Genomic DNA, 72,089 nt, shown 5'->3' with positions numbered 1-72,089 from the left:
TCCTTTAGTATTTCTCAAATACTTAAGGACTCACTTGACAGTTGCCATGGTTCTGATCCTGGGCTTGCACTGATATTGTCTTGTACCTTTCTAGGTACATCTTATATCAATGTTTTTCATACAATATGAAATACATAAATCACCTTTCTGCTTATGCATAAAGGATTCTATTTACGCATTATTTCTTTGGGAGTCAAAGGGTACATTCCCTTTGAGAAGAACAACTTCCTAGTCTCACTAGAATTGTCATTCTAATTGAAGTTTATCATCAAATGAGAAACTTCCTAGCATCTCTTGTCTATTTTAGGGATTGATATAATCCAATTATATCTTGAAATATATCATTATAGATTTCCATTCCATTATATAGACTATATCTCCCATATACATTCTATCGTTATAGAATAACTTTAATGAAGAAGTACTCTTTTCATTTCCAAAAATTAATATATCATATATATATTTAAATTTAGGAATACGATTAACTCCCACTAATCTTTTGTAAACCTAGTAAACAAAAGATTCATTTACATCTTTATGAGAAATCAAACAATTGATCTTTTCTCATAAGACGCTTATAGCTCCCACTAGCTTGCTAAGATCCATGATGTACGGATCTCTACAACTAACCTGTTTTGTGATTTATAGTTTTAGACATATATTATCAAGACTATCTTAATAATGGTTTCGGAAACCCATATTATGTCCAAACATTAAATCACCATTTAGTTGTAGCTAGCAATCTTCGAATTAATTGAAACCAAGACTACGTCAAAGATGGTTTCTTCAAAGTCAACCATTCTCTTTGAGTGTAGTCACCTTAAGCTACCAATTAGCTTTGAAGGTTTCATTATTTCGGGTCAAATGGTACTTTACCATTTCCTTGAGTATATATCGTATATACACTCAATGTAGTCATAAGGATTTTCATTCTTATTTCTTTCGAATTAAGAGGTGCAACTCTATGACATAGTCATAAAGTTCAAACCATTCAACTGAGACGGTTTATAAATCCTTCTGGACTACCTTGGAGCTTGTGGTATAGGAACTAGGTTGTCTTAGAAGTATATATCATATATATATGGGTAATTGATAATGTCCAACGAACTAAATCTTATTCATGTTCATTCTTCTCCTAATGGAGAAATTCATTATCTTACGATGCTACTTTCCTTGATATTTTTCAAGGAAATTAATCTAAAGTGTTACTTTTTCCTTGGATCAAATCTAAGGAGGTAAATACTTTAGACGTCTTACTCATCTACTTACATTTATTGAATTCTTTGAAACCTTTTGCAAAGTATTCGAACTTGTGTTTATTCAAAATAAACTATAGTCCAACCGAGAGTGATCTTCGGTGAATGTCATACAACATGAGTAGTATTATGTTGTGGACAAGTGCCACTAACATCTAAGTGAATTAACCTCAACAACTTTGTGATTCTTTCTTCTTTCCAAAAGAATAAAGATTCGAACATTTTGCCTCTATACAATTTTAACAAGAAGGTATTGGATCTGGATCTAACGATCCAAAGCATCCATCTATGACCAACTCGTAACTTATGTTTTAGAGGTATCACAACTCAGTTGGGATTAGTCACTACCTTGCAACCTTTTGGGTTTTAAGCATCATCGTATTCTAAACAGTTAAACTACCACATCATCTTTACTATAGAGACAACCAATTAAATTACAATAATCTAATTATTGATTAATAAAGAACAATGTTTTGTCAAACAAAACATTTATCCATCTCTACTATAGTGACGGATTTAAGTTCATTAAAATTGGAATGTAAAGACAATCTTTAGTATTTTCCAATTTCTTTGGTAGTTCATATGAGGAAGTAAGTACAATCCGCTTTCGCAGAGATCTATATTTTATTCACTTTCCGAATGTGAAGTACTTTCTCTTCTCTCATTAATCTTCTACTTTTTATTAGCACACTTTTACAACAATTGTAAAACATAGTTACTAATACGGAATCAAGCATTCAAGTAGAAGAACCAACTGTTTTGAACTATTTCAAGAACATATTACAACACCTTCGAAAGGTGTGTTCTTGACACTTGCAAGACATTTCTTGCAAATACCCCTTCCAATGTCCATCCTTTCATAAAGAAAGTTTGTTCCCTTGGAGTTATTTTGCCTTCTTCATTTGACTTCTCCTTTGACTACAATAGTCATGGTCCCTAAACTCCCACTATCTCTCTTGAAACTTATTTCAATTGTGTTATACACATCAAACAATTTGGAGAGTGTGTGGTTATTGTTCACTATATAGTTTACAATAAACTTAGTGAACCATTAGGATAGGGACACAAAGGTGAAGTCCTTGCCTAATTTCCGTCTCGTTAAGTGGTTTAACACTTCAACACTCAATGATTCAAAATCATCATAAGTCCATGTTGATGGACTATTTTTGTCAACCAACCATTATGTTCTAAACATAATTACAAACTTTCAAGAGTTGTTCAAGGCAACTCTCATTTCTTCATACAACAATTTGTAAGTGAAGAATCATGGCACATAAAGCATCCGTGCCCTTGTGCTTACTTCAAAAGTTCCTTGTTTATATAACAAAGAAACAAGCACTAAAGTTTGTGTTGATTAAGGGTTGTTCAAAGCAACTCTTATTTCTTCATACAACAATTTGTATTTGAAGAATTATGACATTAAAAGTGTTGTCCTTCTCATGTTAGACTTATCTAACATATTCTTCCAATGATACATTATCAATAGGAAGATTGTGAGGATGAGACTACTTAGTTACATCTACAAGCCATTAAAGACAATCTATGGGATTGTAGAACTAAGTCCGGAAATTAAAGCATTCGGCTTTTCTTTGTCAAGTTTTGGATAGCGTTTGCAAATATATTGGTAAACAAATACATAACGAATATAAATTGATTGATTTTAAGCCATTTGATTCGGGTCTTTAAATCAAATAGCACCACCCACTATTTTTGGCAAATTCCATATCCCTCATCGGAATTCGAGAGTTTTGTTGAACTCTTAGCGGGGTATGGGAGACTCACCATTACCAAGCCCACCTCACGATGATACGATGTTTGGCTAGCATTAATAATAATGAGAGAGTACGCTTACTCATTTGCATCTAATGCAAGTGCCCATCTTTTTGGCCTCTAGAGAATGTTGCCTCACGATGATACGATGTTTGGCACCATTTCACTTAGTTAAGTTCTTTCCCACCATGCAAGTTTAGATAGGGGTTCAAGTATAACGTCACGATGATACGATGTTTGCCATACTCGTTGCCTACCTTCACCTCATCAAATGTAAATAAACTCCTCCTGAATATAAGCATGCACGATGCTTTTCCCCATGATAGGGTGAAGGTGGTGTACAAGTCATAAACGATTGGAGCCTATCACGGTGGAAGGCCACGAAGAGATATTCAAAGCATCTCTCGCTTATCAACTTAATAATGGTTTGTTGAGGGTTTTAGGTCTCATCACATATATATATTCATTTTAATCATAATTAAAACAATTTTGGTCCTATTACAACTATTGGTCCATATGATTGATTTAGTTGTATATAATACTCCCACTAAGCTTTTAAAACGGTTTTTAAACCAAGAGTATATGATACCACTAACATAAGGTTTGCATTCATTGATGGACTATATAGTTGCCTTAGGGCCTTAGGATGACTATGAACCTTCGATTAGATCCAACACGAGCCTTGTGTTGAATCTCGGACTAGGGATGGAGATTGATTTTAGTTACGCGTTTAATCACATTAAGGCGTGTTGTCTTAGGGCGTTGGACCCAACTACTTCATTTCATGCATATCAAATAAAGCAAGAAAGAAGTACTTCAAAGTAAATATGAGCTTATGCTCTTTACAACAATTGAATATAACTAATTACTTTAAAGTAAAGAAGAGCTTATGCCCTTTTACAACATTTGATCAAATCAAATTACAACCAAAATCTAATCTACTCATTCCCATGGTTCAAACAAATTTGAAGCGGCCATTCACATAGCTCAATTATCGTAGGCTAAGGTTCATAATCACCCTTTAATTAATTAACACTTTAACTAATTAAATTGAATGCAACAATTATCATTTGGTTTTTGGATCCATAGAATTGATTTAAATGGAACTAAATATAATGAAAATCAAATTCTCATTAAAGAGACAAAACAATTTTGTTCTCATTTTGTTTTGGGCCAAAAACAATGACCACAACAATTTGGGTCACTTTGTTAAAACAAAAAAAAAAACTTTTGGGGTCAAAATGCAAATACACAAAAGTATCAAAACTTTATATAATTGCACAAAAGTCCCTCCAACACCTTTTCCAAAGGTGGCCGGCCACATTGTTGAAAATTTGAAAAAATCTAAAGTTTTGAAAGTGGTTTTTGGTAGGTGAGACAAAGGTGACTTTGATGGTTTGTAAGAAAATGTTTTTTATAAAACTTTAAAATTCTTTTAGTCACATCTCACCAATAACTATCACCCACCATTTGAAAAACAAAACTTTATGAAAAACATAAAACTTTTGAATCAAAACTTCAAAACCTTTTTGTTCTTGGCAAGAACTTCAAGAAATATGAAGAACATACATGAAAACTCATAATAGCTCCATGGATGTTTTCTTTCACCAAAAACTCAAATTTTCACAACTCAAAAGAGGGTTAATATCCTAGGGTACTTAGGGGTTCCAAAAAGCACTTTTAAAACCATTTTAACAAGACTAACAAGAACCCAAAAAATCACCCTTTGGATTTGGCCGAAAATCCCAAAACACTTGGCACCAACTTTTAGTTCCAATATTCATGCTTTAATGAAATACATCTACAACATTTGAGATGCTAAATTTTCAAGCAAAATTTATATTCAAAGCAAGAACAAAGCTTGTAACATTTACAACACTTAAATCACAAAATATGAAAAAATCACAAAACCCAAAAGGATCCACCATAAACTAGGCCTAGGCTCTGATACCACTTGAAGGATTATTTTGGAAGATGACATGTTCATTTAAGCAACATCATTAGCATGCAATTAACAAATTAAAGGCGGAATCATGCTAGCATGCACTTAAAAACAAAACATTACCCATGAATGTTCAAAGCCTAGTAAAATGGTGAACCAATAATCAACTCAAAACAAAGTGAGTTGAAATATATACCTTTGTAGATTCCTCTTTGTATTTAAACAAAGGCTAATCACCCAAAGAGAGGGCCTTCATTCCTTGCATCTTAGATCTATGGATTTGGATGGATGAAAAAGGTTTCTCCAAAGTTCCCAAAATTGAGAACCTCTAATGATTCATCACCAAGGCATAATGAAGAAGAAATGAGTGACCTTGGAGGAGTTTGATTGCTAGATGATCCCTCCAAGGTGGCCGAAATTTTAGAGAGAAAGGAGAGCTTGTGTTCTCATCCTTTCCCCAAAAACAACCCTTAATGAATTTTAGGCTATAAAGTCCTTTATATAGTCCCTTCAAATAAGTGACCTAATGGACCAAAAGCCCTATTCTTCTAACATGGCCGGCCTATAGGGTTTATTGGGCTTTCAAGCCCTTTGTTTATTCAAGTTGTCATACAACTTGAGTTAATGGGCTTGACATTCAAATCCCATTGGGCCTTGCGGCCCAAAACTAACCCGAGGTCTTTAACGAACTTATTCGTTTGATTAATTAACATATTAATTAATCCTAGCCTTAGATAAATAATTAAACCATTTAATTATTCTTACTCATCTCCGTTGTTTCTTCAAACTCTACCTTACTCGGTGAACGATCCATTAGGTTCCTTTTAGCGAGGCAGTGGGCGATTAAAACTCTTTCTAATCGATTGTGAATTGAAACTTACTTTCAATTCTCCCGTTAGTGATAATACACTTTTAGGGCTTCCATAAACCATGGTTGACGCCTAGCAGCATGTCATGGTTACCCAAGCTAATCAGAAGAGGTGGAGAACCTATTCAGTTTTAGGATTACAAATGCAATACGGTCTTTCTCTAATACAATACTCTTGACCACATTGTTTGGTTTGATAGTTTATTCATGTCTACTATCCAATGTGAGTCTTGTGCTTATATGATTACCTTGAATGTGATTTGGAACACATTCCTAAATCTCATTCATACTTTGGCCAAAGATTCTTAATCATATCATAGAGTATTCTCCCTCAAACAGTTTAAAGGTTAGAGATCCCTTGTTGCGCATTCACTTGCCTCCATGGCTAAGTGGCTTAACCCCAACGATGCCGTAGACACCCTCCTGATGGAGTGACTTTGACATAATCAAAGATTAAGGACCTAACCACAAGACAACTGTGATGCCTCAGGTCAAAAGACTAATTTGCATTATCCCAACCATGAGTTCTCATGTGACATGAATATGAGAACTCTTCGTTGATCGTGTTCAGTGAACTCATTCTCTATTGAGCACCTACGTACTTGTCTTGATGTCACACACACCAATGACTCGAGACTAGTTACTCTCCCTGAGAGAAGACATAGCACGTACTGATCTTAACGGACTGTCAATGCCCAATTGACAATCCTATGATCAGGAACGTGTAGGATGTGTCAACGAAAGAATGGTCTCATGAATCTAACTTCTTTAGATTGCATTCTTCCAATCACATATTCCTTGGACTTATCGTTTAAGCATATAACATTTATATGAGACGGCTCAAACAATAATCTTTGCCCTTTACATTTAAACTACATTAGTTTAACTTTGTGAAATGTCCGTAAAGTATCATCATATGATTGGTTTTAGGGCACATTTCCAACACATGATACTCCTATTGCAGTCACGCAAGACTTTACGGCACGTCGAGAAGTGGAAATAAATCTCGACAACCAGAATTAACGATGGTAGGTATTACAAGGACCACTAAGCCCGTTCTCTTTAGACCTCCAGAATGAATGGTCGAGAAAGATGATGATGAGAGTAATGAGGCTTGGATGTACTTCCTTAAACCCATATTCGGTGCAAGCTCACCGAACACCAGATATCTTTAGCTTACTTTGGAACGTGAGCTCGGCCGATTTAATCGCAAACAAGATACATCAAACCACTACTATGAGGGAATACAATAGTCTCATGAGGAAATGAACCATTTGTTAACAACATTTATTCACCAAGCTTTTGTGACATGTAAGAATTGCCTAAGCATGTTGAGCAATACGATTCTTTGCTTCGACTGAGGATATAGAGGCATAGTATGTCAACATTAACGTTGCAGAAAACATTAACGACAAGCCATTCATGTGTAAATCATTGACTCATCCCAACACAAAAGATGTCGAAACCTGAACAGCTTTAGCTAGCGGCAGTCCAAACATCTAAGGTCTACACCTTTGGTATCACCCATGCTGATGTTATTTTTTTATCAGCTCTTTGTAGCAAAAATAATCAATCTTCAACTAGGCCATGTCGTACTTACGGCCGAAGATTTGAAAGGAAAAAAAAAAGGTCAATTGCAAGGTCCACAACTCCAACAAGCATGCCACCAACAACTGTGTAGCCTTTAAGGATGCTATTCAAGATTGGATAGATAATAGAAAGATCAAGTTTCATGGGAAAGCATAAATATTGGTAGATACTGACCCTTTCCTAACAACAACGGTCAATATGGTAAACGGCTACATACCCAAGAAGAATGGTTAGCCGAAGTTGAAGATTGACATCATTCCTTTCCTAGCAGCAATTGTTCATATACCTAAGACGAATGATCAAAATTAATCATGCTTAATATTACAGTAACGTGTGGCCACCCAGCATGCCAAGCGCAATTCGGTCAGTCAAGAATCAAGCAAATAAGATTCGTCAGTGGTGTTGTGCAACCGATGCAAGTCTGTTGTAAAACTTACAAGATCACGTGAGCCATCTGACCAAGGTTCGGAGCAAAACACATTAGGAGTTTTTAGCAGATTAGGACCACGACTTGAAGATCAGAAGCCTCGTGTTCGGTGATAGCTTGAAGTTGATAGAGCATTTTACGATAAAGACACCCAGGTGGGTGACAGAAGCACATTAACTACACAAAGGACTTTCAAGCCACTGAAACCAACATATACTCAGTTGTATAAACACAATCTTCCGACTGATGCGTATAATGCCAGGTCCAAAACACAGAAATCATCTTCCAAACGAAGTCTCCAACGCTAAAAAATAAGCATCTCATGTATGGTAGCTGGAAGCAGAAATTGAGTTAAATTATGTGGAACAAGTCCCTACAATTCTTACTAGATAGCCGAAGGGAAAAAGGTTCAAGTTCCAACAATGGAAACTGAAATTGAGGAATCCAAGAAATGGATCAAGCTATTACTTTGGCTAGACAAGTTGAAAGCAAGGATTGAACCTTTCGCCAAGAAAGCTCTTCCTTTGATTCTCCATAGGAGCCCTTGGTCAAGGTTCAACACTGTAGGTGAGTTCGGCCAACGATCGGTATGGTTTTCCCAAGAATGCCAAGATTGCATGGACATGGCTTTGACTAGTCCTGCGGCCAAAGATGCCATGATCCAAAGGAATTTAGATCTATCTATTTTAGCCAGTTTCCAACACATGCGCAAATCCAGAGTGCAGGGATACCTTTCTGGTATTTTTAAGTGTTATCGGTCATCAGATTGTTCAGCCTAACGCAGAAGGAAGTAGAACGAGTCAGGCGACTTCATTCATATCTAGACGCTCTGGATGCCAAGATTGTCTTCCAATGCCAAATGTGCAAAAAAGCTCAATCAGAAGCAACCGAGTCCAAATTTAGTCTGTTAGACAAGAGGGTTGTGTTAAACTCGGCTGAGGAGGATCAAGATGATACCAAGAGACCTTCACTTTTAGATAACATGGAGATTAGCATGGTTCTTCTTTCTGAATTTCGAACAGATGTTAACCAGCTGAATTCGTTATATTGAGATGTGACAGTGAAGGACATGACTCATGTCAACTTTGTGGTTACTAATTCAGTCAAGACAATTAATCAGGAGGAAAGGCTAAATGCTACTTTATCTTATATTTTTCCTTGTAGTTCGACCACTAACACAACATCTCAAGTCTTTGTAAGTGACTGCTTAAATCGAAGGACTTCAAACTTTCCCGTTGATGGCCAACGCGTGGCTCGGGTAAACTACTTTCCATCCACTCATGGATAAATGCTGTGATTGAAACATGTCTACCCATGCAAATAGCCATGTGTACATGTCAACGTGTGGCTCGGGTAAACTACTTGTTCTTACAGGTTATGTCTCTTCATAGACTCTTATTTTCGTTGATGGCCAACGCGTGGCTTGGAGTTGAAATATGAACATACTTGTTCTTATAGGTTATGTTAGAAAGTTGTCAGGTCAACCAACTATCTTGAGCGGTCAAAAAGTACTTTACGTTCAACGTTTTTCCCTTCTTGTATGTAGACAGTCCATGCTAGAAGCGGTCATTGATGGCGATCATCTTCTGTTGTTGCAATAACCTCTATCTACTGAATTACTTGGGCTAGCTTGTAAACCCAATGTCTTGATCTTGTCATACTTTTGTACGCTTTCTCAAGGTCCATCTATTAGGTTAAAAAACATGTATAAATTATCTTAATATGCTTAAAAGGACCCTGCGCTAGTACAACTCAATCTGAGGATGCAATGTGGGTAGTTAGTTCTCTAATTCACAGAAAAAAAAATTTTGGTTCATAAAAAATTAGTGTCCATTCCGAGTAATGTTTTACAAAACAATTTTTTAACAACTATTTACAAAAATAAAATGACAAATAAGATTTTACATTTTTGTGATTTGAGAATGCATCTGGCAACTTAATCCGAGAATTATTTTTAAGAATGAAAACATTGAAAATGTGTCTAGTACATGTTGATGCACACAAATAAGTTGTATGGTACATGTTGATGCACACAAATAAGTTAACTTTGGAATAATGTAAAATGTTGTATATGGAATTTGTAAGGGTGCTTTGGGTCATCAAGTGAAGATGATATGTAGAGAGATAAAAGGTAAAGAAGTAGACATAAGGTGTAGATGGTTCAAACTAAGTTAATTAATCATAAATATTAAAATGATGCCTCGTTAGTAATTTTCACCTTAGGCCTCATTGGGTATTGGGATGGCATTGCAACCCAGTAATTTTCACTTCTTAGTTGTGTAGTTTAAGGTCTAAATGAAACCAAACTGAACAATACCTACCTTTCACATTAGAGACAATGTTCATAAACATGACCCAAAGTAATAATAATTTGGAGAGATCAAATGTTAAGTTTAGGTCTTAGCTAAGTCTGGCTTTCCTTGATCCAAAATGTAAACGTTAAACTTCTATTATCACACCAACCTCAATGTAGGGCTAGCATAGTAATAGAGTTCTTAGAAGATGCAAGATGATGAAGACTAAGGCTTACTCTCCTAGGAATTCAGGTTTGGTTCATGCATTGCATAACAATCTGCATTTGTGTTTCATGCCTAGTCAAGTTTGTGCACATGCGTAATTAACTTGTCACGCAACCTGACTTTTACGCTGGACGTATCATGCCACACCTCAGCTTATAGCTCAGTCCTTGATGAACCTTGATGAACCCATCTCTGCATTTTGATTGAAACGTTCTAAGAATATCTCAGTCCTTGCATTCATTTTAGTAACTCAGCTTATAGCTCTTATCTTTAGAACTCTAGGTACATATTCATTCTAAATCTTCTTAGTCTGTTGATGTTCGATTGAGGAGATTTATGCTGTTGTTGGATCTTCATCTTTCATCGGTGCCACAAGTGAAGAGCTCGTGCTTGAGTTGTCATCGTTGTGAAGACCGTCATTTGATGTCGTGCTTGAGCTTGTGTTTGAATGATAATTGTATGAACTTGATATTCTGCTAGTGACTGGAGCTCTTTAGAGTTCACTCGATTTTTCACCCAGTTATGTGTTTTCCGGGCACAAATCTTGTGTGATGTTTAGTTACTTGCCTATTAATTACTTGCCTGACTAACATTGTGTAATTAGTCAAGTGTTTATGCGAGACAACTGTATGTTTAATTGTTGTTATACATGAGCGTCAGTCTGGGGTGGTCCTACATAGGAATAGGAAATATATATTGGAAGAAAGCATACTTTTACTTTTCCATGTATTGGAAGAAAGCATACTTTTACTTTTCCATGTTTCCTTCCATGTTTTATGCTTCCATGTTTCATGCTTTGTTTTTTCTTTTTTTATGTTTTGCTTTTCCTTGTTTTCGGCTCCTCCCGTTTCTTTTCCTTGCTCATTTATATGAGCTTTCCTTGTAATTGGTTTCACACAATTTCACACAATACAAATATAGACATTCAAAATTCAATATGGTATCAGAGCAGTGACCCTAACCGGCCTGTCTCTGTGGTGTTCTCTTGAGAGATTTGTGAGCTTCTTGTCCTTCAATCATGGCTGAAGAAAGCTTAGTAAATTTGGAAGGAGACGGCTTTCATGCTACTCCACCATCAACACACTCAGATATTGATATCAACCCAAATCAACGTCTTAGTTCTGTCTTGCTAAATGAGTTTAACTATCTTCCATGGGAGAGAGCAGTTTCTCTTGCTCTGGGAGGACGATCAAAGCTTGGTTATGTTAATGGTGCTATTCCAATGCCTGAGACTACCTCACCGGAGTATGATGTTTGGCTATGCAAAGACCAGTTGGTTATGTCGTGGCTACTCAATTCCATGGATCATAAGATTGCAGAAATTTTTAGCTATGCTGAATCCTCCATGACTCTTTGGAAAAATCTCAAGGAAATGTATGGAAATCAGAACAATGCGGCTAGAGTGTTTCAGTTAAAGAAGGACATTGCTGGTTTGCAACAGGAAGGGAAGCCATTTGTGCAACATCTTGGAAAGCTGACCACTATGTGGAACGAGCTGAATGTGTATCGACCACACACCATCGACGCTGCTGTGCTAACTAAAAGAGCCGAGGAAGACAAAATATTCCAACTCCTAGCAAGCCTGAGCCCTGAATTCGAAGATCTTCGAAGCCATATCCTCATGAATCCCGACCTGCCTTCTTTTTCAAGTGTGTGTGCCACAATTCAAAGAGAAGAGGTTCGAAGGAAAGTCATGACCTTGGACATGAAGGCAAATATACCAGAAGCTAGGGCTTACTTCTCTAACCAAAAACTTGGTGAGGAGAGAGGCTACAAAGGAAAGAAAACTGGCTTAAAATGTAGCCATTGTGATGCTGGTGGGCACTCAAGAGACCGATGCTGGATTCTTCATCCAGAGTTAAAACCAAAGTTTCCTAGGGATAACAAAGGTGTCTCGAAAGGCTTGTACAACCCTTCTTACAAGGCAAATCATGTTGCCACAACTTCTTCTGATGGAGCACTGAAGTTCACCACTAATCCAGCTGCACTGATCAACGAGTTTGCTATGTTTCTTCACAAGAAACAAGGTCTTGGAGATAGTGAAGGACCACTAAATCAGTGTGACAACAATCAAACTGCACTACTAGGACAGTTTGCTGGCTTCCTGGCTGGAAATGAAGGCGTGGTACAAAGGGACATCCCAGGTATCTTACACTCCTTCTCAACTGCTCTCAACATTGGTAATGTGCATGATTATTGGATTATAGATTCTGGAAGCCACTGATCATATGACTAACAAGTCTACAAACTTGCATAAATTTAAAAAATTTTCTATTCCAGCCCAAGTGTCAGTTGCCAATGGAAAAAATGCTATGGTTGTGGGAAAAGGAAAAATACATTTGATCTCAAGTGATGTCGAGTCTGAGGCTCTTTATGTTCCCTCATTCCCTTTTCAACTTTTATCTGTTAGCAAGATCACAAACTCATTAAATTGTCTTGCCATTTTCTCTCCCAAAAATGTGATCTTTCAGGATGTAGTCACCAAGAAGACGATTGGTGAAGGATTTTTCTTAAATGGTCTCTACTATCTTTCCAAGCATATTCAAGTTCCCAAGGTTTTTCAAGTCACTTCAAGCTTAGCTCAAGAACAACAACTTTGGCACCAACGTCTAGCACATCCTTCTGAAAAAGTTCTATCCACCTTGTTCCCAAATATGGGCAAAGTTACAAGTCCTTGTGATGTTTGTCATTTTTCTAAGTTTACTAGATTACCATTTACTTCCTCTTTGTCTAGGGCTAGTAACCCTTTTGAAATTGTGCATTCCGATGTTTGGGGACCAACTATAGAGTCTTTTGATGGATACAAATATTTTGTAACTTTTGTGGATGATTTCACAAGGATTACTTGGTTGTATCTTTTGATGGAAGTTTTTCAAGATTTTCATAGACTTGTGGCCACCCAATTTGCTTCAAAAATTCATATTTTACGATCAGATAACGGCACAGAATATATGTCTCATAACATGTCACACTACTTGAGCACGCATGGTATATTACACCAAACAAGCTGTGTTGGAACACCTCAACAAAATGGGGTGGCCGAGAGGAAGAATAGAGATCTACTTGAGAAGACTAGAGCTCTTATGTTTCACATGAATGTGCCTAAGAAGTTTTGGTCTCAAGGAGTCCTTACTGCGGCATATCTCATCAATAGATTGCCTAGTAAAGTGTTGAATTTTAAATCACCTTATGAGGTCTTGAAAAATAGAAAGATCAACTTTTCCCATTTGAGAGTCTTTGGGTGTACATGCTTTGTTCACATTCAAACTCAAAATCGTGACAAGCTAGACCCAAGGGCTGCCAAATGTGTCTTTCTAGGTTATTCATCTACCCAAAAAGGTTACAAGTGCTATAATTCAACAACTAGAAAAATGGTTGTTTCAAGGGATGCTAAATTTGAAGAACATGTTCCTTACTTTTCACAATCACTGGATTACTCTAGACAGGGGGAGCATTTGATGGACTTATTTCCTTTTCCATATCCAAACGGAGAAGATGCAACATGCACTCCTAGTGATCATGTGCCGGATGATGTTAACCTTCACTCGGTGGAACATCTTGAAGATGAAAACCCTTCCTCATCAGAGATTCACACTGCACCCTCCAGTGATCCTTCCAACCATGATGTTGTTCAAATACCTGTAGTTCAATCTCCTACAGTTCGTCGCAATCCTGCACGAGAGAGGAAACTTCCATCCAAGTTGCATGATTATGTGACCTACACTGCCAGGTATCCCGTGACTGATGTTATTGATTATAGCAAAGTCTCATCTTCTTTTGCTACATTCCTAAGTGCCATTAATGAAGCTCGAGAACCTCAAAGTTTTCAAGAAGCCAATCTTTACAGTGAGTGGAGAAATGCTATGGCAGAGGAGCTTCAAGCCCTCCATGAAAATAACACATGGACTATAGTGAAACTTCCAAAAGGAAAGAAGGCAGTGGGGAGTCGTTGGGTGTACAAAACTAAGTTTCATTCAGATGGCACAATCGAAAGGAATAAGGCTTGCTTGGTTGCTCGAGGTTTTACACAAACCTATGGCGTCGATTATAAAGAGACATTTGCTCCGGTGGCAAAAATGAACACTGTTAGAGTATTGTTGTCGGTTGCAATTAACAATGCATGGGCTCTCTTTCAAATGGATGTTAAAAATGCTTTCCTGCATGGTGAACTTGAAGAAGAGGTTTACATGAAGCTACCCCCAGGTCATCCTCAATCAAACAATCCAGAAATGGTGTGCAAACTCCATAAATCCATTTATGGTCTCAAGCAAAGTCCACGTGCATGGTATGCCAAGCTCAGTCATGTTTTGGAAAGGGTTGGTTTTTGTCGAAGTATTGCGGATTCTTCCCTATTTGTTCGTTCCAGCTTAGTGGGTAAACTAGTTGTGCTCATTTATGTTGATGATCTAATTGTGACAGGTGATAATATGTCAGAGATTAATGCTCTTAAACAGTATCTCAACAACAAGTTTGCTATCAAGGATCTTGGCACTCTCAAATACTTTCTGGGCATCGAGATGGCACACTCTCACAAGGGTTTCTTCCTCAACCAACGCAAGTATGTCATGGATCTTCTTCACGAAGCAAAAATGACAGATTGCAAGCCTGCTCGTACCCCCTTGGATAGCAACTTGAAGCTAAAAACTCACGGTGATCCAGTTCCCAATTTAAGTTACTATCAAAGAATGGTTGGCAAACTCATTTATCTGACTATCACACGTCCTGATATATCATATGCTGTCAGCATTGTTAGCCAGTTTATGCACTCTCCAAGCATGGATCATTTGAAGATTGTTCATCGTGTGCTACGTTATCTTAAGGGTTCCATTGGTAGAGGAATTCTTATGCGCAACAATAGTCACACTCAGATCTCAGGCTATACCGATGCTGACTGGGCAGGCAATTCTCTCGATCGCAAGTCTACCACTGGGTTTTGTACGTTTGTGGGAGGCAACCTAGTTACCTGGAAAAGCAAGAAACAAAGTGTTGTTGCACGCTCTAGTGCAGAGGAAGAGTATCGTGCTATGGCGTCCACTGCTTGTGAACTTATTTGGCTCAAAAGCCTTCTGTTGACTTTAGGTTTTCCTCATCAACAACCCATGTCCCTACACTGTGATAATCAGGCCGCGATGCACATTGCATCGAATCCTGTATTCCATGAGCGAACTAAACATATTGAAGTTGATTGTCACTACGTCAGAAATCAAGTTCAGTCCAAGGTGATCGACACTCACTACACGCGCAGTCATGATCAACTTGCGGATATTTTCACAAAAGGATTACCCTCTGCTGATTTTCAACGTCTTTTGTTCAAGCTTGGATCAATTAATCCCCTTGATCCAGCTTGAGGGGGAGTATTGGAAGAAAGCATACTTTTACTTTTCCATGTATTGGAAGAAAGCATACTTTTACTTTTCCATGTTTCCTTCCATGTTTACTTTTCCATGTTTCCTTCCATGTTTTATGCTTCCATGTTTCATGCTTTGTTTTTTCTTTTTTTATGTTTTGCTTTTCCTTGTTTTCGGCTCCTCCCGTTTCTTTTCCTTGCTCATTGATATGAGCTTTCCTTGTAATTGGTTTCACACAATTTCACACAATACAAATATAGACATTCAAAATTCAATAATATAGAATCTATTACTGCATATTATTGCAGGAGACTCCGCCTCGTATGAATTTCAGGAATAGGAACTAGAGAGTTTATTACTGCATATTATTGCATGAGATTCCACCTCGTATCAATTTCATCAAGTACTCCTTAATTTCAAGAAAATTAAAAAAGTTAAAAATGCACATTGATAAAAATTAAAAAAAAATATATATATATATATATATATATATATATAAACTCTCATGATTGTTGAAAGATGGAGTTGAATCTTCATAGTCCTATAAAGAAACAGTACCCAATATATAGATTACTAGATCCCATGTGATGTGAATAGTTATACACCGGTTGCTGAGTCCACACCCAACGACTACTGCATCTAATTACACGCACATGCTTTTCTCGCTGGACGTGTGAAAGATCCCCCACAATGTAAGTAAAACGAACAGTTATTAGTTCAGCAATTAATATAAGATGTTGGATACAACGATTTTGTCTCTTGGATGCACAACATGCAATAGAATTCCTCTTAATATTTTGCAACTTCTTTCTCCACGGGTCTGCATTGGAAAATCATATATAATAATAGTATTCTTCTATATATTAATATGGCTTTTTATTCAAAATAGTTCATGAGATTTGCATAACTTCTTATTTTGGTTTCTGAAATTTGAAATCGATAAAATTGGTCTCTAAGATTGTCCATCATCAATCATTTTGGTCATTCCCTGAAAAATTTGATGAGCCCCACAACTAATCCCCATTTTTATAAGAAAATTGAGATCCCTTTCTTGAGGCCTCATATATACATATACATACACATACATACATACATATATATATATATGAAGTACTATTCAAAAGAGGAAGAAGAAAAACATCCCACTCACACTTCTTTGGAATTTGGAAACATGAAAGTTCCAGGGATAGTAGTTATTGGATATTTTGAAGGATAAAGAAATTAAAAGAAAAACAATTGTTAAAATTTTAAAGAGACAGGTCAAATAATCTAATAGCGTTATTGCTTTCAACTTAACCACGTGTAGCTTAAGAGGTGTAGGATCTTAGATTCCCCTCAAAGGTTCCTTTTTTCTTCTAAAACTTTGGTATTCTTCACTATTCCCCTTCACCATAGTTACCCAACAACAACAACAAAATCTTATCCCACTAAGTGGGGTCGGCTATATAAATCCTAGAATGTCATTGCGCTCAGTTTTGTGTCATGTCTTCCATTAGATCCAAGTGGTTCAAGTCTTTACTTAGAGCCTCTTTCCAAGTCTTCTTAAGCCTTCCTTTATTCCTTTGGTCCTAAGTCTCTATCTCGTAATCACATCTTTTAACCGGAGCATCTGTAGGTCTTTGTTTCACTGTCTTACAAAGTTATTATGCATTTATTTTATTTGTATTTTTACATAATAAAAATTAAATTCATAGTGAATTTTTTTATATAACCGTAAATGTCATGTTGTCTTACTAATCTATCTATTATAACAAGAGTAAGCAACACACATTTATATTTCAAGCTCTAAATATGTATGAATAATATAAGCTTATTATAACATGCACCAATTAGTATCAGTACATAACGGTGTTACAGTAGCTAATAAAACTAAATGTTTCCCTGTAATGGCAATGGGGCAGCTACTTAATTGGACGTGTGAACGAACCTGGGTAAGACTTTCTCCGTTCTTTCGCATGCAATATATATTTAACATAGGTTCTAGTTTTATAATCCCTCATGTCCTACAAATTATACAATAATATTGGAAGGACGAAATGGATCTCATCTTACACATTGAAATTAATGCCAACTGCGGAGGAGAGGGCATAAGAAATGGCCCGCAAGACTCTCTTTGTTTCAATGACTCTGCATGTGACTGGTTGTGTAAGTGCTCCCTCCCTTCCTCCAAAGTCCAATAGCCTCACTAGCTACATATATATATATGTGTGTGTGTGTGTGTGCGTGTGTGTGTGTGTTTTTGTATGAATGCATTACGTCTCATTCCATAGTTTCCACTCTTGTTCTTCACGTTCGACATTTCGATTTCACTTAGCCTTTCCCTCCTCTCTTGGCACTTGTCTCAGCCTTGCTAAAAATAATATTCTTGGCCATGACCATGTCTAGGGTGGTGGTCTTGTTGGCTCTCTGCATGCTTCTGGGGCTTGTTAGCGCAGGCACGTTGGGCAATCCCTTCCACGTTCAAGGTCGCGTCTACTGTGACACTTGCCAATGCGGTTTTGAGACGACTGCCACGAATTATATTCCTGGTAGTCCTTCTAAACGGATTTGATTTTTGTTTATATGTTAAAACTTACCTGTAATGATAAGTAGCCTGGCATACATATCTTATGATCACATAATTAGCTCACCATGTTATAAATCAATCAAATGGGATCAGAAAATATAAATAGTTTCTTAGTGTAAAGTATTATAACAGTTATTTTCCTAAAACATTTATATGCGTATTGTCTGTTGCGATGTGCTTGTTATTAGGTGCAAGGGTGAGAATTGAGTGCAAAGACAGGAACACCTTGCAGCTTGCATACAGCGTGGAGGGAGAGACTGACTCGACTGGAACATACAACATTTTGATTGAAGAGGACCATGAAGACCAAATTTGTGAGTCTGTCCTTGTTAGCAGTCCTATAAGTGACTGTAAATCGGCAGACCCTGGACGCAGCCGTGCGAACGTTGTAGTCACCCGTTACAACGGTGTGGTTAAGGACAAGCGTTATGCAAATAACATGGGCTTCTTCAAGGACGAGCCATTGGCTGGTTGTGAAAAAATCCTCGAGCAATACAAGAACTACGATCAGCAGTAATAGAAGAAGAGCTCGCTTCTTGTTAGTCCATGTGGCCTCACTTTAGAGTTAAGCTATGTTGTTCTTTGCTATACGTATATGCCTATCATTGATCTCAATGATGGTGTTAGTTTCTTTTCAAGTTTGTTTAGTTTGTGGACAATTATAATATTTCTATCTTAATGTTCTGTTTCATCTAAATATATGTACTTTGGTCACTTAATTTGTGGCTTTCAATACGGATCCAGCTTCATCTTTAAACACAGTTTTCATATAAAAACAAAAAAAAACCAAAGTTTAGCCCATAAATTCACAAATGTCACTTATTATATAAACTTTCAAATATAACCAAGAAAATAGACTCAATTACCCTCAACAACAATGAATTACAAAAATGAAACATAAAAATGATAGGGCTTTCGTCAAGCAGGGATGTGATTAATACAGCTAGATTTGACAATTTCTTGCACGACCTGTTAATCCTGCAAGAAATAACGAGTTTCAGATCAACACGTTAACTAATCGGGTCGTTATCTGATGACAAAATAATCCATAAACCCTAGATGTATATTTAATTGTCGATTGTCGTTTATGTTTACTCTTCATTCTCCTCACCGGATTTCGTCTTTTTAATTTTATTTTTTATTTTTATTAACATGATCTTTTAGTAGATCCAAGAAAGATGAATGGTTTGATAGGCGATATCACCAACCAATATGACGCATTCAGGTGAAAGAAACCATTTCCAATTATGATGAACGACGAAATCGACATTGGCTGGTGGATCAGCTATGGACGGTACACCCTGATGTCCGCCAACTCGTTGTTAAACTCTAGATTGAGAGAAGGGAGAGCTCTAACCCTAACTTCATTTATCGTGCCCTCCCAATCTCCATCGACAACCAGTATGTTCTTAAACCAATCCCTATCCTGGCAAGGAACATCCTGAATGTATGAATCCCAAAGGAGACTAGGTCTGGCTAAGAAATAGTAGCAGACGTCGAAACCCATCCTGATGATAAGCAGCATTCTAAATTCTTGAATGCCCAGGCCAGCCCCATACCACTGGTTTAGCAATTCAAAACACGTGACGAGTTTGAAGGTTGCTGGAGAAATAAGATGACAATGTCATAACAAAAGGCAAGATACTTTTCAAGAAATCAGAAAGGGGGAAACGAAGGACCAAGTCTAAGAACCAAGGATAAATTTTGGTGCAGGGACGCTGGGGTTCAGACGGCGTTGGGAGTGTAGCATGAATATCATGTGCCGACTCCCAGCAGACTCTACATTGGCCCAAGAGATCTCGATGGTTTTCGACAAAGGTTCGGCCTTCCTCCTGATTGCGAACCTTCATTGGAGGAAGATTGTAAGGCGTAATCCTGGGTGATTTGTGCTCTTGCTTGAAGATGCCATAGATAAGACTTTAAGAAAACAAGGAGAATTTTGAAATTAGTACGAAAAGAGAGTTGGGGCCTTTTTTTGCGACAGCAAGTGAATCATTTAGTTGTCGAATCCAAACCGACTCATTTTGGGATTAATCAATCTTTCGGTTGGAATTAATGAAGAACATTGAAGAAAATTTCTTGTTTTTCGTGTAACGCCATCATCGCAAAGTCTCATCATTACAAATTTTATGGCACAATATTCAAGATCGCACGTCTAAATCCGAAACGCCACCATTTCAAGACCCAAAAGTCGAATTAGACATAAATAAAGATTGAAGACTAAAATGGTACGTATTCTAGCATACTCCAAAAGATATGGTCTTTGGAGGGGGAACGGGTTGCCTCTGAAATGCATTGTTAGGGGCAATTATGAGACCATGATCTACCAAGGTCAGATTAAGGCTAATCTGAATACAGCTACCTCAGAAGTCTGCTCATAGACTCACTAGCTCCATGCAGAGTTGGATCAGATGGAGTAGTGGTGCCATCATCACTTTATTCTGGGACAATAGATGGAGTCCTAGCGACTTTGCTAGATAACCACGCTTGTTCAGCGATACACGCAATTTGGTCTTGACACAGACCCAATCAGATGGAGTTCCTACAATCTAGGAATTAGCATACGCCTCAAGTAATCAGACTTTTAAAAGGGTGCAATATCTGTGACAGCCCGTTCCGGAATTATTTAAAACGTAAGTGTGAAAGGACGATTTTGCCCCTAGTGTGATTTTTACGTTGTGTGGTTGTTTTTGGATTGTTGTTGGCTGATTGTGGACCACACCTTTCCACACACACGCCCTCACCTTTCCCATAACCTGCACCCTGTCCCGAGCCATTTCCCTTCCCCATTTCCTATCCCATTTGAATAGACATACCCCAAAACCCTCCAAATCTTCACAGATCGAAGAAACAAAGTACATATTCTTGCTCGTGAGGTCCGCAGAAGTTCAACCATACCCATTTCAGGTAAGGATACCTTCGTTTTCACGTCGAACTCGGGATACCCCGATTTTGTCACTGTTCATGCACACGTTAATTCTTGTGTTTTTGGGAATTTCAAGCTTGTAGAAAGCTTGGTGAGATTATTAGGAGGCTCGGGGTGGTTCGTTTGAAGGTTTTGGACGTCGGGATCATGAGTTTCGAGGTTGGCCGGAGTTGGTGGTGTTTTCCCGATGAGATCCCGTGTGTTTTAGCACTTGAAAGTGGTATGGATTTGTTCCTCTCGTTGTAAGCTTCATTTTGGTACCAATTTTGTGAAATTTGATTGAAAAATGAAGAAGATATGAAGATTTGAAATTTTCACGATTTTCTTGCGCCGCGCCGGCGACAGCGCCGAAGCCTCGCTGGAGAAGACGACGGAATATTCCGTCAGTTTGGACGGAATATTCCTAACGGCGTTACCAGAATCCATTAAAGTTAACGGAATATTCCTGACGGCGTTAACTGACGTCGTCAGCGTGTCAGGCACGTGCCTGCGCGTGGCCGGCGCGTGGGGGCGCGTGCGACGGTGAAATTTTTTTCTAAAAATATAGGGATGTTCCTGAGGTTGAGTAGATCACGTTGGTGTATTCGTATACCCCATTTGAGCATTGTATGAGAAGTTATTTCATAAGGTTGGTTATGTGCTTTAAAATTAACGTTTTTATAGTTGTTTCGCATATAGGTGATACCTATCCCGAGGACGAGCGTGGTCACTCGAGGCAAGGGGGTTACGACCCTTCCACATACCAGTGAGTGGGCTTTTGGTTTTCCGTATATACCTATATACTTATACTTTTCCCAGAAAGTGAAATGAAACGTTTGTTCGTTTACATGCCATGCTTATAGTTTGTCATTTATTTATGCATTACGAATCGCATATGTTTATATATGTTTGGTGCTGCAGACGCACAGGTAAGTGTCAGGTGAGTTATGATTTATGTTTACGTTCAGTAGTGATTTGAGATGCTTAGAGAGCTCATAACCTGCACCCCCGGTGTTAGTGCTCCCGCCCAGAGTCGGGCACAGTCCTTCACGTGATGTTCACCTCCCGCACCACACGCTCATCTTGGATCGAAGTTAGGTGCACAGTCCTGTCGTACAGACCACTTTAGGTGGTTCCGACTCATAGGTGACTCGCGATTATTCGCCCAGCCTTCACGTGATCGTAGCACTTGAGCGTACTTATATTACACCCAGGCTTGTCGTACAGACCACTTTAGGTGGTTCCGGCTCGTGTGCAGGTATAGTTAGTGAGATGGAGATTTGAGCTCTAGATTCAGCCGTACAGGTCACGTTAAGTGACTCCGGCTAACAGATTATATGGCATTGATGTGTTATTACCTGAGCACTTGCATTTTACTTCGACGTTTTGGCATAGCATATTTTCCGAGCATGATAAATATGTATATTCTATTTTCTGGGAAGTATACAGGTTTTACGGCGAGGGGTTAGAACTTGTTTATGAAATGGTTTTTGAAAAGCTTTGTTTTTGCCCACTCACACTTTTTGTTTTGCGCCCCTCCAGGTTCTAGTTAGCTTGCACTTTTGGTGGCTTCCCTGAGGATTTCCCTGGCATATCTGACAGACTATTACCAGTGTAGGACCACCTTCGGGTGTGCTTTTGTAGTGTCGTTTTCTCCCGGACTGCATTAGGTCTTCGTGCTCTGAACTTTGTGTTCACACTTACGCTTGCACATGTTGTTATTACTTTGTGTAAAGCTGGATTTTATTTATTCGTACTATTTTTATTATTATTTTATTAGCTTCCGCATTGTACACATGGTTACGTCACTTCCACGTGATGGCCAGCATGCCCTGATCTCGATCGGGGTGTGTCAGTTTAGTATCAGAGCCTAGGTTTGGCAGTCCTGTACTTTTGTGAGTATTCTAATGGTTTTGGTGTCTTCTGTCAGAATTATGCCTCCTCGTCGAGAACCACGTCGCTCTGCTGAGCCTAGTTTCCCCGATATAGCTCAGCTGGGGGAAGTTATTGCTACAACTATTGCTACAGCTATTGCTATAATTTGAAGTTGGATAAGTTCGAGGGTAACGAGGGTTATGAGGGCGCGGAGCGGTGGCTAGAGCATATTGAGAAGACTTTTCGTGTTTTGCATAATCAGGGGAATCTTCCTGTCGAGAAGTGGGTAGAGACGACATCGTGGTTTTTGGGTAAGGATTCTGCATCCTGGTGGGAGCAGGAACTTCGTCGTTTGACTCCAGCTGAGAAGACTGATTGGGATGTATTCTGAGAGTCGTTCAGGAGAAAGTTTGTGCCTCCTAAGTATATTGACCGCAAGAAGCAGGAATTCACTGAGTTGAGACAAGGGAAGTTGACAGCAATGAGTACTATCGGAGGTTGACTGATTTGTCTCGCTATCATCCAGATGTTGCTAGTAATCCAGCGGAGATGCTTCATCGTTTTCGTTTTGGCACTAAGAAGAAGTGGCGACACTACCTCATGAGTTGAATTACCCTACACATGATTTAGAGTTAGCCGCTATCATTTTTGCGTTGAAATTGTGGAGACACTACCTTTATGGAGAGAAATGTAAGATCTTTACAGATCATAAGAGTCTTCAGTATCTTTTTACGCAGAAAGACCTTAATCTTCGTCAGCGGAGGTAGATGGAGCTGCTCAGTGATTATGACTGCACGATTGATTATCACCCTGGTCGTGCAAATGTAGTGGCTGATGCACTTAGCAGGAAGTCTCAAGGCCGTATCAATGAGTTGTACGCTAGTCGCATTCCTCTTCTGGCAGACTTACGATCTACGGGAGTGAGGTTAGAGGCAGAAGATCGAGAGGTGGCTTTACTTGCTAATTTTCAAGTTCGGCTAATTTTAGTTGATCGGGTGCTTGAAGCTCAGGTAGCTGATAGGGAAACCCAAGAATTGATTCAAGCTCGAGATCGAGGGAGGAGGAGAAACCTCAGAGTTCGTGATTCGGATGGCATGCTGATGCAGGAAGGTAGGATGTTTGTGCCTAATAATATGGATTTAAATAAAGCAATTCTCGATGAAGCACATATCTCGGCTTATGCTATGCATCCAGGAGCTACTAAAATGTATCATACCATTCGACCGTTTTATTATTGGCCGGGTATGAAGAGGGAGATAGCTGAATATGTGAGTAAGTGTGCTGTTTGTCAGCAAGTTAAGGCGGAAAGGAAGAAGCCGTTTGGGTTGTTGCAGCCGCTTCCCGTTCCAGAGTGGAAATGGGAAAACATTACTATGGATTTTGTGTACAAGCTTCCGCGTACACATAATGGTTTTGACGGCATTTGGGTGATTGTTGATCGGCTCCGCGTACACATAATGGTTTTGACGGCATTTGGGTGATTGTTGATCGGCTTACTAAGTCAGCACATTTCATTCCAGTGGGGGAGAAGTATTCTTTGGGCCGATTAGCTGAGTTGTTCATCTCGAAGATCATGAAATACCATGGTGTCCCTGTGAGTATTGTCTCGGATCGTGATCCAAGATTTACATCTAAATTTTGGGTGGCTTTTCAGGAAGCTTTGGGTACGAGACTACTTTATAGTACGACGTATCATCCTCAGACGGACGAACAGTCAGAGAGAACCATTCAGACTTTGGAGGATATGTTGCGAGCTTCGGTGTTACAGTTTGGTGATGCTTGGCACAAGCGGTTGGATTTAATGGAATTTGCCTACAACAATAGCTTTCATTCGAGTATCGGCATGGCACCATTTGAGGCATTGTATGGTAGATCTTGTCGCACACCGTTGTGTTGGTCGGAGGTCGGAGAAAAAGTTTTGGTGGGCCGGGAGATTGTTGAGGAGACTACTCAAAATGTTCAAGTAATTAAGTCTAACTTAAAGGCGGCCCAGGTTAGGCAGAAGAGTTTAGCAGAGCGGCATGCTACTGACAGAGTGTACGAGGTTGGCGATTAGGTATTTCTGAAGCTTTCACCATGAAGAGGCGTTGTACGGTTTGGAAAGAAAGGTAAGTTGAGTCCTAGGTACATCAGACCGTACATGGTCACTGAACGAGTTGGCGAGGTAGCTTACAGGTTGGAGTTGCCTCCGGAGTTGGCTAGAGTACATAACGTTTTTCACGTGTCCATGCTTCGACATTATGTTGCTGATCCATCTCATGTGATACCTCCTCAACCCTTGGAAATCAATCCGGATTTGACTTATGATGAGGAACCAGTGACGATTCTGGATGGGAAAGAAAAGGTTCTGAGGAACAAGACAGTGAGTTTAGTGAAAGTTTTGTGGAGGAATCATTCCGTGGAGGAAGCTACTTGGGAGACTGAAGATCGAACGAGAGATTTGTATCCTCGATTGTTCTTTGATCACTATGGGTTTGTAGTATGGTTGTTTTGAATTTCGGGACGAAATTCTTATAAGGTGGATAGGTTGTGATAGCCCGTTCTGGAATTATTTAAAACGTAAGTGTGAAAGGACGATTTTGCGCCTGGTGTGATTTTTACGTTGTGTGGTTGTTTTTGGATTGTTGTTGGCTGATTGTGGACCACACTTTTCCACACACACACCCTCACCTTTCCCATAACCTACACCCTGTCTCGAGCCATTTCCCATCCCCATTTCCTATCCCATTTGTACGGACATACCCCAAAACCCTCCAAATCTTCACAGATCGAAGAAACAAAGTACATATTCTTGCTCGTGAACCATACCCATTTCAGGTAAGGATACCTTCGTTTTCACGTCGAACTCGGGATACCCTGATTTTGTCACTGTTCATGCACAAGTTAATTCTTGTGTTTTTGGGAATTTCAAGCTTGTAGGAAGCTTGGTGAGGTCCTTAGGAGGCTCGGGATGGTTCGTTTGAAGGTTTTGGACGTCGGGATCGTGAGTTTCGAGGTTGGCCGGAGTTTGTGGTGTTTTCCCGGCGAGATCCCGTGTGTTTTAGCACTTGAAAGTGGTATGGATTTGTTCCTCTCGTTGTAAGCTTCATTTTGTTACCAATTTTGTGAAATTTGGTTGAAAATTGAAGAAGATATGAAGATTTGAAATTTTCACGATTTTCCGGCGCCGGAGCCTCGCTGGAGAAGACGACGGAATATTCCGTCAGTTTGGATGGAATATTCCTAACGGCGTTAAAGGAATCCGTTAAAGCTAACGGAATATTCCTGACGGCGTTAACTGACGCCGTTAGTGTCCAGGCAAGTGCCTGCTTGTGGCCGGCGCGTGGGTGCGCGTGCGACGGTGAAAATTTTTTCTAAAAATATGGGGATGTTCCTGAGGTTGAGTAGATCACGTTGGTGTATTCGTACACCCCATTTGAGCATTGTATGAGAAGTTATTTCATAAGGTTGGTTATGTGCTTTAAAATTAACATTTTTATAGTTGTTTCGCATATAGGTGATACCTATCCCGAGGACGAGCGTGGTCACTCAAGGCAAGGGGGTTACGACCCTTCCACATACCAGTGAGTGGGCTTTTGGTTTTCCGTATATACCTATATACTTATACTTTTCCAAGAAAGTGAAATGAAACGTTTGTTCGTTTACATGCCATGCTTATAGTTTGTCATTTATTTATGCATTACGAATCGCATATGTTTATATATGTTTGGTGCTGCAGACGCACAGGTAAGTGTCAGGTGAGTTATGATTTATGTTTACGTTCAGTAGTGATTTGAGATGCTTAGAGAGCTCATAACCTGCACCCCCGGTGTTAGTGCTCCCGCCCAGAGTCGGGCACAGTCCTTCACGTGATGTTCACCTCCCGCACCACACGCTCATCTTGGATCGAAGTGAGGTGCACAGTCCTATCGTACAGACCACTTTAGGTGGTTCCGACTCGTAGGTGACTCGCGATTATTCGCCCAGCCTTCACGTGATCGTAGCACTTGAGCGTACTTATATTACACCCAGGCTTGTCGTACAAACCACTTTAGGTGGTTCCGACTAGTGTGCAGGTATAGTTAGTGAGATGGAGATTTGAGCTCTAGATTCAGCCGTACAGGTCACGTTAGGTGACTCCGGCTAACAGATTATATGGCATTGATGTGTTATTACCTGAGCACTTGCATTTTACTTCGAGGTTTTGGCATAGCATATTTTCCGAGCATGATATATATGTGTATTCTATTTTCTGGGAAGTATACAGGTTTTACGGCGAGGGGTTAGAACTTGTTTATGAAATGGTTTTTGAAAAGCTTTGTTTTTGCCCACTCACACTTTTTGTTTTGCGCCCCTCCAGGTTCTAGTTGGCTTGCACTTTTGGTGGCTTCCCTGAGGATTTCCCCGGCATATCTGGCAGACTATTACCAGTGTAGGACCTCCTTCGGGTGTGCTTTTATAGTGTCGTTTTCTCCCATACTGCATTAGGTCTTCGTGCTTTGAACTTTGTGTTCACACTTACGCTTGCACATGTTGTTATTACAAGCTGGATTTTATTTATTCGTACTATTTTTATTATTATTTTATTAGCTTCCGCACTGTGCACATGGTTACGTCACTTCCACGTGACGGCCAACATGCCCTGATCTCGATCGAGGTGTGTCAGTATCTACTTTTAAATATCTTTAGGATTCTCCCAGCTTCAAATGAGGAATTTAGCCTAAAAATGTCTCTCTCTTGAAGGTATAAATACATCTATCTAGGCTTCATCTCTAGTAATACAATATAAACACTTCAATTTTCTTGCCCACTGTTTGAGTCTAAAATTATTCACTAACTTGATTCTCGGAGAGCCTTTAGCCGACACCCCATCCCTGCAGTCTTAGGCTTGTTCATGATTGTTTACTGTTTTGCAGGTTGCTCGAGTTTGTGCACAACCACTACTCACAACAGTGCACGAATTTGGTTCCAACAAGACCTTTTTAGGATAAAATCCTTGTTCACAGCTGGAAGAATCTTAGAGGATATCTAGAAGTAGATATTGCACCATCTTAGGAGTTATGATTACTTACGACACACGCTAATTCCTAGATTGTAGGAACTCCAAGACTTATAAGGATTTGATTGAGTCCATATCCAGATCAGATCGCATGTCTTGCGGAACAAGCTTGGACATCCAGCGAAGTCGCTCGGACATCGCCATTTGCCCCAGAATAAGGTGATGGTGTCACCACTGCTCCTTTTGATCCAACTTTGCTCGGAGTTGTCGAGTCCATGACTGGACTTCTGAGGTAACTTTATTTGAATCAGCCTTACTCGGGTTCTTGGAAATCATGGTCCCACACCAACAACTCTATTCGTTGGGCAAACTCTGTTTCGCCCAACGAATTTGTGTTTTCGTTGAAAAAGGCTTCAAGCGACGGGTTTTGCTCGACTAATCTTTCCCAACGAACTTCCATCGACTAAAGTTCATAATGAAGAAAACCACTTTGACACGACAAAACCTTTTTGTCTGGCAATGTGTTTTGTAGTGGTAATAAATTGTTTGCGATTAACTCGTTATTTATTAATTTCAAACCTATAACCTTTCATTTATAAGTGCAGAGAATTACTGCGTTTCACTTATAACTTGCTATTGTTATCTCTTATTTAGTCAAATAAGTGGTTATACACAACGATTTGTTGAGAAAAGTGAAGTTATTGTGTGTAAAATTCACTTCTTTTTGTGAATTAGATTAAAGGACTATGATTCTCTCCTCTACTCTTTCTATTCCTTTCCATCTTCTCTTTTCACATTTTCTATTTTGTCTTTCTTTTCTCATAAAAAATTAATATAAAATATTGATGTTGTTTAACCGTGATCATTTGAATAAGAAAGGAGGGATGAAAAAGGAAGGGAAGGGAAGGTAAAAAACAAAGGGGAGATTATCTTCTCTTAGTTAAAAGGAGCTACTACGACGTCATTGAGGTAGGGGTTGGTAAAAAGTGGATTTTTTGCAGTGGGGAAAACTGAAAAAGAGTTCCGCCACCTCTTTCCGATTATGTGTTTCCCTTCCCCTTCCCCTTCCCCCCACCCTTCACAAGGCATTGATCCCTCCAAAGCTTTCAGATTTCCCAGAGGTCACAGACCCATTTTCTGTTCATGTGAGTAAGTTTACCTCTTTCTTTATTCTTGTTTGAGATTTTTGGATTGAAATTTCGATCTGGACACTTTCTTCATTTAAGCTGGTTGGTTGTGTCCTCACTGTCCTGTATAGTGAAATCTAACTCTGCAGCTTTGATTCCCATGAATCCGAACTTCTTTTATGTGTTTTCAGTGAATTCAACTTTGTGTAAATTTATATAAAAAAAACCCAATTGAATGATGATGTTTGGTTATGATCTTGATGATGGAATTAGATTCCATTCTCTTACTTTTTGTAAACTCTGCATTGTCCAAAGAAAATGAAATAGTTTGGTGTAAACACGAAAAGTTCCTGAAACAAGAAACAAGAATACGTGTACAAAATATATTTTTTGATATTAATGGTTTTGGGGTTACAATCTCTTTGTAATTTGATCCTCTGATTCTGTCTTCGTAGGGTGTAGGTTTGTGGATGAGTTGTTGATCCAAAGGGCCGTCGGGGCTTGATCTAAGGATGAACAGTTGATGAACGGATCTTCGAGGGCTTTTGGGCTTGATCTTGAAGACTGGGTGTATGGATTTCTTCAAGGGCTTTTGGGCTTGATCTTGAAGGTTGATGGATGAGCGGATCTTCAAGGGCTTTTGGGCTTGATCTTGAAAAACGATTGGATGTGTGGATTTGTTGAGGTTGTTGATCCAAAGGGCCGTTGGGGCTTGATCTTAGGATGAACAGATGATGAATGATGAACACTTCTCTTCAAGGGCCGTCGGGGCTTGATTTTGAAGAATGAACAGATGATGAACGATGAGCACTTCTCTTCAAGGGCCATCGGGGCTTGATTTTGAAGAATGAACAGTTGATGAATGGATCTTCAAGGGGCGTTGGGCTTGATCTTGAAGAATGGGTGTATGAATTTGTTGAGGTTGTTGATCCAAAGGGCCGTTAGGGCTTGATCTTAGGATGAACGGATGATGAACACTTTCTTCAAGGGGCCATCGGGGCTTGATCTTGAGTCGGTGGAAGTTCTTCAAGGGCCGTTGGGGCTTGACCTTGAAGGAGGATTTGACGAAGAACGAAGATAGCTTTCTTGATCCTTCGGGATTTGCTTGAGAGCTTTAGAGTTTCAAGGCTTCAAGGTTTTGGTGTGATGTAAATTCCCTTCTTTCTTTCTCTTCCTTTCTTTCTTTCCTCCCAAAAATGAATGCCTTGGCTTCCTATTTATAGAATTCCAAAACTTGATTTTTGGATTTAAATAATCAGATGAAATAAATCATTTCTGCCAGGTATTGACACATGTCCTATTTGATGACTTTTCCAATTTATTTCGATTTTTCGTTGAGTCACACGCTACATGTAAAATTTATGTGACACGTGAGCGTTGAAATTTTAATTATTGGTCAACATTCATTTCACCAAAATTTCAATGTCCACAAATGCCCCCACTTCAAGGCGCGTCGTAGACATGTGCTTGTCACGTGTAGAAGATGCGTTTTGAAGTCCCTTAATGTAGATGTCAACCCAAGGGCCGTCGGGGCTTGATCTTGAATTAGGCTGGAAATTTCTTCAAGGGCCATCGAGGCTTGATCTTGAGTTCGACTGGAAGATTTTCTGGTTTCCCCCAATCGTTGATTTTCCACAGGCTTAACCTTGAACTGGGCTGGAGATTTCTTCAATGGCCATCGAGGCTTGATCTTGAGTTCGACTGGAAGATTTTCTGGTTTCCTCCAATCGTTGATTTTCCTTTGTGCTACTCTTGAACTGGGCAGCAGGATTCTTTTGGTCTCCCCCGAAGGTCTGAGCTTACTCCTTTTATCTGTTTCTTTGTTCAATCTCTCCAATTCGTATTGAAGAGGGTTAGAGGATAACTCAGCATATGCAGTTGTTGCTTGTCTCTACATGCTTCAATGTATCATTTTCACTTGCCTTACTTGCTCCCCTTTGCAGAAGTGGTCCCTTCTCTGGAAGTGTATCAACCGTTGAAGATGACTACTCGAGAGCAACGCTAGGTAAGCAACCAGGGAATAGCTTCCAGGCAGTCGACTCCAGATCGGAAGACTGACTCCAAGTGCCGGCTGATTGCTTCTTTCACTTTGCCATGCGAGTAAGAACAAGGACAAAGAAAAAGACAGGGAAAGAGCATGATATGAGATACTTTTGCTTTTGACCTTGATGATATGAGATACCTTTGCTTTTGAAGAAGCGGTGAATGAATCAGCACATGCTTCAATCTATCGTTTCCTCCTGGGTCATCTGTACTCCAGGCATCTGGTATCATCTTTGGGGAAGAAGAAAAAATTGAGTATTTCGAAAGGCTTTGCTGGGAGTGCGCCCTCAGAGGTGAGGAAAAGTTGGGCATTTTCTTCAGATCTGCCTTGCTATAAAAGATGAAGGTCGACATATATAGGGATTTCTCAATAGCAAGTGGTGGTACTGTTCTTTTACCCTTGTCGACAAACGTCTCTTCGATATCTGAACGACGCCTCTTTGATTTCTGAACGACGCCTCTTCGATTTCTGAACGAGCGCCACTTTTGACAAAGTTGCACGCGTTTTCTGAAAAGCAGAGAAAGCGTCGCCGAACTTTGCGCTTGTCGGCAAAAGATGTGTAGTTGTGATGATGGCCTCCACGTGTTTTCAACTTTGTCAGAGATCTTTTGACAAAGTTGAATGCGTTTTCTGAAAAGCCGAGAGAGCGTCGCCGAACTTTACGCAGGAAATTCCGGTTTTTTGAATCGTTGGTCGTATCGCCTTGGCTTTTTATAGAGGTATTGATCACCTCCAACATGCACACTTTGAAGATCGCCCGTTTGTGAAAATCGTCTTCGGCCCTTTCTGATTTTACTCCATCCACCTTTCTCTTTTAACATTTTTGAAAAATGGCAAACCCATCGAACCTTAGCTTAGAATTGAGTCTCAGCAGTGATACGGGCGCGCCGCGTCAAGGTAATGTATGGCGCCCTTCTTTCTTATCTTCTAACGGTCCTCTTACAGGTGAAGATTCTGTGATGAAGGACGCAACAACAGCTACGATAGTAGCTAGGAACCTCCTCACTCCTAAGGATAGTAGGCTGCTGTCAGGACGGTCCGATGAGTTGGCCGTTCAAGAGTCCCTCGCTCTTAGTGTTCAGTGTGCGAGCTCTGTGTCCAACATGGGCCAACGCCTGCTTGCTCGGTCCCGTCAGGTGGAATCATTGATGGCAGAGGTGGAAAATCTTAAGCAGGAGATCAAACAGCTTAAGTACGAGAATAGAAGTTTGCACGTGCTTGCAAATAACTATTCGTCGGGCATGAAGAGGAAGCTTGATGAGCTGCAAGAATCTGAAGGTCGAATTCAAAGTGACCGTCAAAAGCTTGCGGCTTATCTCCAGAGGCACCTTTTTCCTGGGTCATCTAGCGTTCCACCAAGTATTGTGGCCTCGAATGATCTAGCTCTGATGCCTCCCGCTTCGATGCCTTCCGCTCCGAGAGTTTTGCCTAATAATGGGGCTTCACGTGAACATCCTTTGTGAAAGCTCCAATCTTGTATTTTTTTTTCATATGTAAGCACATATTTGTAATTTATCAGAGATATCAATAAACTTTATTTTATTTAGCGTAATGTGCTAAATAGAGCGCATATATATATATATATATATATATATATTTTTTTGTTTTTTTTTCACGTGGTGCCGGTGCACCAAGATCCTCTTTTTTTTTTTTTTATTATTATTTTTTTTTTTCTTTTCTTTGCTTTCGGTGGCACTGATCCACCAAGATAGATCCCTTTTTTTTTATTATATATTTTTTTTTCTTTGCTTTCGGTGGTGCTGATCCACCAAGATAGATATATATTTTTTTTTATATATATATTCCCCACATGGTGCAGGGAGGAAATGCAGAGGAGCTTGGAGTAGTAGGAGGTAAGAGACGGAGAAAGTCTTTGGGTGTGAGTTGCCAAACTTTGGTTTTGTCAATCACATTCAAAGGCAGCAGCAGAGGCAAGCAGATGTGAGTTGACAAACTTTGTTTTTGTTAATCACATTCAAAGGCAGCAGCAGAGGCAAGTAGATGTGAGTTGACAAACTTTGTTTTTGTTAATCACATTCACAGGTAGCGACCATGGCGGAAGTGCAGAAGCAGCCAGAGCTTGAAGTAGTACAAAGCGTCGAGTTTGAAGACCGGCTAGTCGTTTGACAGCGGTCAATGAAGTTCTTCGCCGATTTTGATCACGACAGCTAGAGTGACGAGCTTGAGGTTATTGGTAGCGGCTAGGAGACAGAGGAATAAGCTATTCTTCTTGTTCTACCATGGAAGATGAACCTCTGGAATCCAAAGCTCCACCATTACCATCACTGAGCACAGCCACTAACAACAACCATTGCACATCGCCTTCTCCGTCTCCCATGAATTTGATAACCTTCATTTATCAAGTCCGATCTCTTCTGGGATTTGAAGACCGTGGCAAGTGTTCCTTGATCAGAAGGTCCTCTCAGCAGCAGGCTCTCCCAATTGTTGTAACCTGCAACTAGAAGGTTTTTCGCGGTGGCATTTCTCTGATATTCGCTCCACCCAGTTAACAGAAAAATCTTGAAACCCAACCGCTCAAGCTGACTGTATAGATTTAAACTTGCTGGGAGAGCAGGGGCTTCAGCCAACTCCACCCACTCATCGAAAGATGCTTCATCGAACGTCTCTGATCCGAATCCATGTGCCTGATAGTAGGGCAAATTCGAAAGCAGAGTCTCATCGGTGTCGAACACCCACACGTCCTTCCCATCGCCGCCTATGGTCACCCCCTTCGCGAAGCTCAGCGAGAAATTCGCGACGGCCGTCGAATCGGACAGGTACCGGTCGCCAGTCATGTAGTTTTGGACGAAGCCGACGCACCTGGACGGAATGTTGGACCAGGTCCCGGCGTCGTTGGTCTCGACGGAGAATCTCCAGCTGTCGCAGAAGAGGCTGTCGTCGGAGGCGGAGACGCGGTGTCGTTTCGTCGGCATTTGGATGATGGATTGGGATGATAAGGACGTGGGGATTGCGAGGAGGGTGATGAGGAGCAGGAGAGGGCGGTGGCGAACGGAGGCCATTGATTTTGCTGAACCCAGAAAGATCTTTGCGGGAATCGGAAAGAGCTTTCTGGTTTCAGATTGAGAATCGAGAAGGAGGGAGGACCGGTTGTTGTTGAACAAGCTCTTGCCGTGATCGGAGAGGAAGCGCCACGTGTCTTCGGCCTTGAAAATCGGACGGGCGTGGTCTCTGGTGGCGAAGAGCATGGCCGCGAATATACCTCCGACGCCGGCTCCGGTGGCGACGTCGAAGTAATCGGCGATTCTGGCGTCCGGATTCCCCGATTCCTGCTTCAACGTTTGCTTGAGATATGCCAGGGCCTTTCCGGAAAGAATCCCTCTCATTCCTCCGCCGCCGTCGATGCTGAGAATGCAGATTTTGCCCCTCTGGTTTTTGATCGCCCCGACGCCGTTTTCAGATTGGGGCTGAACGCCCACCAGCTGGACCGGGAAGCTTTACGGCGGTGTGAATGGCGACCTGCAGAGAGAGCTTGAAAAAAATCACTTTCAGTCGGTACTGTTTGATGTCTCGAGCGCGGAGATGTTCGAGAAAACGAACTTAGGTATTGGGTCACTCGAAGGATAGGTTGGGGTCCAGAGCTGGGGTTTTGCAGAACCGCGTGGAGGTTGCTGCCGGCTGCGCGCCATCGATTGGCCATTTATTCGGGTGGTTAAGTTTGGTCTCTGGATTTTTCCGCCGTCCACCACTTGTTCTTGTTTCCTTGGCTGTAGTTTCTCTGCTGGGAGAGCATGGGAGCTCTCGCGGTGCTCCGCCATGGCCGATTTCTCACTCTAAGAGAGTAAAGTTTGTCGAAACTGTTGTCCGAAATCGAGCCGAAATTTAGACCGAAACCGTGAAATGTTTCGGGTTTTGTGTACCAGTTTGGATGGGGGGCATAGTAGACCCAATATGAGTAGGAGTCTGGGTTGCGGTTTTGAAGGGCTGAGGAGAAATGATGAGATTGGAGATTGAAGCCTAGGAGACGAGTACTCAGTCAAGCCCAAGGCCCATTGAAGGAATTGCATGCAGCTTGAGAGAAAGTAGGGCCCGGTTCTTTTGGGTATATGGGCCTTCATCATCAACACAACAATCCAGCCCATTATTTTGGGTTTGTCGACATTTTGCTCTTTTTTTTTTTTTTTTTTTTTTTTTCAGGTGTAGAGAATATATATTTTTTTAATACATAGTAACATATGTATTTTTTTTCTTTTCTTTTCTTTTGCAATAAAATTGACTTTCTTAAATGAAACATTTATTTATTTATTTTGATGTGACTGTACTTGAAGTTTTGAAGTTTCAAGTTGCCTACGTACTCTTCCAAAGAAGAGATCAAGTCATAACGTAGTTCAAATGAGTGATGGTTTTGATGATGATTTTGATGATGATTTTGCCGTACACAGTTTATGCTCTTGCGGGCCAGGAGCTTTTGGCGTCGTTTGCAGTTTCAACTCGTGCAGACAAGGAGCTTTTGATGTTGCCTTTTATGCTTGTGCAGACCAGGAGCGTTTTTTTTTTTTTTTTTTGATGATTTTGTCAAACGATCTTAGAGAGGCATTCCTTGCAATCTTCATAGCAAGGAGTCTTGACTGAGTGACTGAAGAAGTCTTCTGGGAAGAAATCGCGCATCGTAATGGCAACGGACGATCTTTGTGTCATAATTTCATCATCCTCAACATTTTCATGTAGCTTTGAAGGTTGACGGTAGCTGCTTTGCCCCCTTTCCGATTGGTGAACTTGTGGAGGAGACCTATGTTTCTTGTGCATTTTCTTTGGAGTGACATAAGTCCATCCTTCAACTTCACTTGACTTGACTGTCATGGTTTTGGAGCATGCCCCCAGCGGTTGAGGTGAAGATTTTGAGTTCAAAGAGCCAAAAGTGACGGTGGTATAGTCTGACTTCACCACATCATTAAGATCTAGCTCGATGATCCCTTTCTGAGCCAACTTCATGATGAGATCTTTTAGCACAAAGCACTTTTCCGTCGGATGACTAATGAAGCGGTGGAATTTACAGTACCTTGGACTGTCAGTACGGTTCATATCTTCTGGCCGTTTGCACTCAGGTAGGTCGATCACCTTTTTGTCAAGCAAGTCTTTCAACATGGCAACCACGTCAGAGTCGGGGAATGGATAAGTTTTCTCCTCAAGCTCCTTCAAAGTGCGTTTACGTATCTCTTGATCACGAAAAGCTTCGGTTTGAATCGCCTTGCTTCGTGTATGGATTTTGACTGGAGTTGTGTTGACCGTCATTGCTTCCTTGGTGGGTTTCCACGTAGCCTTATCCACCTTTGGCCCCAAAACTTTGTCATTCTTGTAGTCGGCGATCTGTTCTTTCTTCCCATGACGGGTGATGCTTAACTCCATATCATGGGCGCGGGTGGCTAACTCCTCAAATGTTCGTGGTTTGATGCCTTGAAGGATGTAGTGTAGTCCCCACTGCATGCCTTGAACGCACATCTCAATGGCGGAGGTTTCAAAAAGCCGATCTTTGCAATCCAAACTTAAGGAGCGCCATCTATTTATGTAGTCGACGACAGGTTCATCTCTCCACTGTTTCGTACTGGTAAGCTCTAGCATGCTTACAGTACGACGAGTGCTGTAGAAACGGTTGAGGAATTCCCTTTCTAGCTGGTCCCAACTGTTGATAGACTCAGGTTCGAGGCCAGTGTACCAGTCAAAAGCGTTACTTTTCAGCGAACGCACGAACTGTTTGACGAGGTAGTCTCCCTCTGTCCCAGCATTGTTGCAAGTTTCAATGAAATGGGCGACATGTTGCTTCGGGTTGCCTTTTCCATCGAACTGCATGAATTTTGGGGGCTGATAACCCCTTGGCATCTTTAAAGCATCAATCTTCTTGGAGTAAGGCTTTGAGTACAGTACAGAGTCATGCGAGCTTCCTTCGTACTGTGTCTTGATAGTGTTTGCGATCATCTCCTGTAGCTGCTGGATAGAGAGAGATCCCATGAATGCCGTTGCTTGGTCTAGCTTCGGCTTCTCTTCAACTTTCTCCGCTGGTGGCTCCTCTTCTTCGTCGTCTTCTTTCTTTAATAGGCCAATATTTGGGTCGACTTTCACGTCGGGCAGCGCATCTAGTTGGTTGACAAGTGCGGCAATCTGCAAGTCCTTCTCTTCCACAGTCCGTGTGAGCTTTGCGATTGCTTCATTCATCTGAGCTAGCTACTCCTCGATTGAAGTTGCTCCAGTGGTCATGACTTGCATGGTTGTACTGCCGCTTGGATCAGGGTCGGAGAGTAGGGACTGAGTATTTCCTCGGGCTTTCGTCTTCTTTACCTTCTTGAACCGTGATGTAGAAAACATCTTGGATCTCCTCTTCAGTGCCATTCTCTTGGGTTTGTTGGCATGAAGATTTGCCAGTGTGGACGATGATGCGCCTCCTTACCTTCAGTGGTCCTTTTGTGTCGACCTCTAGGATTGCTTGGCACTCCATCCTTGAAGGAATCAAGCTTCGAGCGTCGTCTTTTTCTCCTAACCCATCGAGCTTTTCTTCCTTTGGTGTTGTCTTCCTCTTTCCAAAAGGCTTACCATTATCTTCAAATCTTTCTGAAGCTGATCGTCGCAGAGGAGAGATAGCCGTGTTGCTTTGTTTCTTAGGTTTTAACAACCTTTCAAAAACAGAGCTTTGGGATGTCGGCGCGTTAAGCCTCTTGAAGACAGAGGTTCGGTCTTGACCACCAATGCGATTAAGCACTGAAGTTCTGGAGCTTGAGTGGCTCATCCTATCGAAGACCGACGTCCGAGGGGAGGGTTTAGGCTCTTCTTGGTCTTGTTCAATGCTCACGCTGATGTGTTGAGCGCTAGCTTTCTTCACTTTGCTTGAAATCTTCACGGGTGCATTTGGTGTGAAGCCAAGTCCAGCCTTGTTGTTGTCAACTTCTTTTGAGTCTCGGTGAGGTCGCGATCTTTGTCGTTGACGGTGTTTGAAACCTTCTTTCCAAGATTTGAAGGGGAAGCAAAGTCATGCCTAGCCTTTGACATGAGTTCGTAGGCATTTGGGTTGAAGCCTTCTTCGGTCCTCTTAGTTGGAAGAGAGCTTGGTTTCACTTTGACGCCATGCTGTGCCTCCAGACGGTTGATGAGTCCGGCGGTTTGCAAGTTTTTCTCCTCTGCAGTCTTTATCAGCCTTGCAATTGTTTCCTTCATCTGAACCAGCTGTCTTTCAATGGAGGTAGTGCCGATAGTCATGACTTGTTCTTTGTTTGAAGCCATGGACTGTGCTTGAATATCTTGAACGAAGACAGAGATGAGAGGTAGAGATAGTCCCACTGGGCGTGCCAAATTTGTAAACACGAAAAGTTCCTGAAACAAGAAACAAGAATACGTGTACAAAATATATTTTTTGATATTAATGGTTTTGGGGTTACAATCTCTTTGTAATTTGATCCTCTGATTCTGTCTTCGTAGGGTGTAAGTTTGTGGATGAGTTGTTGATCCAAAGGGCCGTCGGGGCTTGATCTAAGGATGAACAGTTGATGAACGGATCTTCGAGGGCTTTTGGGCTTGATCTTGAAGACTGGGTGTATGGATTTCTTCAAGGGCTTTTGGGCTTGATCTTGAAGGTTGATGGATGAGCGGATCTTCAAGGGCTTTTGGGCTTAATCTTGAAAAACGATTGGATGTGTGGATTTGTTGAGGTTGTTGATCCAAAGGGCCGTTGGGGCTTGATCTTAGGATGAACAGATGATGAATGATGAACACTTCTCTTCAAGGGCCGTCGGGGCTTGATTTTGAAGAATAAACAGATGATGAACGATGAGCACTTCTCTTCAAGGGCCGTCGGGGCTTGATTTTGAAGAATGAACAGTTGATGAATGGATCTTCAAGGGGCGTTGGGCTTGATCTTGAAGAATGGGTGTATGAATTTGTTGAGGTTGTTGATCCAAAGGGCCGTTAGGGCTTGATCTTAGGATGAACGGATGATGAACACTTTCTTCAAGGGGCCATCGGGGCTTGATCTTGAGTCGGTGGAAGTTCTTCAAGGGCCGTTGGGGCTTGACCTTGAAGGAGGATTTGACGAAGAACGAAGATAGCTTTCTTGATCCTTCGGGATTTGCTTGAGAGCTTTAGAGTTTCAAGGCTTCAAGGTGTTGGTGTGATGTAAATTCCCTTCTTTCTTTCTCTTCCTTTCTTTCTTTCCTCCCAAAAATGAATGCCTTGGCTTCCTATTTATAGAATTCCAAAACTTGATTTTTGGATTTAAATAATCAGATGAAATAAATCATTTCTGCCAGGTATTGACACGTGTCCTATTTGATGACTTTTCCAATTTATTTCGATATTTCGTTGAGTCACACGCTACATGTAAAATTTATGTGACACGTGAGCGTTGAAATTTTAATTATTGGTCAACATTCATTTCACCGAAATTTCGATGTCCACATTTGGTTTTTGATGATGGCGTTTTTCTGGATATTATCAGAATGGTTGCCACGGCTTTCCACCGTCCTGTTGGAGTCATTCAGCTCCATGGTTCTGTTGGTGAGACTGGCTCTGCTAGAAATTGCAGGCAGTCATCTTTCTGATTTATTTCTAAGAATTTCGCGGTCGATGTTGGCTTGCTTAGAAAAGAACATTGTAGCTCTAGACAATGTAGACTGCATGTAATTCGTTCATCGTCTTCTCAAGCTTCGACAACTGATCCAATTTTATCCACCTCCCACGGTATTTCCAACAATGCTCAAAAGACATCAAGTGTGTTTATTCTTTTGTGTGACTCAGCGAGTTCTCTGCTAATTCTTGTGGCTACACTCTTGTTTGCAGGCGAAAGTTCTTTTATCTTAATTCGTCATGCTGAATCTTTGTGGAATTAGAAGAATTTGTTCACTGGTTGTGTTGACATGCCTTTAAGCAAGAAAGGTGTTGATGAAGCAATAGAAGCTGGTAAGAGAATCAGCAACATCCCTGTAGATATGATTTACACATCTTTGCTTATTCGTGCACAGATGACAGCTATTCTTGCCATGACTCAACACCACCGCAAGAAGGTATCTTTGCTCAATTTTCGAGATTTTTATTTGCACTAATTTTTCCTTCGAGATACTGAATCCTTACTATGAAAAGGAGTAATGTGTTAAGTAAATAATTGGTTCATTGATGAACACATTTGGAGGGCGTTAAGCATCAATATGTTAGTGTATATGAATATCATACTTATGGCAAGATTTGAACTTAGTTTTAGAGATAACATATATTTTAATTTTAGAGATAACATGTATTTTGTTGTCGCCATCCACTGATTTATAACGTTTATGTATAGAACAGAGTCAACTGTTCATTTTGAGATTGGAAAATGTTGTAGAAGTTCGTATGAACCTTTTCAACAAGATCTTCAAATGTTGACGTTCATATGAAGTTATATCCATTTTTATTTGGTATCCAGACTTTTGACGTTTTGTATCTAGACTTTTGACTGATGTTGCTTGGAACTATCCACCCAAATGTTCTTGTTTCATGCTTTTATCTACCACACAGGGACTTTTAGAGCCCTCTGTTGCCTGTATGTTGTGGATCATAGAAAACCAGTATAATGCACATTCTGGAAAATGATGATTTTTGTTGATCTGGTCCCTTAGCTCATTAATCTATACTCTTTACAATGCTAACCTTGAAGCTTTAACAACAAAACATGTATTAGCTACTTAAACCATGGAGGTCAGTTTAAACGTCTTGCCGCACTCACAAGCTTGTTACCATGATTATGATCTGGCAGGTTGACTGTACTTGTGATTTTAATGTTAATTGCCACGCAATAATGTTAAACAGTGTTACAAGACAGATTCAAAGGAAAGAGGGCAAGCAAGCCCACTTTTGGCCATACCATTTAATATCTAGAATTCTAGATATTCTAACGTTATGCTTTCCTTATGACTTTGACTGCTTTTTCTTAGAGAAAGACATATAAACTATTACTTGAAGATCAAATTCACAAAAACATGTATGTTATGCTTTTCAGGTGCCAATTGTTGTGCACAACGAGAGTATACAGGCAAAAACATGGAGTCAAATTTACAGTGGAGATACTAAAAAGCAATCAATTCCAGTTATAACTGCTTGGCAATTAAACGAAAGAATTACTTTCTTATTCTTAACTTATCATCGATTCATCTTAGATTTGACAAAATTTGAGAAGATAGCATTACCAGCTGTTGTATTCTACAGGTATGGTGAATTACAGGGTCTTAATAAGCTGGAGACAGCTGAAAGATATGGAAAAGAGCAAGTGCATGAGTGGCGTCGGAGTTTTGATATTCCTTCCCCCAGTGGTGAGAGTTTGGAAATGTGTTCTCAAAGAGCTGTAGCCTATTTTGAAAGAACAGGTAGGCAGATAAGTTCCAATATCTGATTTTAACATACAATTCCCATATAAAGCTGGGTATATGTTCTAGAGGTTCAACTCATGTTGATGTGTAAGTACCTGGACAAAAAATTACATTGCAGATTGAACCACAACTACAAACTGGAAAGAACGTTCTGGTTGCTGCCCACGGAAATTCATTGAAGTGTATTATTTGTATCTCGAGAGATTAACTTCTCAAGAGGTAACAAACCATACTTCCAAAATTTCGTACCACCTATGAATATTTTATAGGGAACTTTAAAGAAAAGCTTTCGGTACTGTTCACATTAACGAAAAACCACATTTTTACACAAAAGTTAATCCTGATACTATTTACTTTACCCTTTATTTTGTCCTTAGCGTTAAAATTCAAAGTTTTTAAGCTATTTTTATTAATTTTCCTTATTTTATATTAGTAAAAGTAATTGTCAGTATTTCATGTCAAACATGTTATTAGCTTTAGAGTTATCAACCGGAGTACCACTGCTCTATATTTTTAAGGAGGGAGAGTTTATGAGGAGAGGAAGCCCAGTTGGACCTACAGAACCTGGTGTTCATGCTTATACTAAGGTGTTAATTTTTCTGCTCATATAAGTTGTTGCAATCCTGAAACCTTATACCTTGCTGTGTGTATCCTTACATTATAAGCTATAACGGTGTTAATACCTTCAAATTCATTGCAATTATTTGGGGCTTTCGAGGAAGTGGGGTAGCGGGTTCATTCAAACAATCCCGAGCAAGCAGAGGTTTGGAGACTGTTCAGGCTATATATTTTGAAAGCTCTTTTATCAAAAGAAGCAGGGTTAAGCTTCACTTGAAGGGGTTAAAGTATGAACACTGGTTTCAATTCAAAATTTGAAACTTTTATAGGCAAAGTAATCTTAAAATTAATTGAATATAATCTTAGCCCTTCATTGGAGCTTTTAATCCAAGCCTTACACTTGCAGAAAAACTATCACTTAACTTAAACTGGCCGTTACATTTCCAAAGGAAATAGCCGTTGGCTTTATTAGTCCAGCTGCTGCAATTACTTCAAGATCAACTCCAGAAATAGTTTAGCATCCAACACATCACACATATATGTATTGATCATTTATCTGATCAAAAGGAAGTTCTAGACATTGGGTTTGTTGGCACAAGTTTGATCAGATGCTGCAACCATTTTCTCTGTGGTAATCCCAGCATTGCATATGTTGGCTATAGCTCGCGTGTACTTCATTCCGTATGCAGATAAATGTCCACAGTACTTCTCATAAATATTCATCTGCATGGAAAGAACTCAAAATCAATTATCTCAGAGATAAAAGTTGTTGATTTACTTCAAAAAACTGAACAAAGAAGCACAAGCACTTGCGTGTCGTCTGCATCAATTTGATGTATAGAATTACAGGAGATAAACTTACAAAGTTCTTGAAGCAGTCCCAATTATCTACCACAGGTTGCCCCTGTGGCCTAACATTCATTAAAACGTTTGAGCTCTTCTCGTGTCCGAACAAAACCTCCCCTAGTTTCGTTATGCTATAGTCCACGTTTTTCCTATGAGCAATTTCAAGCAGCAGCTGCTTCTGAGCACCCTGTTTCTCTTGAGAAGCTTTTTGCAGCTGAAACATATGGAACAAAAAATACAAATTGTCAAAAACAAACGAAAAAGTTCCCCCTAGAGCCGCACAATGCTCATGTCCCCAACCTGTTTCCTTCCTCTACTGTACTGTGCCGATTTCAATTGTGCTCGTTCCATAAAAAAGAAAAAGAGGCATATAGTCTTCGTGTCTACTCTTTCACGAAGTTGCTTTAAATTTATATATTACTTTAGTCTCGGCATGATAATTTGAACATGGCTCAACACTGTTTAGCCAAGGCAGTAAAGGGTCACACATGTCCTTCAGAATTTGTCATCATTAAGTGTATGGGAAGTGATTTAAGCACTCTTCATTACTTTATGCACGTCGCTTCTAGTTTTGATGACCATGGTAGAGAGAGACTAGTGGAGGCCGATGTGTGCAATGCGTGGAGGGCTGGTGGTGAGTGCCGTGACAGAGTAAAAGTCGAGATCATGCTCTTGAAAATGGCGGATCCTCATCACTTTGATACAGCTCTCATAGTCTTCCTCCTCGCAATCGGATTTCTGTGAAATTTTATAATTTTTTGGCTTCTGGCTTGTGCTTTTGGTGTGGATTTGTAATTGAATTTATTGGTTTTTTTTTTTTTTTTTTTTTTTTTTTTTGTTTTTTTGTGTGGATTTGTTATTGAATGTATTGGTTTTGAAGGCGGATCTGGGTTTGTATGTAATGTGCTCTAAAATTGTGATGAATTTTGCAATTTTTGAAGTCTTGAATGTTACGTGGTGTTGTTTCATGTTTTTTATGAAGGAAATTTGGCTGTGTTTAAGGAGGACGAGGAAGAAGGGGGACGGAGGAGGGAGTGATGGAGAACGAAGGAGGACGACCGGCGATCTGGGGAGATCGAGGGAGAGAGTTTTTGTTTAGGTTAAATAAAAAATTAATAATTTATTAATAATTAATTAATTTCTTTATTTCAGTTGGCAATTGAGTGGATTTCGCCTCTTGCCATGTCATTATTTAAGGTATAACATTGCAATATTTAAAACATGTGGAATGGAAATATGATTTGACTTATAGTTGAGGTAATTTTATATAATTTATCCTATTTCTTAAGTTTTAGTCAAAGTGTTAGGGAGTGGTTGACAAGCATTTGAATCACCTGTGAACCTTGGTTGAATGCATGATCTCGACTTTGAATCACATTATTGCTAAGTCATTGTCAGTCTAGTTTGGTATTGTTGTACTTTGAAAAAAAACGACTTCTACTATGGTGTGAGAATAAGTTTATTTTTGCTACTTTACATTTTCAGCCTTTTTTTTTTATCCAAAACTATGAAAATAAGCTATTTTTAAATGTTTACCAAACAATTTTTTGAGATTAGCTTTTTATGATATAGCAAACCAATATTAAGTTCCCCCACCCCCCCCCCTTTAAATTTTTTTTTTTTTTTTGAACCATCGATCGAATCAATGTAATAATTTCTCCTCAAAGAGGCCCGAGTAGACACCTGTGTTTATTAGCCCCATGATGAAAAATTCTTAGATCCCCCATTATAGCCTCTAATACCTTATAACTACCATTGATTGTCAATAAGCTTAGCAAATCAGGCTTCTAATCGTCTCTTCGACAATGAGGGAGAGCTTTGAGAATTGGGTTTCTAAATAGAACAATGCTTAGCTACTCATGATTGACGAGGACCTCATCTTCAAAATACTTTGTGGTCGATTTACAAAACTTTTATTTATCATCAGAATTGTTCATATTATTAATAGCGCTCTCTACAATTGTACCATTATTTCGCTCATATATTCTTGTTTTCGCAGGGGACAACCTACTTTTAGTAGTTCGGTCTTTTCCAAAGTTTATTTGTAAGTTGCAGATCTGCGGTCACTAACTAAATGCAAGACATTGTTGTAGTGCACAGGCCTAACGTTGAAAGATTTTAGAAAAGCAAGAAAAAAACAGATCATATGTATACCGTTGAAGCTTGAAATTTGTATGTTCGAATGTGGGCGTGTTGAAGGGGTTACAAAGGACATGTTATTGCTGCTATTTCTTATGTTTTAGTCAGTGTTAGGAAGTGGTTGACTAGTTTGAATCGCCTGTGAACCTTGGTTGAATGGCATGATTATCCACCATGGCCTCACTGGGCTGAAGATGTACTTATCTTTTGTATTGTCAAAATGGTAGCAACAATTTATATTTCAGTTCCTTCCACTCTTCACTTGCTTCAGTATAGATAATATCGTTTAGTGTACGTTTTATGTACATTATTGCAAACCTATTGTGAGGTTAAACTCACCTCTCTTAATTTAGTATAGATAATATCGATCACCTTATTTGTTTTTATAAGTGCTACTTTATAAACATAAAAATAAACCACCGATCGAATCAATGTAAGAATTTCTCCTCAAAGAGGCCCAAGTAGGCACCTGTCTTTATCGGCCCGATGAAGAAAAAATTTTTAGATCTGCCATTGGCCTCTAGTTACCTTGTAATTACCATTGATTGTCAATAAGCAAATCAGGCTTCTAATCGTCTCTTGGACAATGAGGGTGGAGCTTTGAGAATTGGGTTTCTAAATAGAATAATGCTCATCTACTCATGCTTGACGAGGAGGTCATCCTCAAAACATTTTATACCCGATGCACAAAACTTTTATTTATAATTAGAATCGTTCATGATTTAATCGCTCCAAAATATTAATTGTGCAAAAAAATCAATTAAAACTAAGGTATTTTTTTGTAACAAATAAATATACGGTTCGTAATACTTTTATCAAATCCGTCCATTTTTTTTTATACAATTAAAAGACTAAATGATCTCACTGATATGATCTATTCAAAGTGATTTACATTATTAACGATTTCAATGATAAACACGAAATTTCATAAATCAGTCACAGAACTATATTTTGATAAACTTCTTGTCAAAGTTGCCAAAGTTAATTCCTTGTAAATAAACCCCCACTCCCTCACTTTTTTATATCGTAAATCTTGCTTTGGAGTGAATGTTTTAGAGAAGTTTTGTACGTACGGTTTGATAAGAAAACATTATGTGAACAGAAGCATAGTGTTAATTTTATACGTGTTTAATTAATGTGTTTGGCATGTAGTTTAGTTATCAGTCATGTCAATAACTAACAAGATAAATGTTACATTTCTCTATAATCTATGGATGAGTTTTTTCAAACCGAATGGGACGCCCTTCAAGCGTAAGTGCTTGAAAAAACTATATTTTTACTATGGCCAAAGCTTAATGCTTGAAAAATAGACAATGTTCCCTGAAGGTGAAGGTGATTTTTCACACATTTATTTTAGCTTTTCACATATTTTTTTTTTTATTTATGATCATTGAATTGAATAAATCTAATGAAAGTAAGACATAATTAAACATGGGTGTGAGAAGCTAAAATGAATTTTTTGTGGCCTATTTTACTGACAAGGAATAGAGGGGTGCGGCAAAAGAGAGAGTGGAGAAAGTGTGTGTAATATTCTCTTACATAGTGCTTTTATTTATAGTAGTAAAGAGGAGAGTAATTACTTGTCCTCCAAGTAAATACAATCCTATAGAGAGAGAATAATTATTAACCAAATTTATTAGGATGTACACAATCACGCTTTAATATAATATCTACAATATATTTATCATTTTTCATATATTCATTCATAAAGAATAATTACTAACCAAATCTATTAGGATGTTTATGATCACGCTTTAATATAATATCTACAATATATTTATCATTTTTCATATGTTCATTCATTTTTGTAATCGTACACGTGTCCTCATTAAAACTTGAAGACCAATTTCTCTCCCTACGGAGATAGAGTACTTTTAGTGGGAAAAAGATTCTCTCCGGATCTCTTTCATTAAGGCCACCGGATCAAGTGATTCAGACCTTTGAAATTTGATTCAATGGCTAAAAACAGGGGCCCCTTTAAAAGGTATAATAACTTTAATTGTTAGATCAAATTTCAAAGGCCCAGATCACTTGATGCGGTGGCCTTGGTGAAAGAGATATGGAGAGGATCTCTTTCCCTTTTAATGGGACCTTTGTGGTGAAATTGTTACTTAAAGACCTATGATGAACCCCATCTACAGGTTTAATTTTTTTGAATTTCCGTTAATCCTCTGTTAAAAAGGGGTTAAAATTGTTATTTTAAACAATTGATTTAACTCGAAACCGCAAACATGAGGATGGTTTCCATCGGCATGATGTAATCAATCACAACTAAGGAGCTTTTGAATTGTATAGACTTGTTTCTATGCTCCAGAGCAAGTGTTTGCATTAGACATGACAATTTCTTTAATAACCAGCCCAATATGAAAATAAAATCAACACGTTAACTAATTGGATCGTTATCGGATTATCCGTTTTGGCTCGGTTCATGTAAGAAACAAACCAAACCTAGTTCGAGCTCGAAAAAAATTTAACAAACCAAACTTGAGTACAATGATATTCAGTTGAACTCAAATCATTTTCAGCCCTAAGTGTGTTCGACAAACTGTGCAATATCAATAAAACCACCCCTAGTCTAGACTCTAGACACACACATGTATTTTTTTTAAACAATATTGTAGATAAAGTAATTAAAGAGAAAATTTGGATGAAATGATGACAACGACTGCGTGTTGTGTACAGTTGGTAGGGTATGGGTTTAAAGTGCACTGTGACTAACGGTTTCTCCTCTTAACCGTCCTAAGTTCTCCGAAAGCTTTGCCGCCAAATTCTCATCCTTCCAAACAGAATGGAAAGGTTTTTCCAAAAAAAAAAAAAAAAACAGAACGGAAAGGAAAAAAAAAGGATAATGGAAAAAAGGGAAGAAAATCATTAATCACATTAAGCAAACTCCCAAAAAAAAAAAAATAATAATAATAATAATTACAGCCACATTATTGATGAAGAGAGCAAATCCAGAAAAGAAATTTCAGAAGTATAATATCGGAGATGAGATAATTACAAATTAACAAGATACTTACTGAAAGTGCATGTCGAACAAAATTATTTGATATTTAAGAGAACATCAACGGATGAATGTCTTCCTCTGTTGGAGATGCCAACCTCGAAATGACCAAAGACGACGCCGATTCCGCCTCCGATAACTCTACCAAGAATGAAAAGAAGAAGAAGGTATACATTTTTCGTTTTCTGGTTAAACTTTTATTTCTTTTCCTACTTTCATTCATTTAGCTTTTCCTAAAATTATTTTAATTTTAATTTTAACCATGTATGTTCTGGGATGAAGTCTATCATTCCTAGGATTTTTGGTTCAAGGAGAAGTGGGAGGGACGGCTCAGATGAAGATATATACAAATCAGATGGGGATGGGATAATTGATCTTGGTATCTCCATCTCTCAAGTATATATAATGATATCTGTCTTCCTATTTGTTATTGATCTTTTCAAATAATTATTGCTTTTTTTTTTTTTAATAGAATTTGAGAAAAAGATTGCTGCAAGGAGAAAAGCTTTCATGGAGGCAACTCCCTTCATTAGAAAGAATTTTTCAGGTATGCTGTTTAAGCATATAATTGAAGATTATAGTGCATTATAATCACGTTATAGATGGAATTAATCAAGGTTAGAAAGTGCTTTTATCTATTTATTTAATTGATGGATGATTGGTCAGACTTAGATTGAATCTAAACGAAAGAGACAGGCCACTTACCTCAAACGGAGGGACTCTAGCTTACCCAACAACAATCTGTTTTGATAACCAATTGAAAATATGTTTGTATTTGGAGGGAGTAATAGTACATACACCAAATGTCAAAGTTTTAGTATTTGGATAGCAAAATAGATTTGTTATGTCAGGTAGGAAAAATGCATTCAAACGGAGGTAGCAACTCAATAGCAACTTAAAGAATTAATAACTCTTTTTTTTTTTTTTTTTCAAATTAACAAATTGGGTTCCACAACATATTTAATTCAAAATTATTGTTTAGTAAAGTGTTTGAAAATAAAATTTGAGCCCCACAAGATAAAGTTAAGATACTAATTTTTCAAAGTGAAAGATAAAATTTGAACAAGTTGGTTTGAAGAGTGGGTAGGAGTGACAAATTTTTATAGTAGCATAGCAGTGGGAAATGGGTCAGAACTTAGCAAATGATACTTTTAAAGAACAATTTTGCTAATTCCTTTGGAGATGCTCTAAGGATTGAAATAATGCAATAAAGGTTTATTTTTTGGAGACTGGAATAGGCGAGAAATTGTAAAGAATTGCGAGCGTGCTACTAGTAATGCTCATTGGAAAGTGCTTTTGATGTAGAGAAGAAATAGTAAAAAAATCTATGAAATATTTTTGGGATCAGTTGAGATGACTTGCGTGAAACCCATTGCTTTTTCTTCAAAATGTTCTTTAAAATTAGTATAATTCTTCATTTTAATTACTGATAATGAAGATCAATAGAAGTGGTCCCTAAATTTGTCCACTGTAAATTATTTCGGTCCTTTTGTCAAAAAAATATGTCAATATCTTCGTTAAATTGTCACATGAACGATCAAGTGACCCACCTTTTAAGGTATTTTGTCAAACCAACTCCTTCACTGAATGAGCATATAGATAGATTTTTTACGGAAGAATCAAAATGATTTATGGAGAACAAACTCAAGGACCAATTTTATAGATTTTCTTTGTTAGAGACCAATTAAGTGAGGAGTTATGTGAAGGACTATTTTGGCTAAAAAGCCAAACCCATCTCTTTGAGCGACTCGGAAACTAGTTTCCTATTTGATTGACAAAAAATCCTTGCCTAATCGGCTTATAGAGGAAAAAATTAGGCCTTATTTACTAAATAAATTAGGAAAATAATAACTACATACCTTTTTTTGCACACCTCTATTTATTTACATCCGGCTTTGCAGATGGCGGAGCAATAATGCTTATACACTTTGGTGCAGATTCGATCTTTAGAGATCCCCTCCCCCTTATCATTTAACAATTTCACACACTAACGCTATCATTTGTCAAAAATTAAAAATCACGTCCCTCCTTTAATTTATCTAGTCCAAAGAGTTCATAAATAAACTAAGGCCGGTGTGAGGGGTGCCAAAATCATCTTCTATAAATTGTAGTATCATTGGGCGTATTCTGACCTGAAAGGGAGGAAAAAAAGTTTAATTTTTGGCACAACACTCTAAAGTCAGGATAAATAATTTAAATAATTCAGATATTAGTAAACGCATTAAAGTCAAAGATCAAATAATTCTAATATCAATTTCATATAAGGAAACTTTCTTAAGTATTATTATTTCGTGAATGAGAAAGTTGATTTAAGTAGACTTTGTGGTTCATTGCTTTATTTCGACCTTGGACCTTTGCCATATAGGAAAACTTGGTTATAAGTAGACTCTGAGATTTGAGCAAATTGAAAATTTTAAAGACTAAAGATGGTGTTCCTTTCTTATCTACTCTCAGAAAGACAGACTAGTCCGGGGATTGAAAGCCTAAACCTATCAAACTTCGAACTCTCTATGGCGCCAGCAACTGAGACAAAAGAATTCCGGTAAGACATCATCTTCTAGCTATATATGAGACTAAGACATAAGGTTGTATAAATAAATAAATAAAAATACGTATATCCTATATATATAGGATTTATTAATTTATTTGTTGCTTTCAATGAATATTGAAAATTGTGGTTCATTGCGTCGCAGTATATTTGTTGCGACATGGAACGTGGGAGGAAAGTCACCCAACAATGGCCTGAACCTCCAAGATTTCTTGCAGGTGGAGGGGTCTTCCGACATCTATGTTTTAGGGTACGTAAGAAAACCACCATCACTCGTTTTTTTTCAATTAAAAAAAAACCACAGAAAATTAACCTTATGGGCGGCTAATTAATTAACAGTACTGTATTTTTCTTCTTATATATCATAAGGTTTCAGGAAATTGTTCCTTTGAGTGCCGGAAACGTTTTAGTGATCGAGGACAATGAACCAGCAGCAAAATGGCTAGCCCTCATAAGCCAAGCACTTAATAAACCCCAAAATGCGTCCTACAATATGCATTCCTCCTCCGATTCATCAGGCCATGGTTCCAACAACTCATTGAATAACAACAAGGAATCCAAGTCCCCAGGCAGTCTCAACATCTTCCAGAAGCCTTCTCTCAAAGCTCTTAGCAAAAGCTTCAAGGCAAATAGTAGCCTTCTCAAGTCTTGCAACTGCCCCGTGGAATTTCCATCTCACGAAAGGCGGCGAATAAGAAAGCTCAGTGATCCTACTAGTAAATTAGGCTCAATTTCTCCTCGGCTTACTTCTGGAAGCGACACTAGTGTAGATGAATTTCTTGCAATTGCTGGGATTCAGTCCCCATCTTCCTCAAGCGACATGAATTACCGCCTTATAACAAGCAAGAAGATGGTAGGTATTTTCGTATCGGTTTGGATTCGAAAGGAGTTAGTACCTCACATTGGCCATCTCAGAGTCTCCACGGTTGGAAGAGGAATAATGGGCTGCCTCGGAAATAAGGTTAGTAAAACTTTAGATAAAAATTTATATGCGATGTCAACTTATACTATCCAGTGTAACATCTCATCTCACTAATAGAGATATGAGCTACACGACGTTTGAGTCTCCTTATGTGGATCCCATCAGTATACAAAACTTTAGTGTCACTTTTGTCTATCGGTCTGAAATACAACTTTTCGAATTACAAATCTTGATTATCATATATATATATATATATATATATATATATATATATATATATATATTATATAGTTGGGTTTCAGTTCTATTCGGAGATGTCATTTAGTCTGCAATGTAATGAGCAAATATGATACAAATGTATAGTCTTTGTTTATGGTAATTAAAAGGATGGCAACAAATCATGATTCATCATTTTATTCCTATGGTAAATGCAGCCTTAAATGTTAAATTGTCGCATTAATTTGCAGGGATGTATATCAATAAGCATGACATTGCACCAAACGAGCTTTTGCTTCGTGTGCAGTCACTTGGCTTCCGGGGAGAAGGAAGGCGATGAGCTGAAAAGGAATGCCGACGTGATTGAGATCCTTAAAAGCGCACAATTTCCCAAGGTTTGCAAGAATCCATACCGTCGCCCTTGCGAAAGAATAACCGATCATGAGTACGTACATATTACTCTATATGAAGATGGTTGCAGGATAATTGATGTTGTTTTGCTTTTATTTTTCGTTCAATACAAGTTTTCAAAAAGCTATTATTTACACTCCAAAAAAATCTGATTTATTTATTCATTCATTGAATTGATAGTATGTGTTCAGCTTGGTTCTGATCAATAGTTAGTGTTCCTCTGATTATATATAATTTTGCAGAAGGATAATATGGCTTGGAGATTTGAATTATCGAGTGGCTTTGAGCTATGAAGAAACAAGAGTTTTGTTGGAGGATAATGATTGGGACACCCTTTTAGAAAAAGATCAGGTTTGTTTTAGTGCCTCATTCTAGATGAGTATGTTAGCCTAGGTCACATCTATGAATGACATTTAAAACCACATTACTCATAAAATAAATTATTCTTCTCGTCGTGTATACCCTTGTCTTATTTTGGTGCTCAAGTAATTAAAAAGGGTATACACTAAGTTTTCTTTCATTAGCTAGAAGTCAAATTCAGAAACACATGTGGCTCTACCTATATATGGATGCACACACATGTGATCTAAATAGTTTATTACCTAGTGCTTCTATATAACTTGAAGCTATTTTTTGGGAATAAAACTATTTCTACAAACTCAAGTAATCATATGTATCATCTCGTTAATAATAAAGATAAGTGTAATCCACTTATACGAAGAAACTCATTTCATTTAGGGCTTAGAAGACGAGATGATACACTACATGATCAGTTATAATACTCTTATAAAATAGTAGTGCTCAAAACTTCGCATCCAATATTAAATGGTTCACTTATTTGATTTGCTTTTGTTCAAACACATTTCCTGTGGATTAATTTATTCGCATATGTGAACTACACTGAAGAATGGCCTTAATTAGTCTTCTTATAAATTACACTTCGTGTGTTTGATTTTGATTAACAAATGCATGCAGTTGAATATGGAGAGAGAAGCTGGGAGGGTATTTAATGGGTTCAAGGAGGGACAAATCTTCTTTGCCCCCACTTACAAGTACTCTCATAACTCAGACTCTTACGCTGGAGAAACTACCAAGTCCAAGAAGAAACGACGAACCCCAGCATGGTATAATCCTCTCCCCTCTTAATTTACTACCAGAAAAAAATTAAGTAGAATATTAATTTGGTGGGAAATGTTCTCCTGTCAGAATGTCTAGATATTTAAGATAATTAGTTCTTGTCAAGCTGTGGATCTAGACTGTAATCTGGCAACATAAAAAAATTTGGCAACAGAACATTAATCCTAATTAATTTTTTCAATTAGCTTAAAATTAGAGCGGTGTGTTGATCTTTGTGAAATGAATTGATTATAGGTGCGATCGGATACTATGGCGCGGGGATGGCTTTGAGCAATTATCTTATATTCGCGGGGAGTCGAGATTCTCCGATCACAGACCCGTGTGTGCTGTGTTTTCAGTGGAAGTGAATGTGCTTAGAAGCAAAAACAACAGATTCAGAAAGGGTTACTCTTGTGCTGCTCCAAGACTGGAATTTGACGAATGCATGCCTCAAAGACATAGCTTCTATGAGTACTAGTACAAACACAATATAATATACTACACCAAACTTTCTTTTTGTTCATATTTTTTTCTGGTTAGTGAAAAGAGGTTAGTGAAAAAAAAGGAAAGAGAGAACAAAGAGTAAGCATTGTTGATTACATCTCTCATTTGTAAGTGGATCTCGATTTTGTATGATGTTTGCCAGTGAATCTAGCACAAAAATGTTTAGTTCTAAACCAAATGTACAACTATCTAGGGAATTAAGAAAAGCCATGTACTATTGATTACTGAAATTGTGTTAAACTCATGTTAAATTGGCTACTTAATAGAGTCAAAAGGTTACAATAGCTAGTTAATTTAACTTAACATCTTCAACAACATTAGCTATTTTAACAAATACAAAAGAAGGACATTATATTATGAATTCACCGTTTCCAGAAGGCTGGCTCACATGTCTCATCGGACAAATCAAGTCAAGGAATCAAAATAAGAATTTTTTTTATTTAATAATAATTTAACTTGCTTTATATTTTAGGGAATTGTTATTAGCACTCCAAAAATCTCATTTTACACTTCTCACATGTGCAATTTTCTTTCTAAGTATAGAAAGTTTGGAGTGCAAAATGAGATTTTTCCTGGAAGCATCCATGCTTCTTTCTACCAAAATTGTTGAGATATTGTAGGACCTTTTATAATAGATGCGATATGGTTAAAGATTTCTTTGAAAGTTGCTCAGATTGAGATTAATTAATCATACGAATATTGGTCTTATTCCTAAATTGGAGAATCTTGAGGTTGTTGCTAATTTTAGACCTATTAGTATATGCAATGTAACCTACAAGATTATTAATAAAATTATGTTAAATAGAATTAAACCTTTACTGGTTGACTGTAATTCTAAAAATTAAGGAGCTTTTGCTCGTGGAAGATCAATTCATTACAACATTCTTATTGCCCATGAGATTTTCTCCTCTTTTAAAGATAAAAAGGGTAGTACTATGGTCTGATAGTATTTCTCTTCACTTGTAAGTGAAAGGTCTTAGGTTCGATTCTCGCCAAAAGGCGAATTTGAACTACATTATTACTAGCCTATTGTGAGGATTAGCCCACCCTATTCACCTTAGTGTAACTAATATCGTTTGTTAAAAAAAAAAAAAAAAAAAAGGTAAATGGGTAGAATTGGAGCAATGGCTATTAAATTAGACTTAGAAAAAGCCTATAATTTCATTAGTAGGGATGACATTAGGGTTGTTTTACAAAAAATTGGTTTTAATAACCATTGGATTAACTTAATCAGGGAACGTATATAACCTCTACTTCCTTCTCAATTCTTATGAATGGTTAAACTCATGGATATTTCTATCCCTCTACGGGAATTAGGCAAAGTGACCCATTATCACCTTACGTTTTCATTTTATGCGCGTAACCTTTAATTAGACACTTAGATAGGATTGGAAAAAGCTCAAGGACTAATGTGGGGCTCATTACCTCTCCCAGAGAGGTTATAAAATAACTAATCTAAAGTTTGCAGATGACTGCTTAGTTTTTGCAAAGGCAACTGGTGTGGCTGCTATGAACATTTTAAAGGTACTGAATGCTTTTTCTGCAATTTCTGATCAGAAAATAAAGTTTCATAAATCTTCTTTTTATTTATGTAATAACACTAATAATCAAATTAGGATTGATGTTGTGAATATTCTTTAAATACAGCATAAGGCTATAACTGGTAGATATTTAGGGATTCATAATATAATCTTTTGGAAAGATCCTATTAATGCTAACACTAGTACAAAAACACACTTGCGTACGGAAAATTGCATGACAAAGCTTATTACGTCATGCAAAAATGTTTCGCTCGACATTGACAACACTACTAAATTAAACAGTTTGCGCAACGAGGAAAATTTTGTCACGCAAATCATTATTAGGTTGCACAAAAACTATGGCAACCAGAAAATCGTTGCGCGTATTTTGTCGCGCAAAGGTCTTGAAAAAAGACATTGCGCGACAAACAATTTCAAACTCGTCGCGCAAAAAAAATGGCGCGACACTTTACTACTCGTCACGCTAAAGTTATACAGATGAAGGTTTTCGTCGTACGATATAAAAAGGTACAAGTGCGCTTTGTGACTAGTTCGTCTCAAAAAGTTTGTGCAACGAAAAATGTTAGAGGCGTGTGGTAATGTGTGATGAAGTTATAAGACGCCCTTAATTTTGTGCAACGACTGGTCAGGGTCGCTCAAGTGTAAATTTTTATTAAAAGAAAATAAATAGAATAAAAGAAAATTTAAAAAAAAAAGATTTCATACTAATGACAAAAAAAAATAAAATAAAAAAAATAAAGCAAATTAATGAATAAAAAAATCAAATTTTATTTATAACATAAATAAAAATGTAAGTGCAAATATAAAGTTTTAAAAGAAAGCATGAACAAAACTATGAAAAAAAAGCGAAAAAATCTATAGGAATGTCGTTCGAAGGATCTTGCTGCTAGTGGGGGACGGGGTCGGAGGTCGACAAGCCTGATTGTTGTGCTTGCTCGGGGTGGAAGCGTTGTGAGGGCGATGGTGTAGAAAAACCGAGGAGATGTATTCCGAAGGAACTGAGGGCTTGTACAAGCATCGACATTTGAGACTTGTACGATGCCAGCTCACTTCTTAGGCTAGTGACTTCTTATGTCAAAGCCATAACCTAGCCCTTTGACTGCGAGGATGATGAGGCTCTACTCTCCCGTCGCCTGGCATTTCCCATCCCTCGACAATAAGCCCCTGGCCTCCGACCAAAAGTCTGGTCCAACGTCTTTGTCATGATGTGAAACCTTTCATCCTTAGGGGGATTGACAAACTCAATCGGCGTGTCCGAGGGAAGCTGGGAGGCGGACTCTTGAAGCACCGACTGACTCTTCTCCACCATAGTCGTCTATGAAAAAAAACATGGATTATTAATAGAAAAAAAATTGAAATAATTAGTATAAATGTTGAATGCATAAGAAATTACTTACATGAAGGGACTCGGTCAACTCATGCCAAAGCCGAACATAAACGTCAGTAAAGACGTCGATCGCTGGAAATTTTGAACCCTCCTGAAATTGAAAAAGATAAGGGAAATGTTAGTAAGAAAAAAAAAATTATTAGCGACATTTTAAAATTGGAAATGAAAGATGTAATATATACCTTCCGTCGTGCCTCCATCCTATAGGAGAAAGACCTCAAACCCGAATGGTGGAGAAGAGTCTTTTTCTCCTGATTGATCTTGTTCGCCTTCGCCTTCTTCTGTTATAAAAAAAATAAATAAACGTATTAGTTGTAATACTTAAAGAAAATTAAAAAAAAGAATAACAAACATTAGTAAAAATTGGAAAAAGTAAAATGAAAGAAGTCGTAATTAAAAACGCACCACATAGTTCGGCTCTTGAAAATGACCGCAAAGCCAAACCTAACTATCTTGTCGGTCCTCCAACTCCTTCAGACAACCCTTCTCGAGAACAACCTGCAGATCATCAAATTGCTAGAAACATTGGTGCAGGTCACTCTTCCACTGCTTGTAGCGTTCGGAGAAGAGCTGATTGAGGTATGCGAACAAGTCCTTGTCCATGTCCTCCAAATTGTAGTTTGTCTGCAAGGTAACAAATATTTTGAAAGTATTACTAACAAAAGACAGTAATAAATATAAATATATAAATTTTACATGAAAAGCATTAAAAAGGCAACGCTACTTATGGATAATTGGTTGTGCATCGTGTTCTCCAGCATCGCCTTCCAAGACTTAAGTTCGTCTCCTCCGACATTGCCTTCCAAGACTTCCACTGCATAGGGCAAAAGGTCCGCATGACATGCCCAATGTCGTGGGCCAATGCACTATGCTGCTCCGCCATTGGTATTGCCCGATGTCGCTCATCGTATCCCATTGGGATACGACAGTTGGTCACCTGGGTGACCTTCGCCGTCTTCAATTGCTGACAAGGTCCCCAGGTGTTTTTCTTCGCTGCAAAGAGATGAAAAAAAAAATCATAAACCCAAAACTACTAACAAATCATACTAAAATTTCGGTATAACCTCCCCTATAATTAAAACATTTCCCAAAACCCTGAAAATAACATAAACAATATAAGCATCCAACACAATGATCACAACAATTTAATAAAAGGTTCAAAACGATGACAACTTTTTAATCCTTACATGACATGACATATAACAAATTGAACCTAAAATAACAAAGTTCAGTTAACATGGGAACGAGGGAGTGAATTAGGATTGTATACCTGGCCATGTACCCGAGGCATCGGTTGTGGATCCCGATGGCAACATTTGGTCAGTAGTGCAGGGGCACCGGTGAGTACGTCGGGCGCTAACAGGCAACGCCACCAAAGAAGTCAATGATGCCTGCACCTGTGGGACTGAAGGACCAACTAGGTCAATCGAATTGACCAACCTATGGTCTAACTCTGTCGGAGCAATAGCGGCAGTAGTAGGTGTAGTCGTTGGACTAGGTGTAGAAGTCATCGCCCTCCGGGTTCTAATGAGGTGTGACATCTACAAAATTGGAAATCAATTTGTTTCGTACACAAAGATTTAACTTACCGTACACATGCTAATAATTTCAACTTAAATTTAAAACAAAATTTAAAAACCCAAATTTAAAACCCTTAATTCTAAATCCAATTCAAGTTAGGCACAAACAAAACTTAAAACTGATATACTATACACAAACTAATCAATTTAGATAGGATATAGACCCAGCAATTATAACTTATAAGAAGAAACTAGCATAAATGAGTAGTTGGAGGCAAAATCTATATGTACGTGCTCTGTGTGTGTCAGGGAATTCAAGTGACAAATAAGCCACAAGCTAGCAATTTGGCTCCTCGAGGGTAGGCATAAACCAAGAACATGTACCCTAGTTAATGGATGGAAACAAAATAGTATGGCACATATTCAAGAATAACCAGGGATACAAGCATCATAGCCAGAAAAAGAAAGCATTAGACATCTTAAGAGTTACAAAGTCCAATATATCACACCAATACACACAACAGGTGCTATAACACAATTAAAATAAAGGGAAGCAGAGGATAATTGATAACCTTCTTTGCATCTCCTTAGAAGTAGAGATGATAACCTTTTATTTTCAAAAATCGAAGCACAGTATTAGTCAATGAATAAAATCAGAAAACCAATTAATTGAGAATAACCAAAACATCTAATTCTAATATGTAAGCTCTCATTAAATGATCCTTAAAAAAGCAAGTCAATCACAACAATATCAAAATCCATGGGACTACTTTTGAGCAGACCACTTGAACTTGAAGTCAAACAACAATACTAGAAAGCAATGGAAGGTAACAAAATTATGGAAATAATAATTAAAATTACCATAAAGTAATGCAGGTGACCAAAGTGTATGTCCAAAAGCTAGTGGATTTTTCTCCTGAAAATTGAAAAAATCAAGAATGACAATCTTATCATATGAAAGTATTTTCATTAAAGAATGACATTATTAGGAATGAAAGTATTCATTGACAAAAAACCTCACCTAGTATCCAAAAACGATAAACAAATTTCTTCAAGACAACAAATAAATACCCATCTAGAATATAAGAACTTACAACACAATATCATTCTCCAGGAAACACAAATTTGGATGAAAAAAAATCCCAAATTGCTGAACCCTTTCTACAGTAAACGAAATTTTGAAATATGAAAAATGCCATCTCGCTGAACCCATGTTCTAGATGTGTTCATGTCTGCATATTTTATGAAGAGAGCAACGTGCAATCACAGAGAAAACAAAAACAAAGGGAAGCACATGTAAGTTTACAGAACTAATCTCCGCATGTGCACTTTCCATCCTCAAATCTATGAAACCTATTATTATCCCTCACTATGATAACCCTTCCTGAGCACTTGGACATAAGCTTGACTGCAATATGACAATCGCCACCAATTTAAGAACCCTAAATCTAACCCCCAATTTAAGAAAACCTAATCTAACCTCACTGCGCAGAATTGTTCCCCTAATTTAATACCTAAATCTAACTCCAATTAAGAACCCTAAAAACTCTAATTTAAGAACCTAAATGTAACCCCCAATTTACGAACCCTAAATCTAACCCGACTGCTGACACACCCCGACCAAGATCAGGGCATACTGGCCGTCACGTGGAAGTGACGTAACCATGTGTACAGTGCGGAAGCTAATAAATAATAATAAAAGTACGAATAAATAAAAACCAGCTATACACAACGTAAGAACATACATGTGCAAGCGCAAGTGTGAAAACAAAGTTCAAAGCACGAAGACCTAATGCAGTCCGGGAGAAACAACACTACAAAAACACACCCAAATGTGGTCCTACACTGGTGATAATCTGTCAGATATGCCGGGAAAATCCTCTGGGGAGCCACCACTTGTGCTAGCCAACTAGAACCTGGAGGGGCGCAAAACAGAAAGCGTGAGTGGGCAAAAACAAAGCTTTTCAAAAACCATTTCATAAACAAAGTTCTAACCCCTCGCCGTACAACCTGTATACTTCCCAGAAAATAGAATATACATACATATATATATATATATATATATATATATATATATATATCATGCTCAGAAATATGCCATGTCAAATGCCTCTAAATAGAATGCAAGTGCTCAGGAAATGTCAAATCAATGCCATGTAATCTGTCAGCGAGAGTCACCTAATGTGACCTGTACGGCTGAATTTAGAGCTCAATCTCCATCTCACTAACTGTACCTGCACACGAGTCAGAACGACATAAAGTGGTCTGTACGACAGGACTGAGTGTAATATAAGTACGCTCAAGTGCTACGATCACCTGAAGGCTGGGCGAATAATCGCGGGTCACCTACGAGTCGGAACCACCTAAAGTGGTCTGTACGATAGGACTGTGCACCTAACTTGGATCCAAGATGAACGTGGGGTGCGGGAGGTGAACATCACGTGAAGGATTGTGCCCAACTCTAGGCGGGAGCACTAACACCGGGGGTGCAGGTTATGAGCTATCTATGCATCTCAAACCACTACTTAATATAAGCATAAACCATACTCACTTGGCACTTACCTGTGCGCCCGCAGCACCAACATACAAAATATATATATGCTACTAATAATGCATAAACAAACGGCAAACATAATGAATGTCATGTAAATGTATAAACGTTTCCATTCACTTTATGGGAAAAACGTAAGTATATAGGTATATACGGAAAACCAAAAACCCACTCACTGGTATGTAGAAGGGTCGTAACCCCCTTGCCTCGAGTAACCGCGCTCGTCCTCGCGATAGGTCTCACCTATATGCGAAACAACTATAAAAACGTTAATTTTAAAACACATAACCAACATCACGAAATAACTTCTCATACAATGCTCAAATGGGGTGTATGAATACACCAACGTGATCTACTCAACCTCAAGAACATCCCCATATTTTTAAAATAATTTTTCAACGCCACACACGCCCCCACGATCCAGCCAAGGCACGGCCACACGCGCTGCCCACGCGCAGGCACGTGCCTGGCACACTGATGGCGTCAGTTAACGTCGTCAGGAGTATTCCGTTAACTCTGATAGATTCTGTTAATGCCGTTAGGAATATTCTGTCCAAACTGATGGAATATTCCGTCGTCTTCTCCGGCCAAACTCCGGCACCGTCACGGGCACCGGAAAACCAGGAAAATTTTAAAACCTTGTATCTTCTTCATTTTTCAACCAAATTTCACAAAATTGGTACCAAACTGAAGCTTACAACAAGAGGAACAAATCCATACCACTTTCAAGCACTAAAACCCATGGAAACTCGCCGGGAAAACACCACCAACTCCAGCCAAACTTGTAACTCATGATCCTGACGTCCAAAACCTTCAAACGAACCACCCCGAGCCTCCTAAGGACCTCACCAAGCTTCCTACAAGCTTGAAATTCCCAAAAACACAAGAATTAACGTGTGCATGAACAGTGATCAAATCGGGGGATCCCGAGTTCGACGTGAAAACAAAGGTATCCTTACCTGAAATGGGTATGGTTGAACTCCTAAGGACCTCACGAGCACGAATATGTAATTTGTTTCCTCGATCTGTGAAGCTTTGAATGGTTTTGGGTGTGTCCGTACAAATGGAGATAGGAAAGGGAGAGAGAGAGAGAGGAAAATGGACAGTGATATGGGACAGGGAAAGGGGTGAGGGAGTGTGGGAGTGTGTGTGTGGTCCAAAATCAGCCAATCAAAACCCAAAAAAGGACCACACAACAAAAAAAAAACCATGCTAGGGGCAAAACCGTCATTTCACCCCTACGATACGAAAAGTTCGGGACGGGCTGTCACAACCTACCCGCCTTAATAAAATTTTGTGCCGAAATTCAAAACAACCACTCATAGCAACCACTAGCGATCAAAGAACAACCATGGATACAAATCTCTCATCCGATCTTCAATTTCCCAAGTAGCTTCCTCCACGGAATGATTCCTCCACAAAACTTTCACCAAATTCACTGTCTTGTTCCTTAGAACCTTTTCTTTCCAATCTAGAATCTTCACTGGTTCCTCATCATAAGTCAAATCTGGATTGATTTCCAAGGGTTGAGGTGGTATCACATGAGATGGATCTGCAACATAATGTCGAAGCATGGACACGTGAAAAACGTTATGTACTTTAGCTAACTCAGGAGGCAACTCCAGCCTGTAAGCTACCTCACCAACTCGCTTGGTGATCATGTACGGTCCGATATACCTGGGACTTAGCTACCTTTCTTTCCAAACCGCACAACGCCTCTCCACGGTGAAAGCTTCAAAAACACCCAATCGCCAACCTCATACACTCTGTCAGTAGCATGCCAATCTGCTAAACTCTTTTGCCGATCCTAGGCCGCCTTCAGGTTAGACGTAATTACCTGAACATTTTAAGTAGTCTCCTCAACAATCTCCGGGCCCACCAAAACTCTTTCTCCGACCTCTGACCAACACAACGGTGTGCGACAAGATCTACCATACAACGCCTCAAATGGTGTCATGCCGATACTCGAATGAAAGCTGTTGTTGTAGGCAAATTCCATTAAATCCAACCGCTTGTGCCAAGCATCACCAAACTGCAACATCGAAGATCGCAACATATCCTCCAACGTCTGAATGGTTCTCTCTGACTGTCTGTCCGTCTGAGGATGATACACCGTACTATAAAGTAGTCTTGTACCCAACGCTTCCTGAAATGCCACCCAAAATTTAGATGTAAATCTTGGATCACGATCCGAGACAATACTCACAGGGACACATGGTACTTCACGATCTTCGAGATGAACAACTCAGCTAATCGGCCCAAAGAATACTTCTCCCTCACTGGAATGAAATGTGCTGACTTAGTAAGCCGATCAACAATCACCCAAATGCTGTCGAAACCGTTATGTGTACGCGGAAGCTTGTACACAAAATCCATAATAATGTTTTCCCATTGCCACTTTGGAACGGGAAGCGGCTGCAACAACCCAAACGGCTTCTTTCTTTCCGCCTTAACTTACTGACAAACAGCACACCTACTCACATACTCAGCTATCTCCCTCTTCATACCCGGCCAATAATAAAATGGTCGAATGGTATGGTACATTTTAGTAGCTCCTGGATGCATAGCATAAGCTGAGATATGTGCTTTATCGAGAATTGCTTTCTTTAAATCCACATTATTAGGCACAAACATCCTACCCTCCTACATCAGCATGCTATCCGATTCACGAACTCTGAGGTCTCTCCTCCTCACTTGATCTCGAGCTTGGATTAATCCTTGAATTTCCTCATCAGCTACCTGAGCTTCAAGCACCCGATCAACTAAAATTGGCCTGACTTGAAAATTAGCAAGTAAAGCCACCTCTCGATCTTCTGCCTCCAACCTCACTCCCGTGGATCTTAAGTCTGCCAGAAGAGGAATGCGAGTAGCGTACAATGCATTGATACAGCCTGAGACTTCCTACTAAGTGCATCAGCCACTGCATTTGCACGACCCGGGTGATAATCAATCATGCAGTCATAATCACTGAGCAGCTCCATCCACCTCCGACTAACGAAGATTAAGATCCCTCTGCGTAAAAAGATACTGAAGACTCTTATGATCTGTAAAGATCTTACATTTCTCTCCATAAAGGTAATGTCTCCACAACTTCAACGCAAAAATAATGGATGCTAACTCCAAATCATGTGTAGGGTAATTCAACTCATGAGGTTTCAATTGTCGTGAAGCATAAGCAATTACCCTACCATGCTGCATTAATACACATCCCAGACCATTCAAGGAAGCATCACTATAGACCTCGAAATCACCACTATCGTCCAGAAGCGCCAAAACAGGTGCATGAGTGAGACAATACTTCAATTGCTGGAAACTCTGCTCACACTTATCATCCCACTCAAATTTAACGTCTTTCCTTATTAACCTCATCAGTGGTAAAGCAATCACAGAAAAATCCTTAACAAACCGTCGATAATACCCTGCTAAACCAAGGAAACTCCTCACCTCAGTGACGGTTCACCGTTGCTCCCATTTCTCCACAGCTGCCACCTTTTGAGGATCCACGAAAATACCCTGAGCTGAAATGACGTGCCCCAAAAATGCAACTTGGTCTAACCAAAACTGGCACTTGCTAAACTTAGCATACAATTGGTGTTCCCTCAACCTTTTCAACACCAAAGTAAGATGTCGAACATGCTCCGCTTTAGATTTAGAGTATACCAGAATATCATCGATGAAAACAATAACAAACCTATCCAAATATGGCTGGAATACTCGGTTCATCAAATCCATAAAAGCAGCTAGTGCATTCGTCAATCCAAATGGCATAACCAAAAACTCGTAATGACCATAACGAGCCCTGAAAGCCGTCTTAGGAACATCATCCCTACTAATCTTCAGCTGATAATATCCAGACCTCAAGTCAATCTTGGAGAATACACAAGCACCTCGAAGCTAATCAAATAAATCATCAATACGCGGCAACGGATAACGGTTTTTAATCATTACCCGATTCAATTGTCGGTAATCAATACATAGCCTCAAAGTTCCGTCTTTCTTCCTCACAAACAACACTGGAGCTCCCCAAGGTGAAGTCCTAAGCTGAATAAAACCCTTATCCACTAATTCCTGCAACTGAACTTTCAATTCCCTCAACTCAGCAGGAGCCATACGATAAGGAGTCAAAGATATAGGATTAGTACTTGGAAGCAAATCAATGGTGAACTTCATGTCCCGGTCTGGTGGCAAACTAGGTAAATCCTCAGGGAAAACATTAGGAAAATGTCTGACTACCCTTACATCCTCCACACTACTAGGAACAACATCATCCAACACCACATGAGCTAAGTACCCCTAGCAACCCTAAGATAACAACCTTTTCGCTCGCACAGCAGAAATAACACCATGTCTCACCCCACTCTGCTCGCCCACAAAAGTAACCACAGGTAATCCAGGACGATGAAAAGTAACTATTTTCCCGTAACAATCAATATTGGCACTATTGAAATGCAACCAATCCGTGCCCAGAATCACATCAAAGTCAACAATATCCAACGGGATAAGATCAGCCGGCATAACAACATCCTCCACCATCACTGGACATTCTGGGTACACACGATCTACGATACATTTCTCCCCTCTAGGCATAGCAAACTCTAAATCATACCCTAGAGGTATAGAACGAGGTTGCGTCACTTGAGCAAATGTATGAGAAATCACAGAACGTGTAGCACCACAATCAATTAATACTCTAGCAAAATAACCAAGGATATTTAACGTACCCATGATCAAGTCTGGATTGTTTTGAGCGTCCTGCAGAGAAATGTTATGAATACGCCCTTGGGTCTGTTGTCGTCCACCACGACCTCTGCTCGTCTGGCCACCACGACTCTGTGTACCACGCACCTGACTGGGCTAACCCGACTACCTCGAAGACCCCACACTACTCGTAGCAATCTCCCCATGCTGAGACTGTCCTCCATGAAACCACTGAGACCCATCTGCTGGAACTGGAGGATACGGCATATAACCACCAGAATACTGGGGATAACCACCTTGAGAATATGGATCCTGGGGATATTGATACTGTCCCGGGGCATAAGGAACAACATCACCCTGATAGTAATAGGCACCACCTCGACCCGTCTGCCCATAACTACCAGGACCAGGAATCTGCTGGATCGGTATAGGTGGTGGCAAGAAAGTCTGCTGGAGCCTCTGCTGACTCTGGGGACAATTTGCAGCCCGATGTCCCATTTGCCCACAAGTAAAGCAACCACCGTTGCCTCGCCTACACTCACCAAAATGTCGATTACTACACCTGCGGCAGACTGGGGCCCTACCTCTACCAGCATCACCCCTACCTCTGGCCTCTAGCACCACCAGCAAACCTACCACCACGACCCTGCCTAGTGGCGCTAAAACCACCGCTAGAAGAGCTAGAACTAGTGCCACCACTCTTGAAGTTCTGGGTCTTATGAGGTCCGAGCGACGCCTGACCCTTGCCCTTATCATCTTTCCTTTGGTTGCCGTCTTTCTCTTCCTCCTCACTCTTGCTCGGCATGTTCTCTGAATCCTCAATTCTCAATAGAATCTCATAAAACTCCTGTTAGGTGTCACAAGGGGTAGTGGTTGCCATCGAACGCCACTTCTTCTTAGTGCCCAAACGGAAACGACGAAGCATCTCCGCTGGATTGCCAGCAACATCCGGATGATAGCGAGACAGATCAGTAAACCTCCGATAGTACTCGTTTTCTGTCAGCTTCCCCTGTCTCAACTCAGTGAATTCCTACTTTTTGCGGTCAATATACTCAGAAGGCACAAACCTTCTCCTGAACAACTCTCTGAATACATCTCAATCAGTCCTCTCCGCTGGAGAGAACCGACGAACCTCCTGCTCTCACCAGGATGCAGAATCCTTACCCAAAAACCACGATGTCGTCTCTACCCACTTCTCAACAGGGAGATCCCCTGATTATACAGAACGCGAAAGGTCTTCTTAATATGTTCTAGCCACCGCTCCGCACCCTCAAAGCCCTCATGGCCCTCGAATTTATCCAACTTCAGGTTATACATAGTCTCCAGAGGAGTCCTCTGGGGAGGGCGGAGCGCCGACTAAATAGCTGTAGCGATAGCTTCCCCCAACTAAGCTACATCGGGGAAACTAGGCTCAGCCGAGCGACGTGGTTACCGATGAGGCGGCATAATTCTGACAGAAGACACCAAAACTATTAGAATACTCACAAAAGTACAGGACTGCGAAACCTAGGCTTTGATACCAAACTGACACACCCTGATCAGGGCATGCTGGCCGTCACGTGGAAGTGATGTAACCATGTGCACAGTGCGGAAGCTAATAAATAATAATAAAAGTACGAATAAATAAAAAACAGCTATACACAACGTAAGAACATATATGTGCAAGCGTAAGTGTGAAAACAAAGTTCAAAGCACGAAGACCTAATGCAGTCCGGGAGAAACAACACTACAAAAACACACCCAAAGGTGGTCCTACACTGGTGATAGTCAGTCAGATATGCCGGGAAAATCCTCTGGGGAGCCACCACAAGTGCTAGCCAACTAGAACCTGGAGGGGCACAAAACAGAAAGCGTGAGTAGGCAAAAACAAAGCTTTTCAAAAACTATTTGATAAACAAAGTTCTAACCCCTCGCCGTAAAACCTATATACTTCCCAGAAAATAGAATATATATATATCATGCTCGGAAATATGCCATGTCAAATGCCTCTAAATAGAATACAAGTGCTCAGGAAATGTCAAATCAATGCCATGTAATCTGTCAGCCGGAGTCACCTAACGTGACCTATATGGCTGAATCTAGAGCTCAATCTCCATCTCACTATCTGTACCTGCACACGAGTTGGAACCACCTAAAGTGGGATGTACGACAGGACTGGGTGTAATATAAGTACGCTCAAGTGCTACGATCACGCGAAGGCTGGGCGAATAATCGCGGGTCACCTACGAGTCGGAACCACCTAAAGTGGTTTGTACGACAGGACTGTGCACCTAAGTTGGATTTAAGATGAGCGTGTGGTGCGGGAGGTGAACATCACGTGAAGGACTGTGCCCAACTCTGGGCGGAAGCACTAACACCGGGGGTGCAGGTTATGAGCTATCTATGCATCTCAAACCACTACTGAATATAAGCATAAACCATACTCACCTGGCACTTACCTGTGCACCCGCAGCACCAACATACAAACTATATATATATGCTACTAATAATGCATAAACAAACGGCAAACATAATGCATGGCATGTAAATGTATAAACGTTTCCATTCACTTTCTGGGAAAAACGTAAGTATATAGGTATATACGGAAAACCAAAAGCCCACTCACTGATATGTAGAAGGGTCGTAACCCGCTTGCCTCGAGTGACCGCGCTCGTCCTCGGTTTAAGGCTCACCTATATGCGAAACAACTATAAAAACGTTAATTTTAAAGCACATAACCAACATCACGAAATAACTTCTCATACAATGCTCAAATGGGGTGTATAAATACACCAACGTGATCTACTCAACCTCAGGAACATCCCCATATTTTTAAAATAATTTTTCGACGCCGCACGCGCCCCCACGCTCCGGCACATGCCTGGCACACTGACGGCGTCAGTTAACGTCGTCAGGAATATTCCGTTAACTCTGATGGATTCCTTTAACGCTGTTAGGAATATTTTGTCCAAACTGACGGAATATTCCGTCGTCTTCTCTGGCCAAACTCCGGCGCCGGCGTCGGAAAACCGGGAAAATTTTAAAACCTTGTATCTTTTTCGTTTTTCAACCAAATTTCACAAAATTGGTACCAAAATGAAGCTTACAACAAGAGGAACAAATCCATACCACTTTCAAGCACTAAAACCCACGAAAACTCACCGGGAAAACACCACCAACTCCGGCCAAACTTGTAACTCACGATCCCGACGTCCAAAACCTTCAAACGAACCACCCCGAGCCTCCTAAGGACCTCATCAAGCTTCCTACAAGCTTGAAATTCCCAAAAACACAAGAATTAACGTGTGCATGAACAGTGACCAAATCGGGGGATCCCGAGTTCGACGTGAAAACGAAGGTATCCTTACCTGAAATGGGTATGGTTGAACTCCTAAGGACCTCACGAGCACGAATATGTAATTTGTTTCCTCGATCTGTGAAGCTTTGAATGGTTTTGGGTGTGTCCGTACAAATGGAGATAGGAAAGGGAGAGAGAGAAGGAAATGGACAGTGATACGGGACAAGGAAAGGGGTGAGGGAGTGTGTGTGTGTGGTCCAAAATCAGCCAATCAAAACCCAAAAACGACCACACAACAAAAAAAAACCATGTTAGGGGCAAAATCGTCATTTCACCCCTACGGTACGAAAAGTCCGGGACGGGCTGTCACAACTGCCCTAATCCTAACCCCCTTGAAAAAGAAAAAAAACCAAAAAACCCCTAATTTTAACCAATTTGTAAATAAAGAAAATTGAAAATAAAAACTAAAGAGGAAATTACCTCTGGGACATGAAGTCACGACGGTCGGAGGGAGGGACGGAGAGAAAGATGGAGATATAGTGGAATGAGAGAGAGGGTATCGCGCAGGGAAAAAGGAAGAAGAGGGAAGTGAGGGGAAGAAGAGATATGGGGTTAAAATATAGAATCTTGCGTGACAAAGTCTTTGCCTTGCAAGGCTAAACAATCGTCGCGCAAGTTTTTTAAATTTTCGTGAAAAAAAAAAGCGCCTTAATTGAAATTTTAGACACTTGCACGATGAATACATATATTTCGTCGCGCAAATACACTTTGTGCGATGAAATATATGTATTCGTCGTGCAATATTCCCACGTAAATTTAAAATAACCGTTAAATCGTGATTTTTTGTTTATAACCGTCGAAAAGTTTTGTCCCTTTACTTGATCTCTGAATGTTTGTTTTCTGTGATTTTTGGCGTATGCGATCTCGAACCATATACAAACAAGTTTGACGGTTGGATCGTTGAAATTAATTTCTTACAATGTGTATCCCATCAAGAAGATAGATTCACTAACACTTTAGAGTTTATTTATACTTTCATTAAGTATAACATAAGATTTTGTGGTATCCACTAGTGTAAATAGTTTAAATTGAAGATCAAATTCATTCATTGTATTCATATAGGGTCAAGGAGTGTAGCTGTAACAAATCATCAAAATCGGAGTTAAAATAACTGTTAAATCGTGATTTTTCATTTCTAACCGTCGAAAAGTATTGTGCTGTTACTTGATCTCTAAATGTTTGGTTTTTGCAATTTTTGGCGTATGCGATCTCGAACCATAGACAAACAAGTTTGACAATTGGATCGTTGAAATTAATTTCGTACAATGTGTATCCCATCAAGAAGATAGATTCACTAACACTTATCCATCGTTGAGAGCCGAATATCGAGGTTTTGTTGTCATTGTACTAGGATGGCCGACTCAACCATTACTTCTTGTGTTTGAAAATTTGCTTGTTAATCAATAATTTATGGTTCAGTAAATAGGAGGGGTCTCGTCAAAAGGTGAGAAGGAAGAAGAATTAGCTCTAAAATTAGTGAAGCCGGAATGGATTAACTACAACAATGATTCGACACATGCTGTTCAAATCACATGATGGGTGATAATTAAGGAGAAGTTGCAATATTTTTCTGAATACAAGGGAAGTCGCTTGACAGTGATAGTCAATAATACAAAATTACCGATAGCCCATATCGGTAAGGCAATATGCAGTTCTAGTATAGTCCTAACCAGGTATCTCTACAAGATGTCTACCATATTTCATATTTCAGGTATGAAGAAGAATTTGCTCTCAGTGGTGCAAATGACATTGTTAGGTTACTATGTCATGTACGGTCCTCGAGATGTAAAGGTGTATTGCCACCTCAAGATCTCAAAAAAGCCAACGATGAAGGGACAAAGATGGGAGTTAGTCTATGTAATGTCAGCAAAAACTACATATGTAGACAAGACAAGGAAGAACGAGGTAGTATATTTATGGCACATGAGATTAGGTCACTGATGAGTCGATATTATATTATATATTTTACCCTATTCTTAGTATTAATTTATTGGTTATTTTGTGAGAATTTTCATATTTTGATTTATATTTCTAATGTAAAACATTTGACGTCCTTTAGAGCAAAAACGTGGTCAAACAGATGAATTTTGGAGTGATTCTAGTTGGAGGATGTTCGTGAGTCTCTCAACTTGTCTATATCAAAGTTTCAAGTTTTTCTACGTAGTGGATAATTTATGGTGGAGAAATAAAGGAGCAGCATGTAGTGCTGTCAAAGTGACGTTTTGGGCTTATGTGGGCTTTTTGGCGTCCAAGATAATGTCTTTTGCGTTCAAGGCCTTCTGCAATTATGTTCAGGACATCTGAAGCTATAATACTAGCCATTTTGGGCATGTTTTGGAGCCCTGAAGATCTAGAAACGTGGGGTTCTTTGTGGCTGGGAAGATTTCCCAAAGTTATAATAGGAATGTATGTCCTAGTTATCTTCTTCTATTATGTTTCCTAGTTTTTAGAAGACATTTTCTACAAAGGATTTTATTTTCTAGTCGTATAAAAAAGGCTTAGTAGCTATTAGGGTTAGTAGAAAAAAGGGGAGAACGCACTATTTTGGAGAATTGAAGTTTTTTTTTTTATAAGGTGCTTTCTATCCATGTTTTTAATAATAGTTTGTTTTATGATTGTGCGTAACTAATTCCGTTTGCTAGGGCGAGGCCACAAGCCTTAGCAAGCATATATAGTTTCTTTTCAATTTGCTTATGATATTATGCGTGCAGATTTTGAATTATTAATCACCTTGTTTGAAACTATCTATTTGTTTTGATGATTGGCCATCATTAGGATATTTAGAAAATTAATTTGATGCAATTTTGGCTGCAGAGGGAGGGGGTAGTTTCTCAAAAGGTTTTCACAAAACTTAATGAGTTTTCTATGTTCACATTCGATCTGAACACCACGGATGGTTTGCATGTTAGATATACGTTCTATGTTGGAGGTTCCAAGTAGGGCATACTTTAGGAAAACCTAACCTTCAAAATATGCATGGGTAATTCATAAGTAATTGGAAGAACTACGTAAGATTGTTAAGGTGATGCGGAACCCTAGTGTGTAAATAGATTTTCAAAACTATTTTCTTTTGTTTTCTTCACTTTCCCAATTTATTTAATTGTTTTTAGTTAAATTTATTTTTAATATTTTAGGTCATAAAATCAACATTTTCCAAACTTTGTTTTCAAATAATTAATTAAGATTTGGTTTTAACCTAAATTATTCATGTTTTTATCCTTTCTTTGATAAGTGGTAAA

The 72,089-nt window shown here is 39.2% G+C and overlaps 2 protein-coding genes, 2 long non-coding RNA genes and 1 pseudogene across 5 annotated transcripts; 3 read left to right on the top strand and 2 right to left on the bottom strand.

Moving 5' to 3' along the window:
* The first annotated feature begins 18,091 nt into the window (after nt 1-18,091).
* Nucleotides 18,092-18,803, top strand: LOC137733235 (protein DOWNSTREAM OF FLC-like). Its single transcript, XM_068472387.1, has 2 exons — nt 18,092-18,248; nt 18,475-18,803. The coding sequence occupies exons 1-2, from the start codon at nt 18,092-18,094 to the stop codon at nt 18,801-18,803; spliced, it is 486 nt and encodes a 161-aa protein (XP_068328488.1).
* A 10,226-nt stretch (nt 18,804-29,029) lies between these two features.
* Nucleotides 29,030-41,907, top strand: LOC137710294 (uncharacterized). Of its 2 annotated transcripts, none has more exons than XR_011064964.1 (4): nt 29,030-29,189; nt 39,653-39,894; nt 39,994-40,217; nt 41,186-41,907. It is a non-coding gene; the product is annotated as an uncharacterized lncRNA (long non-coding RNA). The 2 variants fall into 2 exon arrangements; XR_011064965.1 differs by having other exon boundaries at nt 29,030-29,193.
* Nucleotides 33,498-34,656, bottom strand: LOC137740800 (acid phosphatase 1 pseudogene; annotated as a pseudogene).
* Nucleotides 41,908-42,516: 609 nt separating the features above from the next.
* On the bottom strand, nt 42,517-43,148 carry LOC137710287 (uncharacterized). Its single transcript, XR_011064963.1, has 2 exons — nt 42,973-43,148; nt 42,517-42,833 (listed from the first exon to the last, which is right to left on the bottom strand). It is a non-coding gene; the product is annotated as an uncharacterized lncRNA (long non-coding RNA).
* Nucleotides 43,149-50,555: 7,407 nt separating this feature from the next.
* Nucleotides 50,556-53,790, top strand: LOC137718796 (type I inositol polyphosphate 5-phosphatase 5). The gene is made up of 7 exons (XM_068458334.1): nt 50,556-50,641; nt 50,793-50,897; nt 51,017-51,608; nt 52,037-52,230; nt 52,439-52,547; nt 53,172-53,320; nt 53,568-53,790. Exons 1-7 carry the CDS (start codon nt 50,610-50,612, stop codon nt 53,788-53,790), a joined length of 1,404 nt encoding a protein of 467 aa, XP_068314435.1. The 5' UTR covers nt 50,556-50,609.
* Nucleotides 53,791-72,089: the final 18,299 nt, after the last annotated feature.

This window comes from Pyrus communis, chromosome 1, assembly GCF_963583255.1.
Source record: "Pyrus communis chromosome 1, drPyrComm1.1, whole genome shotgun sequence".
Lineage (NCBI taxonomy): Eukaryota > Viridiplantae > Streptophyta > Magnoliopsida > Rosales > Rosaceae > Pyrus > Pyrus communis.
Note: the sequence above shows the minus strand (reverse complement) of the source record. Positions and strands in the feature narration are given on the sequence as shown.

What these genes read in the sequence shown, in the direction of transcription:
- LOC137718796 (XM_068458334.1), top strand. Translation starts at nt 50,610, where the DNA reads ATGGCGCCAGCAACTGAGACAAAAGAATTCCG. An exon ending in TCCGACATCTATGTTTTAGG is followed by an intron (nt 50,898 to 51,016) that starts GTACGTAAGAAA and finishes ATATATCATAAG; the next exon opens with GTTTCAGGAAATTGTTCCTT. An exon ending in CCCTTTTAGAAAAAGATCAG is followed by an intron (nt 52,548 to 53,171) that starts GTTTGTTTTAGT and finishes AAATGCATGCAG; the next exon opens with TTGAATATGGAGAGAGAAGC.
- LOC137733235 (XM_068472387.1), top strand. Translation starts at nt 18,092, where the DNA reads ATGACCATGTCTAGGGTGGTGGTCTTGTTGGCTCTCTGCATGCTTCTG. An exon ending in TGCCACGAATTATATTCCTG is followed by an intron (nt 18,249 to 18,474) that starts GTAGTCCTTCTA and finishes GCTTGTTATTAG; the next exon opens with GTGCAAGGGTGAGAATTGAG.